The following is a 57,502-nucleotide window of genomic DNA, read 5'->3' as shown; positions in this document are numbered from 1 at the left end:
GGATGGCAGCATATGTTGCTCCAAAACCTGTGTATATCATTCAGCATTAATGGTGTCTTCACAGTTGTGCAGGTCACCCATGCCATGTGCACTAATGCACCCCCATACCATCACGAATGCTGGCTTTTGAACTGTGCGCTGATAATAAACCAGGTGGTCCCTCTCCTCTTTAGCCTGGAGGACGTGGTGTCCATAATTTCCAAAAAGAATTTAAAATTTTGATTTGTTGGACAACAGGACATTTTTCCACTTTGCCTCAGTCTATCTTAAATGAATTCTGGTTAACTTGTATTTGTGGATGCAGAGAAAATCTGTCTTCATAGACTTTTCAGAAGCGTTTCTGCATGCAGTGATTTCCACTACAGAATTGTGTCTGTTTTTAATGCAGTGCAGCCTGAGGTCCTGAAGATCACAGCTATCCATATATAAACAGAATCCAGAACATTGGTTTCTGGCCTTGTTCCTTGCATACAGAGATTTCTTCATGTTCTCTGAATCTTTTAATGATGTAATGTACCGTAGATGATGAAACTCTTTGCTCTTTGCTATTTTAAGTTGAGAAATGTTATTCTTGAATTGTTGCACTATTTGCTTGTACAGTCTTTCTTTGTTTTAGTTAGCCTCTAATTTTACAGTATATCAGCTAACAAGCCTACTGGTTTGCTAATGTTAAGTAAACACAGTTAAGATCTATCATGGCTTGTCTGCGGCAGAAGGTGGTTTGCCAAAAAGATCTTCATATGCCATCCTGAACTGTCATTTAAGCCTCAATTTCACCGGTGCATGTTGCACCACCCCAGCTGGGTCATATTTCTCATTTTCACAAGTGGAGAATGTGTCTAAAACCAGTCATTTCCTCCAAACAAATCCACAGAGATGTGGCTACCAAACTTTCCACTGTTTCCTTCAGTTTCTTGGCCTATTGCACAACTAAGCAAACTTAACCTTTAACGAACAGCTCTGCAAAAGGTCAAATTCACACAATTTTCCCCTTCTACCCAATGTAGTAGACCAGTCAGTGCAGACGTTTGCTTCTTTAGTTTTGCACCACAGCTATAATACTAATGTAGCTAAGATGTAATGGAAGCTTATATCTTACTGTGTCCCCCGGGCCCCGATGACATGGACGGATGCATGGCACGCTTACTAATAAGCATTACATAAACTACATGCCTAAATCATCTCATTCTTGCCTCAAACAGTGTCGAATTGTTGAGTAATCTAAAAAAGCCTTGCTTAAGTGGTTTCTAACACTGTATGACACACTGTTCTTGGTAAAGATGATTGGATTAAGCTGTGTAAATGCTCCTCTTTGCTTGTTATGTTAAAGATCACAGTGTCTCTTAATAAAAAACTGACTTGAAATAGTTTGTATATAGTGATGCTAGTAGGTTGCCGGAATGCATAGTGCCAACAGTAAAGTTTGGTTGAGGAGGGATAATGGTCTGTGCTGTTTTTCAGGGTTTGGGCCCTTTAGTTCCAGTAAAGGATGATGTTAATGCTACAGCATACAAAGACATTTTAGACAATTATATGCTTCCAACTTTGTGGCAACAGTTTGGAGAAGGCCATTTACTGCTCCAGCATGACTACATAAGGTCCATAAAGATGTAATTTGTCAAGTTTGGCATGGAGGTACTCTAGTGTCCAGCACAAAGCCCTGACCTCAACCCCACTGAACACCTTTGGGATGAACTGGAATGTAGATTGTGAGTCAGACCTTCTCACCCAAAATCAGTACCTGACTTCACAAATGATATTGACTGAATGAGCACAAATTCCCACAGACACACTCTAAAATCCTCTGGAAAGCCTTCCCAGAAGAGTGGACGCTGTTATAGCTCAAAGAGAGGGGTAGCTCCATTTTAATGCCCATGGTTTTGAAATGGGATGTCCAACAAGCTTATACAGGTGTGAAGGTCAGATGTCAACATACTTTGACCACATAGTGTAATTCTCCACTGATTGTGAGGCTAGGCACTTTAAGGCCAAGGACAGGAGGGAACATATTATGATACACTATATGGACAAAAGGACTGAGACACCTAAACATTACACCTACAGGAGCTTTTATGGAGTTGGTCCCCCTTTGCAGCTATAACAGCTTCCACTCTTCTGGGAAGCTTTCTACAAGATTTTAAAGAGTGTCTGTGGGAATTTTTGCCCATTCATCCAGAAGAGCATTTGTGAGGTCAGACACTGATGATGGACAAGAGGGTCTGGCTCGCAATCTCCGTTCTAGTTCAGCCCAAAGGTGTCTGATGGGGTTGAGTCAAGTTCTTCCACACCAAACTCGCCCAACCACGCCTTTATGGACCTTGCTTTGTGCCCTGGGGCTCAAAGTGATTAGCATCAATATCCTTTTGGAAGTAAGATAGTCTAAGGTGTTAAGGTGATATCTGATCTCTGATGTAAGAGTCATAGTGTTGTATGTATATGATGTATGACTGATTGCTGAAAATGAATATTTTTCTACTTTAAAAATATGGGTACGCTTAACCGAGGGACAGCATTCTTCATGACACCTGACATAAATCTACAAAAACAATTATAAAGGCTTATTCTAAAAAGGTGTCAAATAGGCTGCTTTTGATTTCACCATGGTTGTCAGGGTTATGACAACCGATGCTTGTTGAAATAAGCCTTTATAAATGTTTATGTAGGTTGTCACGGAAGGCTTATGAATGCTGCCCTTCAGTAAAGTGTTAGAAAAACATGTTTACCTGGCAATAGAATGCTTATAGCATTGTGTCAAACTGAGTTAATCTGCTCTTTTGTGCTTTTTCCTGCTTTTTCCATTATTATCTGACTCTATGCCAGTACACTGAATACAGTACACTATAATATAATAAAAAAAGAATAGAATAAACTTTGTCCAACCAAGGCTGGACATTTTTGTAACATAGGTATTAGTAATAAGTAATCATGAAATACATATTTTATATTTCAAGAAGCCGTCTTGCTCTAAACAGCCCAAACCTTTCCCCTACTTTTTTGTTTTTGTTACTTTTATTACTTTATTTACTTACTGTGAGACATGTTTCTAAAGAAAGATGCAGCCAAAACTGACCTCCCAAAGGCTTTCATAGTCCACAGAGACAGCAAAATTGTGTTTATACAAATTACTCCAACATGCTATTATGCTATTATTTTCCACATCGGACCTGATAAAAAAAACAGAACGCACATAATCTCACATCTAACCTGAGACTATTTGACTGCTCATTTGAATATCGTAGGTAATGATACCATTTTCACGATGCATCATCTCTTTCCACTTTTGTATTTTACAAACAAAAAAAGGGGGAAAAATATTGTAGCATCTTGACAAACAAGGGAACACACGAGAGGCCATAATTTCCACTACAAGAAATAGGGTTTATTTACTCCAGCAGAAAAGGCACAGCATGAAAACAGCTAGAATAGCAGGGGAGACCTTGTGAGCCAACCTATTCACTCAATGGTAGCCACTAATACCCACTCTACCAATCCCACAGCCCAACTCAAGAAGGACAAAAACACATCACACATCTTAAACTAACAACCAAACAACAGCAACAACAACAAATATAACAATAAACATCCCTTTGGCGAAGGGAGGCGGGGCACAAAGCATAGCTCTGCATACCACGCCTCTAGACCCACTTTTGCATGACAGAGCACATGGCAGCTGCTACGGTATGTTTTTAAAGAAAAAAAACTGAAAAGTTCCTTTAATTGTCATCAGGATGTTGGACTGATTTAAATTATTTCGTTTTAAAGGGACTCAGTATTATATGGCATCATAGAGAGGGACAGATTTTCACTGGAGCAGCATGTATAAATGGCTACGGATTAGCTTTCAGTGACTTAAGGAGCCCATACATTACATTTTCCCCCGAGGCCCGAAAACAATCATAATTCAGAGAAAACTAATTTGGGAATGAATAGCATGTTTTAAAACTTTAGCAGTGCGTGCATACTACATTAACCTCTTCGATTTCAAAAGAGCTAGGAAAATTTGGTGTTGCATGATAGGAGCCCTCTAATACTTCATTCCATTAAACTGAAAATGTACCTCCTCTGACTGATTTGTACCAATTGTATAATTTTACTTTTAACTGGAATAGATATGACAAGGGAGTAGCTAGACCATCAAACACCACTCAACACAGCAGTGTTGATTTATTCTATAACTGTTTACAGCTGCTCTAAAAGCAGACGTTGATTTAAAAAGGATTACCGCTCGTCTGCAGGTTGCCAGGGGAAGTCTGTAAACAGCAACAAATTTTGTAAACACAGCTAATTTTGCTCACTTGTTGAGTGGTTATTGTGAGCTGGATGAAAATGTAAACTGTTGGTATGGAAACATGTTCAGCCAACACAGTCCTGACCTGCTAACAACAACAGACTTCTACTTTTCAGCCTGCTGCGCTTTGACCGTCCTACAACATGTGAGCTGTTTTTGGAGCAATTCCACAGAAAAAACTTTTGCATTCCTAAAGATCCTTTAATAGATGTTTTTTTTAATCATTATTTTTTCAAACCTAAAGAATTTCGACATGATGTAAGTTCTACACCAATTAAAGGGCCCATATCCTACATTTTTCTTGTATTTAATTTTTCCCCTGAGGTCCACTTTTTTTTTTAAAGTTTATATGGATTTATGTACAAAAAATAATCATAATTCATTTTCATATGACCAATTTTCCAACCTCTCTTTATCCTTTAGAAGTAACATTGCCTTTAAGACTGATATAATGTTCTGGTTGGCTGCCCTGTAATGTGTCTCATTCAAAAAAGCAGTCCATGCTGAAACACTACTTATAGCTTCAGTGTGAATGGGCGGAGCTAAACTCCTGTAAGCTGAATAGGAGGCTAAACAAAAACATTGAATTCAAAATGAGCTTAGTTTCTACATATTTATTGGACTGGGGAGTAAAAAGCATGTTTTGAAACCTTAAAGTTTATACACTACATCAAACTCTTATAAAATATACAACGCCATTGATGAACTGCTTTTGGTTCCCTAAAGAACCTTTCAGTGGATGCTTTGTTAGAGACTGGAGATTTGCTCTGTAGCTGCAAGCTTCCAATCTCTAAAAATCCACTGAAAGGTTCTTTAGGGAACCAAAAGTTGTTCTTCAGTGGTGTCACACGAAGAACCCTTTTGGAACTTTTCAGTGGATATGGTTCTTTAGAGATTGGAAATTTGCAGTTACAGAGAGGAAGTGCTAATGTAGCTAACTTAATGTTTGAAATGTAGTTATCAGTTGGCTAAAATAAATAAATGATGCTGATATCTAAAATTTCAAATGTATATTCCACATCTATCTAATAAAGTGGAACTGTCCTAGTAGCAGGTCAAAGTAGCTTAGCACGCTACAGGTTTATGAACTATTGTTCTTGTTAGCATCAGTGGCTAATGATAGCTTAGCAAGCAGACCAAAGAAATAGCTTCACTTCACAACACTTTAGAAAGTCAATTCTGAATTACTGAAGCTTTACTGACACATTTTTTTGGATAACGACTCAAATCTGAGGCAGTGAATCGGTTATTGTGTGTTAGGCCATTAACTGCACTAATCTTGTTGCTTTATACTATTTAGAAGGTTGAATTGGAGCAAGTGAAGTTGAGTCTGGTGAGAATAAGACTAAACTAGCGCTAGCAATAGTCTACTCTACTCCTTCCTTAGCACTGTTCAACCTTTACCAATAGTTGCTCATGGTTTAACATTTAATGAGTGATGATTTGAAGATTTCTGTGGTTTATTTTATAATTATCAGCATGTATTTTTAATGAGTGTTAAGGTTCAGGAATGCTCCTATGCCATTCTTATTAGTTTCCTGGATGTAACAATAATGTATAAAAATATTTAACTTGCTATTCAGCATAGATTATTTTATGGTTTAAAAGCTGACTTTGGGGGTACTGTAAAGAGATTATCAGCATTTTTTTGGTGGGATTTCTAGTGATGTGGTGATGCACGAGAAGTCGAAGTTACTGAGGAGAACAACAGGCGGTCAGTGCTGCACCATAGGGGGCACCCAACAGCAATGAATCTTGTAGAACCCAAGCCCACCCACAAACTCTAATCCCAGGTCGAGTCTGAGCTTGAAATGGATCTTGAAGAGTGGTGGAGACCATAAAATACAATTAATGTACACACCAACCAAGAGGGCAAAGGGGCAGGAGCTCAAGCCCTCCCTGGGTTCTATCTATGCACATGCCTGGTTTTAGCAGTCATGTGCTACACTGTGTCAATAGTGAAGTGAAAAACTGCACATTTGTATAATGTACTACATTTGGCAAGTCAACATGTGTTCTTTATTCCTACAAATAAAGTGCAAGTGATACTTGAACTTGCAGTTTCCTGTCCAGGATACTGTAAATAAAAGTGATCCAAGATGCTCTTCGAGCAGACTTTTGGAAGCTTTAGCAGCTCGTGTGTTTACAGTGGAACCCGAACAGCTGTTTTGGCCATCATCACGCTGTAGAAAGACAAGGTGAATTAGAATATGACTCATGTTTGGGTGTGTTTGACGTATGTCTCCATCCAGCTGAATTATGCTCCAGTTATGAAAGAGATGGAAAACTGTGAAGAGACTCTGCCTTTTTCTGGTGACACTAAACAACTGCTAATAGGAATCTGTCAAAACCAATGGTCTTAAAGGGAAAGTTTTGTCAATGATATTTACACAATTTAAACCTTAAATATGGCTGATCAGCCAAGACATGTTTGATGTCTTAAGTTTGCCTTGGTTATTTACACTGGAGCTACGAGGCTAATGTAGCTAACAAGTAATGTCAGCTAGGTTAGCATCACGCAAACTAGAAACTACATAAGGAAATTCAAAGGAAAGGAAGTGAAAAAAAGTTTCCAAAACTGGAGTTAAAAAATGATTAAAAGAAAAAACAAGAGTCTTTCAACATTAAATATCAATATAGATTTCTTAGAAAAACTGAAAAGAACAGAAGCTGTAATAAAGGCAAAGAGTGGAAACACTAAATACAGAAAAATTGATTATTAAAGCTTTCGGGTGATTGTCTGTTAAATGTTTTACACCTTTTTCCTGATGCTGAAAAATGAATACTTTGACTAGACGTTAGTTTAGAAGTTTGGTCTCTGACTTTTTCACAGTGCTGTAGCGTGCAGTTGTATAGATAACATAAGCAAGTTTATGTATGCAGTGTGATGATTTAGATGATGATTATTCATAATTCAGACATTTTTAAAGTGCTAACTATGCTTCAACTGCTTTTTAGCTACATTAGCCTCTAGTGTAAAACTAAAGAAGCAAACTTCAGTCACCAAACATGTCTTGGCAACTAAATTTAGGGTAAAGGGGAAAACTGTGTAAAACTTAGCCAAACCATTCCTTTAGGAACATTTTGAGGTTTGACTGCACTGGGCAGATTTGTATGGTTTTCTTCTACACTGGTGCTTATGACAAGTTCCTGGCTTGGATACAGTTCCTGGCTAGGACCTTTAAGTCTTTTTAGTTGGCGAATTCTAGAAAACATTGTATGCAAAGACAAATTATGTTAAATGTTATATCCACAATCCACTTCTGACCTGGCAAATTCCCATAGTAGTGGAAAATTGCATGAGACTTGCATCTTCGTGGCTGAGATATGAAAACATTATGGTGTAACCCACTCTCAAATGGGGGAGGAACTCTTTGACACAGTTCAGCCATTGAAGCAGAATGGCTTGTGGTGGGAATTCTTCTCGTGCAAATTCCTGGAAGCCTTTGCCTGGAAAGTCCATTATTGGTTCAACTGGATAAAATAACAAACTCCAGTCTATTTTCATTAGGCCGTAACGCAGTACTCATGCAGAAACCTACACACGTGTATAGAGCACCTACTCTAGCCACTTTGTTGACTGTTCTTCATTAGATAACACTGTCATGCTTAAATCAAACCATGCTCTGCATCTGATTAATAAATAAATATATAAATCATTTTTGTTTTGATAAGTTTTTCCACCAAGATTTTCTCTTTGTGCTTTCTTTGGCACGGCTGTGGGAGCTCAGGCCCAGGGCACTGCAGTAATTTACTCAAATGTTTTTTGCATTCTGCTGACAGAAGGACGGAGCCAATCAAAAGAGATACAAGTCCTGCAACTGCAAATGCATACAAGCAAAATTCCTCTTTGAGAGGATGTCTTGCTAATCACTTAATGTAAATCTTGCAAAACTTAAGATTTAAATCTACAGGAAATGAATAAGCAGCATTCTGGAGGCAGATGCCTGTAAGACACTACCCATGTGGCTTTGCTTCAAGCCTCACAAAGCATGTAGATTTTGTTCCATGTTCCATTTACTGGAATTCTGAAATAAGCTGAAATGATTTATCATCATCTCTAGATTCAGATCATATATTTACAGCCTATATACAACACAAATATACAAATATATTCTTTGACTGTACGCTGTAAGTCCTAAATGTGGTAGAAATGTGGTAGAAAGCTGTTCCTTCGGAATCTTTGACACTCACATCTTCTTGGATTTCCACTTTGAAGCTTAAAGTTGATGATGAAATAATTTGTCCCAGATGCCAGTGAATTTTTTTTCCTCTTTCCTTTTCTTCCTTTCTTTTGAATTTCCACTTTAAGGAGCATCTTTTGACCTGCTTACTAGTTTCAGGGTGTACCAGGTTGTGTCAACAGTTGCTAATATTGTGTGAAACATCTCTCCAAATGTTCATTCTTTAATTTTCTATTCAAAATTTTCTCTTACACCAAACGTGGTCAAATGCCCAGGACATGTTAGGAGGCCAGAGTTGCTTCTTAGCAGTGGAGCTCTGCGGCTAATGTAGCTAACAAGTAATGGAAGCTTGTAAGTTAGCATCTGGCAAATGGCTAGTTAAAAGTGAAGGTGCTAAAGTTAGCATCTCAGGCCTAGGGCTAACTGGTCTTTTGGCTTGATTCTCAGGCTAGAAGCTGGATTAGACAGGTTCCTTAAACCTGTGTGGCTTCTAAATAACAGTTATTGACTCTCTGGTCTTCGTGTGGTCTTTTTGTGGCCACCTTCAGCAAATGTGGTCAATAGGTTCATACTTTGCAAATGTTGTTTTTGACAGATATTATTGCATGAGATATGTGGATTGAGCTCACTGTAACATAATGCGTTTGCTCAGGCCCGAGGCAAACAGGGGACGCTGAAGAAACCTCAGATGACTGAGGTTGTGACGTACAGCGTGTTTAACATCAGTCTGGCTGCACAACATGCCTTCTGTTTTTGGTTTTTGTGCTAGCAAGCGTGTTGACTTCATGTTTATGCGTAGTCTGAAGGGCTAAAGCTCTGTTTCAGAAGGCGCATTCCTCTAACTGCCTGCCCATGTGCGCGAGTGTGCGTGTGTAAAGACCTGAATAAGCTGCGACCACCTCCCCCCTTTCTCCCAGATGTGAACAGAGGGAGAGAGAGAGAGAGAGAGAGACAGAAAAAAGGAGAGAAGGAGAGTATTTTTCTTACTCTTATCACCTCAACTCAGTCTGCACATCTCTGTTTTGCGGGGGCTTATTCTTCATGGACACCTGGTATGTACTGCTCTACTTTCTCTGCTCCACTTTAGCTGTCTTTACCTCTTGCACGTTGCTGGGACTGACAAAGCAGTGGTTTCCTGCACATGCATGTATGTTTCCACTTTTCTGCTGCAAATCAACCCAGCAAATGGTGAACGGGTGGGAGGTTAGCTTCTCGGCTCAGGACTGAATGTTGGTGTTCGCTATGGAAAGCTGCTGAAAGCCCCTAAGATGTGTGTTTATTATCCTTCATCTGCCTTACATGACTTCCAGGTGGACATAAAATACTACGCAAAAGCCAGAGACCACCTTTCATTTACTTAACTTACTCCAGTCAAAACAGTCATTAAGTAAAAGGCAAGTAATGGCAGAAAACATACTTAACAGAAAATTATTAAGCCTTGACAACTAAATATAATATAATTTCAGTAAATAGTGTGTTCACTCATTGCCTTTATTATAGCTTCTTTTCAAGAGACTTGCGTTCAGTTTTTCAAAGAAATGTGCAGGAATATTTTTCCACACCTCCAAAGTGTCTGTCTCCTTTTCTCAGTGAGGCTTCTTGAGCTACACATCCTTTCAGACACATAGCGCTGAGTTGTCTTTTTACAGTGGAATGATGGACAGAAAGACTTGTGGATTTTTTCAGATCTGAAGCAAGAGTGAAGCTTGATAATTGTCCTCTTTCTCAAAGATGAAAGCTTTATGTGATGGGGCAGTTTTGGCCATCCACCAGGTCTTGCACAGATTTTTTGTGATTGTTTTTGAATTTAGTTTTAAAGACTTGTTTTCCTTATGCAAGTGGAATATCTAATCTATAATCTCCTCGTGCATATCTAAAATTAATAACTTGTACGTAATGGCCGCTTTGACTGGAAATCAAATAAGTGACTTCGGCAGAATACTGTAGTTAGAGGAAAGTCAGTTTTCACATACATAAACCACCTACACTCTTAAAATAAGGTGCCAAAAAAGGGTTCTTTGAAGATCTCATAAAGAAAACAATTTGTAAGGTATGTGTGTAAGACGTGAGTGTACAGAACCTCTTTAAAGTCATCCTGAAATCAAAATCGACTTTTTGAAACTTGTTCATGTTCATATTAGGCATAGTTCATGTTCATATTAGGCATGGTTCATCATATTATACATTTTTTTTTCATTTTTCCCCAGTTTTTCTTCCTAATTTAGTCATGTTCAGTTCTCACTCACTAGCTAGGTCTATCACAACATGCTACCAAGTTGGGAGGGTAAACACTAGCATGAGCTTTCTCTGAGACATGTAAAGCCAGCCCCTGTATCTTTTCAAACTGCCACAAACACAACACCAACACACTTGGAGGAGAACGTTAATTCTGCTAACATCAGCTAACTGACAGCCTTGTTGGTTAGCATCACGCTGGGTGATGCTGGAGAGGGAGGGCAGCCATAAAGAGAAGACGATTTTGTTCTCTTGGATTCCCAGCCATGTATGGCTGTGACATTACTGGAGATCGGGGATAATTTTTGTAATGTTTCAAATGTATCAAAGCATAGTGACTCCTGCTCCTCTGAACGTTTGCTTCTTTAAACACCTTTTGGTGTTTGAATACATCACCGTGCACCACAGGCAGAGAAAAATTATACTAACCAATTATATCATAGCATGCTGGAGGTGTTGCAGGAGTGAAGACTTCCACATTTGACTGTGGACTAGCATTTGGGTCCATGTTTATTTGCATCTTTATTTTATGCTTTCACGATCCAATCAAATTCCAGGGGATATAATCATGTCCCAACCAGAATACTTTCCTGTCCAAATATCCTGTTTGACTCAGAAATATACCACGGTAAGGAAGAAAAATGTGTTCTGATTTGTGATTCATGTTAACTTCAAAGCTTGAAGAGCCTGGACATCATGTAATGCCTCTACATCAATGAAAGTGAATGTCCAAGCCAGGAACCAGTTAGAAACCTTTATTTTTAAGAGTGCACACCTTTGCCTAAGAGTCTTAGGCAATGCAAATCAGTATTGTTATTGACCTATACAGGGAAAAGGTAAATCCAAGAAGAATCATTACCATCATCACAGCCTTCTTAGTTCTGTATTTTATGTCTTCTATCCTTATCTTTAGGGCAATAAACGTATTACATGTTATTGCAGCCGGCTTTGAAACAATGATTATGTTTTCAATGCCCCCTCACGAGATCAAAGGGACTGTTTTTTTCAGGCCAAAGCATCTGTGAGATGAACTTTTGCCCAGATCACCCTACCCCAACACTTCTGTGGTGTGAAGCAGTTTAGACCTGCCTGGCCTGTGGTCAGATTCAGCCGTGCTATACTTCATTGAATATTGAAATTTAATTAAATTTTTTTAATCAAATTAACTGAATTGGATCCTGAAAGAAATCATAATTTTAATTCGATAATTTCATTTATCATTGCTAATATCGATAAGCAACTCCCAAAGGACTTCCAAAGGACTTGCATCACTTGCAAGAATAAGATAGAGAGCTTGTTTGTACTTAAGTAGGTAAGTGAGCGTCTCATTATGTTAGACTTGACTACAATGTAACGAGACAAAGTTAGACTCTATAGCCTATCTGTAGCCATCCTTTAGGCCTTCATCTATGGTCAGTTTCTTAGTTGGAAATCTTTGGGTAGTGAATCTAGCACACTCTTAAAAATAAAGATGCAAAGTAAAATCAAATAAGGTTCTTTGGAGTGATGCCACAGAAGAACCACTTTTTGTTTCTTAAGAACCTTTCAATATATGGCTATATGGATTGGTATAAAGATCAATTTTAGGTTGGAGCACAAAAACATGTAGTTGCGCACAGAACTCTTGCTTAAATGGCCCCTAACCTTTACAAAACCAAAAATTTGGTACGGTTTTTCAGATCTAGAATAACCGTTGATAGCTTTGTTATGAAATCAAAGCTATAACCGAAATGTAAAGGAGATGGAACGAGGCTGAACAATGACCAAATTCCTACAATCTATTCTTCATAAGGTCAAAGCAAAGACGAAAATCCAGTGGTAGCTAGCTACCATATGCATAACAATAACTAGCTAGCTATTTAGCCAGCTAATAGTAAAATTCTAGCTTTTGCTAATCATAAAAATTCTAGCTTTGGTTAATAATAAAACATCTAGCTTTAGCTAATGGTAAAAACTGTAGCTTTAGCTAGTGGCAAAAACCTTCGTGTTAGCTCATTTATAAGTTGGCTGGTTAACTAACTTTTCTGAGACAAACGTCTACACAGTCCTAGCACAATACATCATTATATATTTTATAAGTGCTAATAGTTTATGAAACCTAACTTACCAAAATGAATACAGACTTTTTATCTAATTTTTACCCTGCTATCTTGCTAAAAGCCTCTTTTCTATATAGTCATAATGGTTCTAAGGCAATGAAGTGTACTTAGAACCACAGACCTAAGTCTAGAATGATTTAGAAACCTTTATTTTTGAGAGTGTAGAGTAGTGATGTGTAACACTGCTGTGTTCGTTACAATCACACCAGTGCTACACACGCTATCATGTAGGGGTCACTGCTGTGCTGAGAATGAATCACCACTGAAATAATACCTGGTCAAGAGAAACTGACCAATGAAGAATGGGATAGAGGTAGACTAACTGTAAATATATATAAATAAACAAACTGTAAAATATATAAGGCAAGGTGAAGTGCTGAATGAGTGTAAGTAAAAGGTTGATGGTGAGTGTAGGTGGACCACTGAGTGAGGTGACGCTGACATAACGGCAGGAAGGCAGTAATTTTCCCAAACCATTAAATGTTATGTTGAAACGTTGTCAGCATAGTGGTATAACACAAAATAACATGACTTTCAGTGTTCAATTAAGGTGGAACCACAGTGGGCTGAGGCATGTTGGCATAACTGTGGTATTAATGTAACATTTCATTCTCTAATGTTGATTCACTGAAGCTAATGTTCATTGAAGCCAACACTATGACAAAGCATCTAATGTAGAGTGTCACAGCTAGTAAAAGTTGAGTTCATTTCAGACAATAAAGAGTTATATCACAGGAAGTGATTGTGGGCCATTAAATTTATTACCTTCTTCATAAATACTATCAGTATTCATATCATTATCAGTTCGATAAATTCCACCCAACTCTCTGAAACACTGAATAGACTTACAAACAGGGTTGGGCAAAATACTTTGAGAAAGTAGTGACGGCTGAATAATGAGTACACTGTCTTAAATGTATTCCATTACAATACATAAAAAGTACAGATTTAGAAGTATTGATGTCAGAATACATATTGATAAAGTACATGGGAAAAACTCTGCTGTAATTTTTATTTATTTCATGCTGTTCCTCTAATAAAAAGTTATATGAACATTAATCCCCACTGCTCTTTCATGACCTAAGCCAGGGGTCGGCAACTCAAATGTTAAGAAGAGCAATTTTGTCCTTTCAATAAAAATCAACCCACCTTGGGAGCCACAACATTGTACGTCCATTTTATTGGTTTTACCATCTTGGCTAAAAATATGTCTTAATATGTGCTAGCTAATGTCCTAGTATAGACTAAAATAAAAATGAAAGACTTACGTTGCTGTGCTTTAAGCTTTAGTTCAGCTACAGCTACTTTTCTCACATCTCTGGCAGGAAACTTTTCCTCAAAAGTAGAATAGTTTCTTGTAAAACGTCTCTCAACATTCAACTTTTTACGAGACTGAAGTCAGCTTCTCATTCGCCAGCTTCTTGTTTCAGGGTTAAAGGGTGAATTAGCAGTTATATATTAACTCCAGTGTTTAAGACCGTGTATTGTTAAAACTGTGTTAAATGATCAGCAGAGCTTTATTCTACTGCAAAGTAGGATTATTTTAATTTTACCTAAAAATCTAATTCTGCTGTGGAGCCACAACAGGACAGTAAAAGAGCCGCATGTTGCCAACCCTTTACCTAAGCCAAGAACTTGCCACATGCCAATAACAAAATCTTGCAAATTTGATTATAAAATGAGTAGCTATGTGATTTTCAGTTGAGGTATGTCACAGAACACAAAAACAAGACAAAACATGCTCACTAGTCAGTTCAGTCATCAATGCTCAGCTTAATAACTCGATCATCACAGTGATTTATCAGGCTTTAGAATGAACTTCAGTGTTTGCAGAGAAGCCGTATATATATATGAACACAAATATAGTGGGTACGCATTCTAAAATTATTCTCCTAAAAATATAAAAGGAAACTGTATGCTGAATGCTGCCTTTACAAAATGTAACTTGGACTGAAAACAGATTCCTAATTTTCACATTCTTACTACATATTCCCAATACTTATATTCCATTACAGCCCAACCCTGCTTGTAAAGCTCTGAATGACTCACTGCTCCTCAAAAGTGCATACATCTTCTATTTCTTGTCAGTAGGTGGTTTATGGAAATTCTTTTGCTCTGAGGGTTGATGACGTTTAGGCTTGGAGTTACAACAGCTTTATCTGTGTCCAAAATGCATGCGATTTGTCTTGCAAAAACTGTTGGCAAAGAGTTGGAATGCTAATTTTGTTTAACTTCTTTCTCTCCAGCCATGTCATGTTAGAATCTCCTTGTTAGCGTATAGAGGAAGAGAGAGTCTTGCCTGAAACTGTCCCACACTTCTCAGCTTCGTCCAGTCATGGGAAAAGGCTTTTACATCAGCAAGAACCAAGCCATAGCAGCAGCGTTGCTAGCTGCTGTAGCTGCAGTCACCATTATAGCATTATCTATAGTTTACTCCAAAGAAAAGGCCAAAAGGGCACTTCCACTTAATGATGAGAAGGCATCGCATGTGACACCCACTGCACCACCATCAAATGAACCTTGGGACAAATACAGACTTCCTGACACCTTAAAGCCACAATCTTACAATATAACTCTGTGGCCTAGGCTAACTGAGGACGCCCAGGGCATGTATATTTTCACAGGCAGTTCTGAAGTAGTTTTCACATGTGAGAAAGAGACGGATTTAATCATAATTCACTGCCACAAGCTCAACTTGACTCTTTTCGATGGACGCCATGCAAAGCTAAAAGACCTGCATGGCGCAGCAGCGCCAGCCATAAAGAAAACTTGGTTCCAAGTGGAAACACAATACTTGGTGGTTCAGCTGAAAGGGAGGCTAAAGCCAGGAAGAGCCTACCGTCTTTATACAGAGTTCAAAGGAGAGCTGGCGGATGACCTGGAGGGATTCTACAGAAGCGAATATACAGAGGATGGCGTAAAAAAGTAAGAAGTATTTGGAAAGTATTTCACAAAAATGATGACATTAGCAAAAGTGAAAGTTCACAGGAGTATACTTAATATCTCCTTTTCATCTTTTGGTTTTCTTCCAGGTTAGTCATTTTATTTAAACAGAATCATCAGTCTTCTGGAGCTCCTTATGCGGGGTGCACTGTATTGCTGGGACTTATTTACCTATAGTAAGACACAGTATTTTGTTGGGTTACATTTGAGTTAAGATTCTATACTCATAACCCAACAAAATGCTGTATCAACCTGACTATCGCAAACAGGATGTTTCTAATGATGATGCCTGCTAACTTATCTTGTGGTCATATTATTCTTGCATCCATTTTAACATACATGGTGGCTCCTCTGTACCAAGTTCTGACAAGTGACCAGTGTGCCCAAATCATGGAAAACCAAACATTGCTCAATTTTGAAGAGCAAAAGAGTTCGATATACTGTTCTCTCTGCAGTCCATGCAGCCCATATGTGCAAATCATTTGAATTCATAGCAAAAACATTCTGTTTAACTGTAAGTGTTAAAGAGAGGTTGGAAAATGGCCAAGTAAAAATTAATTATGACAGTTTTTGGCACAAAAGCACATCATAAATAGATGTAATGAAAAATAAATTACTAGTAAAATATGACCCTGTGAGATAATAAAATTAGGGAGTGATAAATCTAGGGAGTCAAACTAAATCAGGGGTAAACTCAGGCCAAAATCTGTTGAAAGTGGGAGAGAAGAGAAACTATGAGAAACACAAACATTGTTATGAAATTTGAACAAGAACCAAGCCCAATACGTGCTCTGAGCCTATTGAGAGACTAAATCAGAAATGTATTTAACATCTCTTACTTTTGGTTGTTCAACAACAGGAGTATCCAACTTCAGTCCTGGAGGGCCACAGTTTGGTGATTTTCCTGTTCAGCCCCTATCAGGCTACAGTCGAGTTCAGATTCTATATTTGACGCAGGAAGTGCGGGATTGCAACTTTAAAAAATAATAATGATGAATATTCTGAACTTTCTGACAATTTGAGCATGAAGGCCCATGTGTGCTTGTTTTGGAGTAAAGTCTAAATTTTGTAGTTTTTTTTTTTTTTATATATATATTTTCAAAATTTGTAGTAGTTGTGCATTGCATAAGTAAATGCTGTATTTTTAATACTGTGAGCCAACAACTGTTGGCCGCTTTGGTGCGGTGTTGCTAAAACACGCGCAGGTTAGGTGCAAAGAGAGAAACTCCAAAGCAGCCTAATATTGTTTTTTAAACTTAAAAAGAATCATCTAAAGTAATAATGGCATTTTATCACCCATTATATCTCCTGCTTTGTGTGCATTCAAGTCAGCAAATTAGCAAAAAAAAAAGGGAAAAAAAGGGGGAAATCATTTTGCATGATGTCATTGTCCACACGGCAAACATGCTACTTAAAGGTGCAGTATGTAAGATTTAGTGGCATCTAGTGGTGAGGTAGCAGATTGCAACCAACTGAATACCCCTCCCTCACCCCTGCCTTTCCAAGCATGTAGCAGAACCTACTGTTGCTGTCAGGTTTTCCGCCGTTGTCTGTCCCGATTTCATTTTACAACACAACATGGTTAGCCAGCACCGCCAGCAACCACTGATTGTTCTTCTTTCTACATCTTCCAACCGGTGCTATAGTGCCACCAAATTCAAGCTGCTGCTTCAATGTAAAAACGCAAAAGGCGCCATTAGAGTGTATGGTTTATCTGTTCTGGGTTGCTGAAGAAACATGCCGCAACATGGTGGCCCCTGCTGAAGGGCTCATTCTAAGCTAATGAAAACACAAAGATTCAGGGTTACAAGTGATTATACATTAATGAAAGCATGGTTTTGTACACTATATTCCATTTCTGCTAATAGATACCCCTAAATCTCACACGCGGCACCTTTAAATCTTCAGCTCTCCCAACTTAAAAAACATTCCCATGTCCCATGACCAAATCTGGTTAGGCACAAAGCTATAGGGATATATTCAGGTTCAGATCAAAATATCAGGCACAGTTTAAGCTCTATGTCCTACCATTGATAAATGAGTCTCAGTGTATCACAGGTGTGTTAATCACCAAATTGGTGGACTGCAGCTCTCCAGGACCGAAGTTGGGTGGCTCATTCCACAACACGCTCACATTTGATCTGTGTTTTTTTTCAGGGTTGTTGCCATCACTCAAATGCAAGCCACTTATGCCAGAAAAGCATTTCCATGCTTTGACGAACCAGCTATGAAGGCCATATTTCACATCACTCTCATTCATGAGCCAGGAACTATTGCCCTCTCTAACAGTAGAGAGATAGGTGAGAGAAATGTTGTTATTACATCAACTACGACCTACATAAGCGGCTTACATTTGGTCACTGATAAAGCCTGGGTTTCTATATATCTAAATTTTGTCCCTTCAGGTACAGAAAACCTTCAAATTGATGGAATCAAGGTTATTAGGACTAGATTTGAACCCACAAAGAAGATGTCTACGTATCTTGTTGCATTCATTGTCTGTGACTTCACTTACATCACCAAACAAAAAGACAACAAGGATCTCATGGTATTTTTTTATTGTTAATATATGAATGGTGCAAGCATACAAGGTCAGTGGGGGATTGATTTAGTGCTAATTAATCCAACACAGCCATAACAGGGACAATTCAACCAAAAAAAGCAATCTTACACAATCAGCCAACATACATTTCCTTTAGTTTAGCTATGAGCCTGATGTAGCTTCTTCAGTCTTTATTGGAGCTATGAGGCTAAAGTAGCTAAGAAGTAACAGAAACCAGATATTAGACAAGTTTTTAAGATCTTATTCAAAGAGAAAGCAGTCTTACCTTGTATGACTGGAAATAACCGCCCAGTTGCATTGTCAAGATGGTGGCCAAGTGGACAGCCTTACCAATAGGGACTATAGGGAAATTTACACTAAAATAATTAGCATTGTGCTGACTACATGTTAAATTATGCCACCCTCAGGTTGTTAAGTAGTCTCTTACAGACTTGCTTTTGTGGTTTCCGACACTGTATGACTGCGATCTCTAATAATTTACACATGACACAAGAAAAGTCTATAAAAACAGATGATGGTATAATATAGAGTGATAGAAACCATATAAGCAAGTCTATTTGAAATAACAACTTGGTTTAAGGCAAATGTGTGATGGTTTAAGTATGCAGTTTGTAAGATGCTAATTGGTGTGGCGTAAACGTCCATAAAAGGCGAATTTCAACAGTCATGTATAGAATGGTTGAATGGAAAATGGTTCATTGTTGAGAAACATAGACTTTTTTTCTACAATGGTGGTGATAGGAACCAGGGTTCACAGTGTCCACAACACAAATATAGCAATTTTATTTCCTATTCAGAATAAACAGTGAACCTACACATGTCTTCTGAGTTCTAATATGTAATGCTGATAATGGTACAATAGTTTGTAAAACAATGCCTCAGGCATCAGGAAATGTATTTGTCACCTTTTCTTATCACCACCACTGTGAGCAATTCTAGGTTTCTCTAAAACAGTGCATTTCACATTCACTCCACAGACTTTGTTTACATCTTAATGTTTTAAATCAGTGAAATTCCTGTAGCTATATTAGCCTTGTTGCTTTGGTGCACAACTAAAACACCTGACTGACTACTTTTGGGGTGACTGGAAAATTGTATGTATGTGATTTTTGGGCTTAACTGTCCCTTAAATGATTTTTTTTTCTGGAAGGTTCGTATATGGGCACGACAAAAAGCCATTAAAGGAGGGCAAGGTGACTATGCCCTCAGCATCACCCAGCCGATCCTGGAGTTCTTTGAAAAGTATTACAACACTGCCTATCCACTCTCCAAGTCAGGCACGTTAAACCCTCAGACAAAACACAAGATTTTTTTTTCTCATTTCAGTTTTTGAAGTGATGCCGGTACTTTAATGAAGCAAACCTTTCTGTACCTTCTTTTGTAGACCAGATTGCACTGCCTGACTTCAATGCTGGAGCCATGGAAAACTGGGGTCTCGTGACATACAGGGAGACAGCTTTGCTATACGACCCCCAAACCTCTGCAAATGGCAATAAACAGAGAATTGTGACCGTGGTTTCTCATGAGCTTGCTCATATGGTATGTAACAGTCCTTTAAATAAGGGTTTTTAATCATTATTATAACTTTTGCTTGATGTGCGTTTGATGTGGTTTATGGCCTTCAGTGGTTTGGAAACCTGGTGACTCTGAAGTGGTGGAATGATCTCTGGTTGAACGAAGGATTCGCCTCATACGTGGAGTACCTGGGTGCAGACCATGCAGAACCAACTTGGAACATCGTAAGAACGTCTAATGGGAGATTGCCATTTCTCTTTCCATTAATGACACGCCTCTTGCATGTTCAACTTCTCACATGTAGTGGTGTAAAGACCTCAGTAAACTTCTTGCGAAACAAATTTCTCGAGAGTTGCGTGAACGCGCTTTCAACAAGCATTCATGCTTTTTGCAGTTTTGTTTTGCCTGTTGCGAATGCTCCACTAATGCAGGTGACATGATGCCATTTTATAAGTTCCATGACTGCTGGAAAACCATTCTATCACAGTTCTAACAATGGCGATGTATGAATCCAGAATGCTGCCACTATTTAAGGTGGAATGGAAAAAATTCAAACAGGAAGCCAACTTCAGCTTTGTCCTCTTATAAACCTAAATTTAAGATAACCTACATGTTTTAGTGCTTTCTACTAGTTAGTACTACCGAATAACAGACTTAACATCTTACATTTCATAAGTATTCATTGATTATTTAATAAATGCGCGTTTCACAGTGAAATATTGGTGTTTCTGCCAAAGCACTCAGCATACTTTTTTCTCCTCAAAGTCGTCCATCTTTGTTTAATGGCATGCCTCTTTTGTACCAACCAGTCACAAGCTTTGTCACATAGTGTCTTCGTCCATTAAGTTCACCCAGCCACCATTTGTGCAACACGGCGAACAAAGCCTCTGCGCAACATCTGCAGTTGTTTGTTTTCTCTGCAATTACGTCATACTGTTCACTGAAGCCTGGCGAATGCCATCTCTGCAAGACGTATGCTGAGGCCTTAAAAAGCTCCTGATGAAAAGTTTATTCCATGTTACAGCCCAGTGTTTAGGCTAGCTACCAGATAAAATGGCAAACAACTGTTGGTACAGGGTACACTCCAAAAAAGATGGTTCTTCAAGAGTTCTTTATTAGAGGGAGAGGTTCTATATTGAACAATTGTAAATGGTTGTTTGCATGGTTTGATGGAGAATGAGTTGTACACGGTTCTATACAGAACCTTTTTTGAAATGGTTCTATATAGCGCCAAAAAGGGTTCTTCTTACGATATTAAGCTTGTAACAATAGAAACACTCTTTTTGGTGCTATATAGAACCATTTTAAAAAAGGTTCTATATAGAACCATGTACAACACATTTCATCATGCAAAAAAACTATTTAAGTATGCAAATGGTTCTACATAGAACTCGTGGTTCTAAATAAAACCATTGCTTTCCCAAAAGAACCCCTTTTGTAGTGTACACTTACAAACAAATATGTAAGTTTACAATACAGACTTTCAACAGATTTTCTCTGCTTGTCTCAAATCTACTTTTCACTACTGATGGGCTTTTTTTCTGCAAATGACAGAACTTTTTTGTATTTCCGCAGAAAGACCAGATCATACTGTATGATATTTATCGTGCGTTTGCTGTAGATAGCCTTGTCTCCTCTCATCCACTATCTTGCAAAGAGGAGGAGGTCAACAAGCCAGCGGAAATCAGTCAAATGTTCAACACCATATCTTACAGCAAGGTACAGCAGTGGTTCACTGCAACTGTTCTCTTATGAAAGTAATGTTTTAGTTTTGCACTGGTGCTATGAGGCAGATGCAGCTAACAAGTAATGGAAGCTTACCAATTAGCATTGTGCAAACAGCATGCCTCCGTTATCATAAAAATAGACAAGTACAGACAGAATTTAGGCCTTGGCTGCTAGTACTGTTTTTATCTATGTGATGTACTTTTGTTCATTTGTTATAGATAAGAGTGCCTTATTTAGTGTCAGAAACCACTTAAGCAAGTCTATTTAAAATTACTTAACAACTTGGAGCGTGTGGGATGATTTAGGCATGCAGTTTGCGCAATGCTAATTCTATTCTATTGCTTGTTTGCTACATTAGACTTGTAGCTTTAGTGTAAGATTAAAAAAACAAACTAGTCTTAGCCAACAGTCTACATTTGGGCAAATATTGTGTTCATTTGATTTTTTTGGCCAAACTATCCCTTTAATGTCATATAAGGGCCTAAGACTGCTTTTGTCTACATTGATCAAGATACCAGTATTGCTGTTTCAAATCTAGCCCTGAATACAGTAGCAGAGGGCTCAGCCAGGGTCCAATACCTTGAAAGCTCCTTGAGATTGCTCCTCATTTAGCAACAGTCAAGGTCACTACAGTTTATTTTAGGACAGATGATGCTCATGAGCGGTTTGCATGTGCTTGTTATTATAGGGGGCTGCAGTGCTCAGGATGCTCTCTGAATTCCTGACTGAGCCAGTCTTTGCCAAGGGTCTTAATGTAAGCCTTATTACATACTTTTCATAAGATATGGGTTTAATGGTGATTTTCCTCTTGAGTTTATGGTCAAACAAAACATTCTCTTCTACATTACCTCCTACAGACGTACCTGAATCAGTTTGCTTTTGGGAACTCTGTGTATTCAGACCTTTGGGATCATCTTCAGAAGGTAAGTCACAACGGGCAGTAGTAAGTGAATTTGTATATGTGGTATATGCTAAAAATTATACATTAAAAATATAAGCTCAGCTTTAATGTTCTACATGAGAAATTAATACATATATGTTCTCCAGGCAGTAGATAAAACCCCACAGCTGAAGCTGCCACACAGCGTGCACGATATCATGAATCGTTGGATTCTTCAGATGGGCTTCCCAATGGTCACCATTGACACCCGGACAGGAAACGTGAGCCAGAAGCACTTCCTGCTGGAGCCAAACTCTGTGGTGGAAAAACCATCTGAATTCAAGTACGATGCTACTTGAAGCACTAGCTTTTGTCACTAGGAGATACTTTAATGTTGCAGGGAACCTGGAAGCTAAAACTGATAATCTATTGTGAGCTGAAATTACATAATTCTCATCACTGTTTGTTTTTCAACCTTTTCATTCAAGTTATGAATGGTTCATACCAATCAAATGGATGAAGAAACGTGGAGAACAAGATCAACTCTGGCTTCTTCAGAAATCAGGTACCTCAGACTGCTCCATTACCTCAAGTCTAACAGCAGTACTCTTTGGTAGACTTGGCAAACACTACACTAAACATTTAAGCCCTATTTGAGCTGGATTTGTTTTAACTTGAGATGATCTGTAATTTATATCATTACTGGCAACATCCACAATTTCAATATACAGTTTTACAGTCTGACAGCAGTGATGGTGGCCTGCTTTTAATCCAGTATGAATCTGCAGCATATAGTTTTCACAGCCTTAACAGACACTTAAGTCAACCTCTTTAGTGCATGGTCACATTCTGCCCCAGAATACAGTATATGAAAGACTTTTCTACCTCAAAACATACATGGAGTTCAAAATGGGAGAATTTCAGCAAACAAAGCCTTTCATTGCTATGTATGGCTTGACACTGAACCAAAACCTCCACATAGTCACATGAATCATCAGCATTTTTTCCCTGCATTTTCATGTCCCATTTCTTGTTGCTTCTCCAAGCTGTCCACAAACCTATGAAAGTCAGCAGAGGAGAATGGGTTTTGGCCAATGTAAATGTTTCTGGATACTACAGAGTCAACTATGACCTTGAGAACTGGGAGCGGCTCCTCAGTCAACTGAATTCCAACCACCAGGTAAAAAAAAATACAAGCACATAATTTGCAAAAACAGAAAATCAATGTTATATATTGCCCATTCTAATATGCTATTATATAATATATATTGGAGCAGGATTGGTTTTACTTGAGGATGTATCATCATTTAAAAGATTACTTTTAATCCAGTATGAATCTGCAGTGAGTGTAGTTTTATAGGCTAACATTAATAATTATGGAGTGATTTTATTTCAGTATGAATCTGCAGTGTGTGTAGTTTTTACAGCCTGAGGATAATAATTGAGTGATTGAAATGATTGTAATCAAGTATGAATCTGCAGCATGTGTAGTTTTTACAGTCTGACAACAGAGTGGATGGTCTTCTCTAATTGGCTGAACTCAGTCCACTTCATGCTATAACAAAACCTGCTAACAGACACGGCCCTGTGAAGTGTTGTTATTGTTATTAAGTGGGTCCTGTGCCGTAACGCTGACGTGAACATCTGGGCTGTGAGGTTTTGATCCAGGGCGATCTGTGCTAATTTTCAGAAACTAGTTACCCTATGTCATGTCAATCAGAGAGCCAAATCCAGACAAATTTTATTAAAGAATATTCTTCGGTGAAACTAATCCAGCTCAAATGAAGCCAAAGATCTGCTTAATAGCCTGGAAAATGTATGCTAATCTATCAAAGCAGTGAAATATTTGAAGATATCTCAAGAGATCTTGTTTGTCTCTTGTCTGCCTAGATAATACCAGTGATCAATAGAGCACAAATACTGGATGATGCCTTTAACCTAGCTAGGTGAGATACCAATCACAAATGAAGTCCCCATTTATAAACAGCTGTCATAAAATCTGTACATGAATGTATTTCATTGTTTCCTCATTGTATGTGCTTTGAAAGCTAACACGTGTTACGCTTTTTCAGGGCATCCATCATTAACATAACTCTTGCTCTGAGCACAACCAAATATCTCTCCCTGGAGAGAGAGTACATTCCATGGGAAGCAGCCCTCAGAAGTCTAAACTCATTATTCCTTGTGTTTGATCGCAGTGACGTTTATGGAGCAATGCAGGTTGGTTCATTTCAAGAGCCTCATAAGGATCAGTTTGACATACAAAACACGTCAGGAGTTAATCAAAACGAGGAAAATGCAACAGTTGTGCTTGTTTCCTTTCTTAGGCCTACCTCAGACAACAGGTTAAGCCTTTGTTTGATCATTTTACGAGTATCACTGAAAACTGGACCACTGTGCCTCCAGACCACAACGATCAGTAAACATTTATGGTCTTTTTCAACCTTTTTCCAACTCACACTCTCAGCTGTGGTAGCTTAAAAGGTGTGGAATCATGTCTGTGTTGTGTTTCTTACTCTCGGTTAGATTCACACAAATCATTGCGCTGTCACTAGCATGCAAAACTGGTGTACAGGGATGCCGTGATCTCACCAAAGCCTGGTTTAGACAGTGGATGCAGGATCCTGATGATAACAAGTAAGTACTGTAAGCCTGAGAAAATGCAGTTATCAGTGGTGATAATAAAGTTATAGTGAAATTATTTTTTTTTTTAATTAAAAAACTCATAGTTCTTTGAAACAAGTAGAGAAATGTTGTCAAAAGCATGGATTCTGAACTTTTTATTCATGCAAATTCATGTTTGTAGGTAGAAAAGGAGGTATTTTATTACGATTTGAATTTTGATGAAAAGTTGTTGTTGTGCAAACAGTCCTGTTTTGCAGGAAGAAAAAACATCTTTTACTTTTTTGCCAGTTTTTTATGGTTTGTGGAAAAAGTCAGAAGTGGAAACTGTCATGTAAATGTAACTTACTGCGTAACAAAATTATGCAGTTTGTAATTTGCATGCAATTAATGTAATTTAATGGACTACTAAATCTGTTGAAAACCCACTTGTGATGATGTGTCCTGAAGGAAAAACTGCTTTAGGATGTTTTTTTGGGGGTGGGCTATTTGAAATGTTTTTTCTTTTTCATTAGCTGGCGACTGAAGAAGCTAACATGACTGTTAGGAGGTGAAATATCTTTTTACAACTGTATAATTAAGGTAGCTATCTCATCAGATGAGATGGACCACAAGCTAAAGTTAGCAAAACCTGGCTATATAGATACCTTACCTCAGTTTGGCTTCATTTCTCTGATTGAAAGGTTAAAAACTTCTCTCTGGCATTTTGTGCTGAATAAAGATAGAACCGACGCCCGAGGTAAGAGTTAGATCAAGCATGTCAAACTGGAAATGTTCCGGGCCAAAGTGTTGTGGAGATTAGCGTTTACCCTCATCCTGCGCTCTGAATTCAGTTCATGATGAGTTTCAGCCCACAAGGACTGGAGCCTGAGTTAGACTAATGCTAGCCAGTTGTATTGATTAGCCTATAGATCAGTAGCTAGGCTGGCAGCCAGGATTGGCTGACACCACATGACTGTATGTTGTATTTGTGTATGCTGGGTATAGTAGTAATTGAAATGAAATAAAAACATAAACAATATGAATTCTGTCACACTGATGAGGCTACATAACATGACACACAACATACTACTCCCTAGTTTTAATGCTCGTTACTGTAATTACATAATTCCAGAGTTTTGGACAGGTATGCCTTGCATCATGCAGGAACATTTTTTTTTTTATTTAAACAGTGACTGCATTAAGTTTAATTTGGAAGCCTTCACTGTTCGGGTATGCTAAAGTTACCGCTTCTTAAAATTTGGTGTTGGAACTCATTGGCAATGTAATGTTGTTCCAATCTTTTCTGAATCTTCATAATAAATAAATTCTTAAGTTTAGTATGACTGTTAATCAATCCTGTATTAGCCACCAGTGTACAGTTGCATGTTTACTAACTGCATATGTTATAAACAATGAATCATAATTTTAAGAACGAAACGATACATGTATCTGATATCATGTCTATTAGGATTCATCCCAACCTGAGGTCCACAGTGTACTGCTATGCCATAGCTGCAGGAGGAGTAGAGGAATGGGACTTTGGCTGGCGGATGTTTAAGAAGGCCACAGTAGCAGCTGAGGCAGTCAAACTGCGGTCAGCACTGGCCTGCACCAGAGAGCCCTGGTTACTTAACAGGTACTGTACTTTCACAGATTTTTACCGTATATAATTGGATCATTTAAAGAGCCCATATCATGGAAAAGCTATGTACTATGTAAACAGTGTTAAAGTTTTAAAGCACACAGTTCACTCCCCAGTCTATATACACTATATGGCCAATGTATGTGAACATCCTTCAAATGGAGTTAAGGTGTTTTAGACATACCCATTGCTAACATGTGTATAAAATCAATCACACAGCCATGCAATCTCCTTAGACAAACACTGCCCGCAGAATGGGTCATACTGTAGAGCTCAGTGACTTTAAACATGGTGCTTTCACAGGATGCCATCTTTGCTACAATCAGTTAGTGAAATATCTGCCCTGCTTAATCTGCCCCAGTCAACTTTAAGTGCTATTATTGTGAAATGGACGGATATAGAAGCAACAACAACTCAGCCATGAAGCGACAGACCACACAAACTCACAGAGCGGCAAAAGAGTGCTGAAATACCTAGCACACAAAAATCGCTTGTTGCATAACTTGTTACAGAATTCCAAACTGCCTCTGAAAGAAACATCAGCACAAGAACTGTGCATCCTGAACTTTGTGAAATGTGTTTCCATGGCCGAGCAGCTACACACAAGCCTAAGATCACTATGCGCAATACCAAGCCTCGACTAGAGCCTCAGTATCTGGGAGTTCATAGATGAGTCAGGGTTTGGCAGATGCCAGGAGAACGCTACCTACCAGAATGCATAGTTCCAACAGTAAAGTTTGGTGAAGGAGGGATAAAGGTCTGGGATTGTTTTCCAGGGTTTGGGCTCGGCCACTTGGTTCTAGTAATAGGGTAATGTTAAAGCTACAGCACACAAAGAAATATTAGGCAATTATATGCTTCCAACTTGTGGGAACAGTTTGGGGAAGGCCCTTTTCTGTTCCAGCATGACTGAGCCCCTGTGCACAAAGCAAGCCCCATAAAGACGTAGTTTGTCACGTTTAGCATGGAAGAATTCCAGTGGCCTGCACAGAGCCCCAACCTAAACCCCACTGAACACCTTTGGGATGAAGTGGAATGTTGACTGTGACCTAGGTCTTCCTTACCAACATCAGTGCCTGACCTCACATATGTTCTTTTGACTGAATAGGCACAAATTCCCACACTCCAAAATCTTGTGGTAAGACTTCCCATAAGAGTGGAGGTTGTTATAGGTGCAAAGGAGGGGCAAATTTTCATTTGACCCATGGTTTTGAAATGGGATCATAAAAGTGTGATATATACAATTGTGATGGTCAGATGTCCACATACTCTGGCCATATAGTGTATGCAAAGACCAGTGGTCACAACCATAAACACTTTTACATATAACCTCTAATTCAGCCCACAGCTGTTTAGCCCCACCAATCCACTCTGAAGTGATAAGGAGTCTTACTGAATTACAGTCTGTAGCAGAGTTATTGGAGTGGAACACAAAGAGAAAAAAAATAAAGGTTGTGCTGTTTCTGGCTGTCATGAAGCAAATGATCACTGGTGCGACAAAACAACCTTACAGGAGAAGAAAAAAAGTTCTTAACTTTAAGCAGCTGTTAATGGAACAATATTTTTTCCAAGTAATGTTGGACATTTTCTATTGCTTCATTCATCATAAAATTTTAACACACTGCAAAGACCAACTGGCATTTTCCCCAAAAAAAAACAAAACAAAACTCAAAAATAGAGATATAAGATACAAGTTTGTTTTGACAGCAACAAAATGGATCGTAGCCATCCAAAGGATCCAGACATTTGCAAGAAGTGGCTTAAGTTTCTTTTTGCTGAGGATTTCTTTTTGATAATTTCAGTTTGAATTCAACAGTTTGTTTAGTACAATTCAACATATATATATATATATATATATATATATATATATATATATATATATATATATATACACACATACATTTTAAGGGCACAGAATCAAAAAATCAACAGCCTGTTTATAACTGATATTGATAGATAGATGTAATGGTCATGTAAAAATAAATGATGGCTGTTTTTGGTTTATAAAAGCACAAATGTTATAAGTATACTTTAAGTTATTAACTTAAAAGTGTAGGGGAAAAGTGCATTAGTAATACCAGCAAATGATGTAAAGTAATAACGGTGTTCACAATCAAGTCACATGGACAGATGAATAACTATAATTAAATATATATTAAAAAGCATATTTTGCATGTCCTCCTGTCTTTTTCCTTCTTTTTCAAAATAAAGGTACCTTGACTACACTTTGGATCCTGAAAAGATTCGCAAGCAAGATGCAACTTCCACGATAGGATCTATTGCCAGCAACATCGTTGGCCAACCTCTAGCATGGAACTTTGTCAGAGCAAGATGGGAATACCTGTTCAAAACGTAAGAGTGATAAATGCTATAAGAAAAAAAAAAGCAAAAGCAAACTGTCTATACTGAGTTTGAGAGCATTATTTATGTATCATTCAGTAAAGTTGCAATTGTCTGTTCCCAGGTATGGAACTGGATCATTTTCATTCTCCAACTTAATAAACGACATTACGGCCAGATTCTGCACCTCTTTTGAACTCAGTGAGGTACATCTGATTTAAAAAGCATTCTATTTGGGCAGTAAGCATTTATTTGCTCAGAAAAACACAAATATTAGCACTAATAAAAATTAAATAATACAATAAATAATGATTTTGTGTATGTAAATCTGTTCACATATCCATTTCCAAATCTCTGCTTGTGCAGCCTGGTCCTGATTGTGATTGTAGAGACATAAATATAGTCTAAAATAGGGGTACGGGAAAAAAATTGATTCTTAGATGCATCGCAATGCGGACGTGAACGATTCTGAATCGATTCACAAATGTCAAAAATCGATTTTCTAAATATTTAATTTATAACGTAAAGTTGACGGAACACAAAGGGCGGAACTTGGAAGTGCGGAAGTGCAGCGCCCGGACAGTCTGTGGCGGCACATGACAAAAACACTACTGGATAAGTGAGAAATCCGACCGGTTCCCTCTGCGTTAAAAGCCAGGTTAGGTCAGGAGTCACAACACAAATGATAAGAAGAGCCATTTTGTCCTTTCAACAAAAATCAAACCACCTTGGGAGCCGCAACATTTAATGTCCAGTATGTGTCAGTATGTGATAATGTCCTACTATAGGCTAAACAATATAAACAAAAACGCAGATTTACTTTGCTCTGCTTTAAGCTTTAGCTCAGCTACAGCCACTTTCCTCCCATTTCCGCCAGAAAACTTTTCCTCAGAAGTAGATCAGTTAAATGTCTCTCAACGTTCAACTGTTTTACGAGGCTGAAGTCGCTTCTTATTCTCCAGCTTCTTGTTCGAATTTACCCGTTCCACCTTAAATTCTAACTGAGGCGCCGAATGTAAATGCGGCACCATTTAAGGTGGAACGGGAGAATTCGAAAGAGAAGCTGACTTCAGCTTCGCCACTTTTTAGTGTGTGACAGTCTCAAGTTGCAGATTTAACGTACCAGGAAACCAACTGCCGTGCTTATAAATGCGAATAACGCATCGCTGCTATGTGACCTGCAGTCTGCACGCCGGTTCTCAGTTGTTGCAAAACAGGGCTTTCGCGCTATGCTGCACATGACACAGCGATCCCCCCCGTCTCTACAACGAGACCAAAACCCAAGTTATTCAATCACTAAAGAAAACGGGTAGAATAGCTGTAACGTGCTGCATGGTCATCCACTGCCACAGGATCTTATTTCACCGTAACTGCGCATTTTATCTCAGATGAGTAGCAGCAGCTTCTCGTGCTCCAAGCAAGAGCACTGAATGAGAGCCTTCTAGTTTACTTGCCTCATCACTTCCATTTGTTTTATTAAAAAAGATATTGGAAGTAAATTCATTATGGATCATTACAAATACTTTGCTTTAAAAGTACCAGGTCACTTTAAATAACAACACTGAGTCACTTAGTCACTTTAAACTGTTTATTGTCTCTGTATTCTGTGTATATTTTGTGTATGTTTAATATATTTCAGTTGGTTTTTCTTGTATTTTTATTTTTACTTATTTACTTTCTGTAGAGTGATTAGCTGAGCCTCACACAAGCATTTCAGTGCATAAATGTCCTGACATGTTGTGCAAATGACAAATAAACTTGAAACTTGAACTCGAAACTTGAGCTCACAGTGAGAAAATATAAATGCTATATAGAAAAAAGAGACGCATCGAGATGCATCGATAATCATTTTATAATCGCATCGCCTCCCTCTGAATCATAATCGAATCGAATCGTGAGGTGCCTAGAGATTCCCACCCCTAGTCTAAAAACTATAGTATAAACATAGTCATTCAGATTATATATTAGCATTGATACTACTATAGAAAATGAACAACTGAGGACTGAGAGATAATCAATTTAGATTTTTCAGGGTTTTTTCCTTGTTGTAATAATAAGTCTGTAGAGGAGTCCTGTAGCCATTGCTCCATACATGGTTCTGGTTGTTGTGTTTAATCATGCTAAATATTGCTAATTGTGTTTGAACTGAATTTCAGTATAGTAACATCCAACTTGCTGTGTCGTACAGTTAAAACAGTTCCAAAAGGACAACGCTGATGTTGGGTTTGGCTCTGGGACGCAGGCTCTGAAGCAGGCTATTGAGAAGACGACGGCCAAAATGAAATGGCTGGAGGACAATAAGCAGCAGGTTCTGCAGTGGTTCATCTCACAGTCAGCATGAATAGTACAGCACATCTGAAGCTACACCGGAAAAAAAATAATGCATTGAATTCACTTGATTCAATGCGTCCATTGTTTTTACATGAATAAAATAGCTACAGTACTGTGCAAAAAGAGACCACTCTTACCAATAATTTCCAGTCTAAATGTCCATTTAGCTTGTTTCAAGCACATTTCTTAAAACAAGCAAAATTATCTACTAATATAGTGAGATAATTTTACTTAACAAAATTACTTAAAACAGGTTAAAAATGTTTGGAAATAAGTTGAATAATCATAAAATATGCTTACCACAATCTTAACAGGAGAAATATTGGACATGTTGACTAGATTTAAGATAATTTTACTTGACAAGATACGATTTTTTGCAGTGTACTGAATGTGTTTGGAAATGATCTGGATCGTGAGAAATGGAAAATGCAACTTCTAAGACCAAAAATGAGAAATATTTAGACACAACAGTTCGCATCAAAACTGAACACACCATGCAGAATATCTACGTAAAGATTTTTCGCTTCTTACAAAACAGCCAATGGGTGGCATTGTACAGGATGCTTTCCACACGAAAGGAGAAATGAGAGTTTCACCACCTCATTCAGGAACTGCTCGGATTTCTGTCACTCAGTTTGAGCTGTTTATGGAGAAGCAGCTCCAGCCGTGATGACCACGAAACAAAGAGACAGAATGTCTTCAAGGGCAAATACACAAGGGCAAAAAGTTATAGTTACTGTGACACTTTTGTCATATTAACTGTTGCCATGGCACTGCCAGAAACAATGGTAATTGGTCAGAGAGTTCATGTTCACAGTGAAAATTAGCATAAATCAAACAGAGGGTGAATAAAATAATGTTGTATTTTCGCCCTTCGAAAAATCAGGTTTGATGTGCAAGATACCGCCAGTTATACGCATACTCAAATGAATTTGTCATTCGGATAAATCACACTTAGGACTGAACACTATAACTGAACTTTGGAGGTGTGGAAAATATCCCTTTCTTTGGAAAACTGACAGCAAGTCTCCTGAAAAGAACAGAAGCTGTAATAAAGGGAAAGGACACACTAAATACTGAAAATGTTGATATTATATTACTTGTTAAGGCTTCTGTGTAATTTTCTGTTAAATATTTTTCTGTTCCTTCCTTTCACCTGACACTTCCTGATTAACTTGTACTTAATAGCCTTTTTACTGGAAATTAAATACAGCAAATTTGAAGCTACACCAGCTCAAGGGTGGTCCCTGACTTTATGTTGTATTATATTACTGACTTTATATTATTATACACCGATCAGGCATAACATCATGACTACCTCCTGGTTTCTACGCTCATTGTCCATTTTATCAGCACCACTTACTATATAGGTGAACTTTGTAGTTCTACAATTACAGACTGTAGTCCATCTGTTTCTCTGCATACTTTGTTAGCCCCCTTTTACCCTGTTCTTCAGTGGTCAGGACCCCCATTGACCCTCACAGAGCAGGTACTATTTGGGTGGTGGATCATTCTCAGCACTGCAGTAACACTGGCGTGGTGGTGGTGTGTTAGTGTGTGTTGTGCTGGTATGAGTGGATCAGACACAGCAGTGCTGCTGACAGTATATTACATCAACACAATTATTATTAATACGTATTTGAATCAAGTCAATTCAGAGCAGCTCTTTTTCCGGTGTACCGAAAGTAACAGTGAAAATCGCTCTGGCAGCTTGGTAAACTGCATCTATATGACATCTTTGACGCTTTTAGACCATATTGTACAGTTTGTTTTTGGTGACACCCACATACAAGAAGTACCATCGTTTTCACCATGTGCTGCAACAGGTTGGAAAGGCATTGGATCTCTTTGGTGAATACTGGATTCTCCAACACCTTTTGCACTTCAGAGGACTGGAAAAAAATTGAATGAAATTGATGCAGTTTGATCTTCTGATATCTGCAAGAAAATGTATATTCCTCTTTTTGAATGAACACATCTGGCCAGCTAATGATGTCACTTACTACAGTTCCCTTTTCAGACGAGTCATCTGTGATTCATGATGCATTGAGGACGTTTTCATTGTAACAGGGCTCTAAGCGGATATTAGCAATGCTTTGTACTTTTGTCAGCTTTACCAACAAAGACACGTCTGTATCCTAAATACTACGTCTTTATACTAAATATACTTGCTTATGTGGTTTCTGACGCCTCGATTTGGGGTGGGGGCGGGGGGTGCAAGAGGATCTCCTAAGTATGTACTGATTTGAATTGTGGACTGATGTTGATACGCAAAATTTTCCATATACATATCTGCAAATGTTGATACGTAAACATTTATAAAATATAGAAATTGGGACTAAATCTACTTGGATAAACATTCTAGAGAAATATAGCATTTAATTCTGTAGGGTTACAGTAAAATTAATAAAATGAAGACATCTTAGAGCAGCAGCTCGGGTTTCTGGTGTGAAGCCCAATCTCACACCATCCCTATTCCACTTCCCAAGGACCCTTGGCCAGAATTACTTAACACGTTTTCATTATCATGCAAGCCAGTACATTTAACTGTGAAATGTGTCATTGGTTTAATTCAGTTGTGTGCTAGCTTTGTTGCATTTGTTTACAAATATATTTAAGTTTACAAAAAGTCTGGTACAAACATATTTACCTCTTTCTTGTTAAATCAGTAACTGTAAGGCATTACACTGCTTTATTACAGCAAAGGTCAAAGTAATCACATTACTTTAATGTATTACCTTGTACCAAATTATCAGCAACACTCCTAATAAGCCTGGGAATGTGTTTGGGATTACTTGATTTGTGAGAAGCAGAAGGAGGTATGGAAAAATATTTCCTGAGAAAGGTTGGCTTGCTATTTGATTTTCAATTAGGTTACTTTTCTCAGATGAACAACAAAACATTTCTTGCAGTGTATCTATGTGACAACAGAAAAAAGTGAATCATACAGAAAGGTAAGATGAAAAAAAACTGTACAATCCTGAGTATGTTCTTTAGCATCAGTGACTTTTTTCACCCGGTACACAAAGGGTAAGGGAACAAATGCTTCCCCTTGCTGGTCAAAACTGGTGTAATATGCTAAGTGTTAGTTTTTTTTCATACATTACTGGAACATTGAGGGAGTTAGTTTTTTTTATGGCTGAAATTGTACATGCGGTGCTAGAAATGTTTCTGGTATATCATACAGGTAATAAAAAAGATAAATAAAAAATAAACAAAGTGGAAGTTAGACTTAGTTAGACTAAGGAAAACATATTATCTTCAGTTGGTTGCAGATGCAATCTTTTGCCAGATTTGTGCAAATGTGCGACCAGAAGACAAGCTTGTAAGCTTAGGTTTTTCATTCAGACGACACTGATATCTAGGTAGACTGTTTAATTTGGAAAAACAGTTTTAAAATGGTGGCATTTGTCCAAAACAACTAATTTATATTAAAATATCAGTAATACACAACCACATTTGAGCATAAATACACTTTAAAAACAATCTGTATACTTAAGTTTGAGAGGCACTGCTACAGAGCACTACCACAGCACTTGCTTATGATGTGGCATGTGTGCAGTTCAACTGCAGTCTGGAGATGCAGCAACACATGACACTGTGACCCACATCAGCTTTACAAAGCTGCTCCAGGTGCTTCTGTGGTTAAAAGTGCAGTGAGGTACTGTCTGTGCAAAGCTTACTACTACTTACTCTTTACTGACCTTTATGGCCTACAGTAGAGCACCAAACGATTTGCTGATGGTATTTTATTAACCAGTGCATGTATGTATGTGTATATATATATATATAAACATGATATTATAATAACATGTAGCATATGGGTGCTTTAATGCCACTCACACTGGAGTTATTTCCTTTTCCATAGTAGGGAAGTGGTCAAAGTGGTTTGGAACTGTCAGCAGATTTTTTTATATATGTCACACTTTATGACTGTAAATGCTCCTCCTTCAATGACACATTTGGCCACTCATAAACTTGCGCTGCTTCCGTGCCTTGAGAGACTGTATAAGAAAGAAATTGTTCTTAGATTTCACTTTAACCTGCAGACATGGGGAAAGGCTTCTACGTTAGCAGGCCTGTTGGAATTGTTGTGATTGTAGCTGCTGCAGCGGTCACTATTATCGCCCTGTCAGTGGTCTACGCTCAGAAGTCCAGAAATGAAGTGAAACCTGTAAATGAGACTGAAGTGTGGAAAAACTACAGGTTACCGACTTCTCTGGCTCCACTGTATTACAATGTGACTCTCTGGCCTCGACTTGTAATGGACGCCAAAGGCATGTATATTTTCACTGGACATTCAGGAGCTGCCTTCACATGTGTGAATGAAACAGGTCTGATCCTCATTCATTCCAACAAACTGAACTATACTTTGACACGGGATGGATACCACGCAATGCTGAGTGGGCTGAATGGGGCTAAAGCTCCAGCCATTAAGAAAACATGGCTTGAAGTGGAAACCCAGTATTTGGTGGTTCAGCTCAGTGAAAAGCTGCAGGTTGGAAGCACCTACTGGCTCTACACGGAATTCCGTGGAGAGCTGGCTGACGACCTTCACGGATTTTACAGAAGTGAATATGTTGAGGATGGAGTGAAGAAGTAAGCCGTGTCATGGTTTTTACTGTTAAAATGTGCCATAGTGTTACAAGTTGTTTGAAAGGTCAGTCTAATGACAACAGACATTTAATTGGGCCTGAAAGTTTGGTGAAAACCCGAATGCAGGCCAAGAATTTTCTGTCCAGGCCCAGCCTGAACTACGAATGTCTAGTTTCGGCTCTGTCAGAAACTGACCCAAAGTGTCCCAACCATCACTTTACTTTGGGAGTCTTAGTTGTAACTAACTCCACCATGTGGAGGCTGAACTTTAGCTTGACCAACTCTCGCTGTGAGTCATTTACACGCTTGAAAACAGACAAAACATGAATGCCATTGAGAGTGATTAAAATAACTTGGGCATGAATTCTGTGATTGACGCATACATAATAATTAGAAATTAAAGATGCAAGATTACTTTCATGGTACAAAACAGTCTTCACAATGAATTTTAGGCAATATCTACCTGATTCCTGTAAAAATTTGCAAACAAGGTTGCTATGGGAGAATACGAGAAGGGTGACCAAAATCCATTTCACTTACGCCTTTTTAACTAAATACAATACCCATGTTACATTTTATCTTTTGTTAGTTTGAGCCCTGCTCTACCTTATATATTTCAAGTGAACACATTTGAATCATGTATCTTCAATGTATCTTTTGAACTGTAGCTGAAGGTATGGGGATTTACAGTGCTATGTCTGTTATATTACAATATCCAAGCCGTACTATGATTCTATTGTTAGAATGCCTCTGACTGATCATCTATTGATATCATTTTTTTCAGAGTTGTTGCCACAACTCAGATGGAGCCCACTGATGCTAGGAAAGCCTTCCCATGCTTTGATGAGCCGGCGATGAAGGCCGTTTTCCACATGACTCTCATTCATCCACTCGACACTGTGGCTCTAGCTAATGGCATGGAAACTGGTAACTGGACATTTCTTACAATTCTGATGTCCAGTTGGTGTTGCCAAACAATCAGTAACGCAAGGAAATATTATGTTTTGGCCGCAACATCTGCAAGTGTTGTTTTAGCCCCTAGTGTCTAGATTTATAAAGGTTAAAGGTTCAATACATTACATTTTGTTGTATCAAGATGCTTCAGTGAATATTGTATCTCCTGCTCGTTTTGAATTTTTAGGCACAGAAATGATCACCCTGAACAATCAACAGGTTTTACAGACCAAGTTTGAACCAACTGAAAAGATGTCAACGTATCTGTTAGCTTTTGTCGTCAGTGACTTTATTTCCATCAAGACCCCAGCAGAGGCCAAGGTTCTGGTAAGAACGTTTAAACCATTTCTCTGTGGGAACCTGTGCTTCAGGCTAGGTTTATGTTCATAATTAATTCATTTTCATGTTCATAAATAATTTATTTTTTCATGTATTGTTTCAAATAACTGTAATATGGTTCTTTATTTTAGATTCGGATCTGGGCCCGTAGAAAAGCCATTGAAGCTGGACAGGGGGAATATGCCCTGAACATCACTGGCCGCATCCTTGATTTCTTTCAGAACTACTACAACTCAAAATACCCACTGAGAAAATCAGGTACGACTTTTAACGCATGTTAAATTGTTGGATGGTTTATGGATGTGCTATACGCTCACCATACACTTTATTATAAACAACTACCTGGTTCTTCCAAACACTGCCCACTTTATTTGAAATGGATTGGTTCACCACCCAAAAATATCCAATCAAGAACAGCTGTGGTTAGAAACTGACTACTGATGAAGAGTTAGAGGATGGCTAATAAAAGCTGTGCATGAATTGATAGGCTACACCAGAAAGGCGAAGCTACAAGGGAGGCATTTCTAAAAAAAAGAGGAAAGGGAGTGTATATAGTACATACTTTAAAATTTTGGAATAAGTGTATTCAGTTGTATAAAACCAATATGGCTGCTGATGAATGTTTCATTAGAGGCTAATATAATGCTAGTGGTGTGCACACAAAATATATATATATATATATATATATATATATATATATATATATATATATATATGTGTGTGTGTGTGTGTCCAGAATGAAAACTGTAAGAGAATCAAGAATATTCGAGACAGTTATAAAAAATCAAGAATTAATCTATAAGTGGAAATCAAACCTTGATAACTTGAGAAAAAAATCTTATATGGATAATTATAAATAAATATTAATAAGTATTGTTGTCATACAATGCCTGTTCATTGTGAACATTTTGGTGAAGCTAGCATTTCTATCTCTTCATTGTCTTTGGTAGGCATGGATCTAATATAATTTAAATGCTATCCACCAACTTACAACAGAAACAAATCAAGGCATGGTACTTAAGTCAAGCAATGCTATCTTTTCTCTCTTAGATAAGCTGTGTCTCCTGAATATTATTCAATTACATAGACTATAGATTAGTACCTGATTGGACCTGCTCCTCCAGCCCTGTCAGTGTCCTTCTGCTTCTTTCTCTCTCCCTGCCTGTGTTTAGTAACATGTTATTTTTATTAACCTCAAAACTTACAAGAACTTATAGCTTTATGAGAGATCTGTGAGTCCAGTTATTTATTAGAACTGGGAAAAATCTTCTCACCTGACTGACCTTCGTAGAGGCATATAAAATTGTGATCTATGCGAACTTCTCACTGACATTAACTCACTGTAAACTTATCAATACTAGCTACAGATGCGACTGTTGTAAGTACTGAAATATGAAAACAAAGAATATAAAGAGCTGTCAATAACGTTATTTCTATCACTTTCACACATTGATACTCGAACTATCTGTGAAGTCTCTTAAAATTCACGCTTAGAGTAGTTAACCTAGTTGGCTTGCCAACTAGCTATCGTTAGCTTTAGCCTCTCAGGCGTGGGAGTCGAGGCTCTTGGCCAATGACTCAAAGAGTCGAAATGCTTGGAATCGACTCATTGACTTTGTGGGACATGTAACGCAGGAAAGAGGCTGAGTTTAAGTCGTGTGAGTTTAATTATCGTTTTTTTTTCACATTGCCAGCGCTGCTCACCAGCCGCTATTAGCATAAACTCTAGTCACAGAAACGTTTTCGATTCTGCACCGCAGCTCTTCATTTTCTTCATAATTGGGGTTGCAGTAAACAATGACTAGAAACGGTACAAGGAACGAAAACGAAAACTAAAAACAAACCATACTTTTCACAGAGCGTTGTGGCAAAGAGGATGAAGCTGATAATTGTTAATTTCTTAGCTTCTTCAAATTTCTGTTCCACCTTAAATGACGCTACAGTTGCGCTCTGGCGATAGCGCACCCTTAAGGTAACTGCTGCATTTCTTAAGGTGGCTCTTTTTCAAATAATCCTGTAATGAGTTCCTCAGTTTCCCCTCGACCCTAAACGAGCCGAATTTTCATTATGACACTATAATCTATAGTTTAAGGTGGTTTAATGTCTGCTGTGTCGCTTTATCACTTGCTCTGCCTTGGGTGGACACGACTTCAGAAAACCAAAACAACTAGTCCCAAGTACAGCGGTTGCTGACCAAAGTTATCTTCAGAGCGGGCGTCACCAGAGACCCTCCCCCAGATCTGATATGATTGGCTTACAACTTACAAGGTCTTATATGATTGGCTTAAAACTTACAAGGTCTGCTATGATTGACTTACACCTTACGAAGTCTGATATGATTGGCCCCAGGGCACATCGGAACCCCAAAATAGTGCATAAGGTGTGTCCCAATTCAGGGGCTGCATCCTTCGAAGTCAGTTAAACATCTGGAATAGTTTTCAACTCTGACTTTAAACCAGTTTGGCAGAATGATACATATACATGTATTTAGTGCGAATTGCTCTCTCACTTCGTGCAGATCAGATCGCACTGCCTGATTTCAGTGCTGGAGCCATGGAGAACTGGGGTCTGATTACTTACAGAGAAACAACTCTTCTGTATGATCCCATCACGTCCTCCAATAGAGATAAAGAGTGGGTGTCCACTGTGATTTCTCACGAGCTTGCACACATGGTAAGAACTCTGCGTTTAATCTAAAATCTATTGATGCCTAATTGACCTTATCTTTCATAACTAATGTGTAAATGATGTTTAATTGTTTCAGTGGTTTGGAAATCTTGTGACCATGAAATGGTGGAACGATCTGTGGCTAAACGAAGGTTTTGCTACCTACGTCTCTTATCTTGGGGCTGATGATGCTCAACCCACGTGGAATATTGTAAGCGCTCTTTTACCAGCTTAACCCATGAATGAACACAATGGTCTTTCACAAGGTGAAATGGGAAAAAGGGGGATCGTCCAGTTTAATCAACCAATATAAACCCACTAGTTTTATATGGGGGGCAAATCCAGCCAAAAAAAGAAACTAAAATTAAAACAATAAAATGTAAATGCAAACCTCTTTTTGCCATTTCTTTTTCCAAACACCTGCGTAAATATCTTGCCAAAATTGAAAATGAAATGAAATCTGCAGTTTAATTTTTCGCATGAGCATGAGCCATTTTTGACAAAAATAAAAATAAATTTAAAACAGCTATCTGTCATTTCATTTTAGTCGTTATTCTGGTATTTCATGGCCATATCTAAAATGAAAAAGCTAATAGAGAAAAGAAAATCCATGCTTTAATTTGGCTTTGGCTTTTCTTCATGTAATTCAGAATACGTGTAAAAACTGAAATCAAAATGCAGTGTTTACGTTCTTATTTCTTTTTCATAGCAATCGGCTGCATATCTGACAAAATTAAAATAAAAATGCAAAATGGATAAATCAACAGCAAAGTGACAGTTTGTGATTCAGCTTTCTGCGTGGACGCACAGAATGAAGAGTCGGAATGAAAAGGCAAATGCAAACGAACATCGGCGCCACCTGCTGGAGATTTACTTTCATTTGCCACTTTGCTTTTTCATTATCAAACTGACCAACATGCAAATATATGTTAATTAGCACTAGGCGGGGCTACGGGGTACATTTTAGGACATTCTCAGACCTCTGCGCCAGAACGTCATCATTCCTCAAGCAAAACGACTTTGACTCTCACCGTCACGTCTCAGATCTGGTGAAACTGAACATCAGACCAAATGCTGTCAGAGAAAAGGTATCAGACCAAGCCTGGTCGAGCATATACTGGTTCTTATAACTTAGAAAACTAATGTGTATCTCGATATAAATGCCAGTATCACAGTTTTTTTTGAGGCCATTTGGTCTGACTCTGAGGCCGTTCTCAGAGTTCTGACTCTGAGGTCTGAGGATGTCCTAAAATGTACCCCGTAGCCCTGTAGGTTCAATCTGGGCTGAAAATGAAGAACACTTTTTAAATGTAGGAATCTGAGAAATAAGTAATTCTAATTAACAGAAAGCACTAAGAATTGTGCAGCAATCAAGCTGTTTTGAAGTGATTATGCAAAGTGTTCTTTCCATTTTAGAAAGATCTGATGGTTCTGGACGAGGTTCATAAAGCATTCGCAGTGGATGCTCTGGCATATTCTCACCCACTGTCTTTCCTGGAAGAGGAGGTCAAAACACCTACACAGATTAATACACTGTTTGACTCCATTACCTACAGCAAGGTACCCCGTCGCTTAATCCCTCACACTACAAATTTCATTTGTTCAAACTGATTTCATTGCGGTTCATAATGATTACTATGTTTTTTTTTGTAGGGGGCCGCCGTTTTAAGAATGCTTTCAGGGTTTTTATCTGAGCCAGTTTTTGCCTCAGGACTCAGTGTAGGTCATTTTGAGACTCATACAGTAAATGTGCAGTTGAATTAACAAATTATCAAATGCTGTAATTCATTTTCCATCATTTTTATAATGTTGATCATTTTTACTGCCTCCACAGGCCTATTTGAAGCAGTTTCCGTATGGCAACACAGTGTACAGTGACTTATGGGGAAAACTCCAGGAAGTAAGTTTCTATAAATATTATATATAGTATGTAATATGTTTGTAAGACTTATATGCTGTGTCCAGTACTGCGAGACCATTCTTCAGTTATATTTCCAGTCAAAACAATCACTGTGTACAAGTTATTTTCAAGAGATATTTCTGAGCAGATTAGATATAAGATAAAATACTTGAAGAAAGAAAAATAAAAAAACATGAATTTCCAAAACTTAAGCTCAAGAATCATTAAAAGATACAGAGAAAATAGGTCAAGCTCCACTCTTGCTTCAGATCTGAACAAATCCTGAAGTATTTCTGTCCATCTTTCCACTGTGAGAAAACATATCAGCACTATACATCTGAAAGGATGCGTAGCTGTCAAGAAGCCTCACTGAGAAAAGAAAATAGACAAAAAATAAGAACATTTGCAAATGAAACAAAGAAGTTACTGGTGTTCTCAGAACAATGGACTGACCCCCCAAGAGTCCAGACCTCGACGGCACTGAATGGCAACTACCCTTTAAAATACTTTGTATAAATATTTCATGGTGAATGTAATAAAAATGTTCAAAATTACTTGAAAAAGCTGAGAACATTAGTTTGCTTCTCCTGTGAAGTTATTATATTATTATATTTTATTATTTTTTTATCTACTTTTTTCTTCCCAATGATTTTGTTTTATTTTATTTTATCTCAAATCTATTACTGCTTTTATTTATTTATTTTATCACCTTTCATAATCCTTTTACTTGACTGTTTTAAATTTTAGTTTGCCTATTTATCCTTTTACAGTAAAATCTAATACATTGGTTTATTATCTTGGCTCTTTTTCTATTTCTCCTTCTTAATCAAATCTTATTGTCCTCTTAAATCTTTTACCATTTATCTCTTTATCTGTGTGTTTTTTCTGTTCATTTGTTTATGTAGTTTTGTTCAATTTAGTTTAACCTGATTAAATTCCATTTGAATTTCTTTTTCAGTCCCTTTCATGTTGTACATGTAGCTTGGCTTTCCGGTATTTCCGAGTGAAAATAAAGGTTGATTGATTGATTAATTATACTAATCTCTGTTTATGCTTTTTGAAGGTGGTTGACGCTGATCCAGCGGTGAACCTTCCAGCCTCAGTGACTGAAATCATGAATCGCTGGATTCTCCAGATGGGCTACCCAGTGGTCACCATAGACACCCGAACAGGACACATTAGCCAGAAACACTTCCTGTTGGATTCAGAGTCAGAGCCGAACAGACCATCTGTATACAAGTATGTGTATTACACTGCATATCAAAAGTGGTGGTAATATTCATAATTGCATTGTCATTAGTATATAGTGCACCACCATCATATGTGATGTTTTCTGACATAGTGTCCTACACAGAACCTGAGAGACATGATGATTACTTGCGTTCTGTCTTCAACATGATATTGTGACTGAAAAGTCAGAATTCACATGAGCCGTCACATGAATAGTTGGATCAGGAGCGGGTCATTCATTTGCGACAATTTGAGTTCAGTCGCTCTCATTCAGTATAATCTCATATATGGTATCTGTTAGATTGCTTTGCTGTCTCTCATTAAACCTAAAATACTGTAACGTAACTCAAGCAGAAGTAAAAGTAGTCTACACACAGTGTGTTTGAGGTAAATCACCACTCTTATGAAGCACCAATAGCTACTTGTTGTTAGTGCCTCCTTGTGGCAAATAGTCACCCATTAATGTTTTTCCTAAGTACGTGGAAGAGAGTAAATGTACGTAGTTACTACTCTTTTCGCAAAATCTGTTCATTTATAAAGTTGGGACTTAATCATAAGAAAGATATTCCAAGTAATCTCTATTTCTCTCAGCTTTTTGTTCTCTATTACCACTTAAGATCACTCTTATACCAAGACAATTAAACTTCCATTGTTCTATGGCTACATTGGCAGTTAGCCATTCTGTGTTTCTAAGTGCAGGTGGCATAATCTCATTCTTCTCCTTTTCTCTGGTTGTACAGTTATAAGTGGTTTGTGCCTATCACATGGATGAAGAGTGGCACTGTCATGGGCCAGCACTGGCTGCTTGAGAAAACAGGTATAAATAACAGTAATCAAAGTCCTTATTCCACCAATTTTTTTATTCACCAAGATTTCTGCATAATTAAATGATTAACATGTAAACAAAGTCATTCAGAGTGATTCTGTGTGGAAGTCTCTGTTCTACAGTCAGCTTTGTTCACAGTAGTGGTAATGGGAACCAAAACTGAAGCTTTTAATACCTCTAAAATGTTCTATTAATGTATAAAATAAATAATAAAAATCAGAACATTAAATTATTACGAATATGTTGCTTGAGACATTGTTTAATGATAGTTTTGAGTATATGGAGTTGGTCCCCCTCTGAAGCTTTAACAGCTTCCATTCCTCTGGGAAGTTTTCTACAAGATTTTGGAGAAGAATTCTGTGGGAATTTTTGCCCATTCATCCAGAAGAGCATTTGTGAGGTCAGACACTGATGTTGGACGAGAGGGCCTGCCTCACAATCTCTGTTTTAATTAATCACAAAGGTGTTTGATGGGGTTGGGGTCGCAGGGGTTGTATCTTGTGGGGCCAGTGTCCAGCAGTTTGGTAATATCCCTGCTCAAATACAGATGAGCTGAATCAATTGTATTTGAATAGGGAAATGACCAAACAATGCTGAACACCAGCCCTCCAGGAGTGGAGATGGAGACCCCTGCTTTAGAGAGAACTTCATGTTGGAGCATCTTTCTTTCTATTGACTATTGCTACTAATAAAAGTCTGCCAATAAAAATCTTACTTGGTTCAGCTTTAAGTATTAGTAAACAATATGTCCGCTTACATTTAAAGTGTCCTTATTGATTTGTTTTTTGAATCTTTACCTTCACAGCCACTCATGAGCCGATGAGGACAAACAGTGAATGGGTGCTGGCCAACGTGAATGTGTCAGGATTTTACAGGGTTAACTACGACTCCCAAAACTGGCAGCGTCTTCTCTCACAGTTAACTTCAGATCATTCGGTGATACATTTAGTCATGTTATTATTTTAGTAACTTTTTAACCCCTTGAAGTAACTTTTAATGATTTCTCACAAAATACTGATTTTATGTTTTTCCTGTTAAATGCAGGTCATACCTGTAATCAACAGGGCTCAGATTGTGGATGATGCATTCAACCTAGCAAGGTAATGCCTTTCAATCTAAAGACCATCTAGAGAATTTGCTGTGTGTGTAGTTTTTACAGTCTGACAGTAATAATTGTGGAGTGAATTTAATCCGGTATGAATCTGCGGTGTGTGTAGTTTTTGCAGTCTGACAGTCATAATTGTGGAGTGACTGTAATCCAGTATGAATCTGCACTGTGTGTAGTTTTTGCAGCCTGACAGTCATAATTGTGGAGTGATTTTATTCCGGTATGAATCTGGAATGTGTGTAGTTTTCAGAGCCTGACAGTCATAATTGTGGAGAGATTTTTGTCCAATATTAATCTGCAGCATATTTAGTTTAATAGTCTGACAGTAATTATTGTGGAGTGAATAGTTTTCAGTAATTGTCTCAACCCAATTGTCTGTCGTCTTGTTTGAATGAATCATGACTGTGTGGTGTGTTGTTATTGTTATTGAGTGCATCCTGTATAACACTGACATGAACATCTGGTCTGTGAGATTTCAATCTGGGCCATCTGTAGGAATTTGGGGAAATTTCACAGATGAAAACTTCATGAATGGGCCAGTCCAATCCCTAATTAAACTGCATTACATAAGCTCCTCCGGTGATACTAGTCCTGCTGTAGAGGTTAATTCATTATCGTATTTGTCCAAAATAGAACACAATGATTTATAGCTTTTGTAATTCTCCCAAGGGCAAAGATTATCAACACAACTGTGGCTCTGAGCACCACCAGGTATCTTTCTGAGGAGAGGGAGTACATGCCATGGGAATCCGCCATCAAGAACCTCAATTACTTCTTTCTGATGTTCGATCGGACTGAAGTCTATGGAGTAATGCAGGTACATTTATTTTAGATAAGGCTGCACTTATTAGAACTGATATATGTCATCACCTACAAAAGCATGTAAACCTAACTTGCTGTATAAAATGACAAGTTTCACTTAAATTACATTTGAAATGACATGCATTCTTAAAATGATAACTTTATTTTCTATACCCATTGTAGAAGTACCTGAGGGGTAAAGTTCAACCTCTGTTTAATTACTTCAAGACCATCACTGCAGACTGGACTGAGATTCCATCAAGTCACACTGACCAGTAAATATAAAGAGATTTGTTTAAAATCTACATTTGTTGTTGCCATAACAAAACTTCACACACACATACTTTCTAAGCCACTTATCCTTCTGGTTCTGGGTCGCGAGTCATAATGACAATATTTCCATATTTATCAGACATGTACATCTTGACTGTTTCAAGCACATAAGTGCTATCCATTTGCACTGTAGTTTTGAACATTTATTGCTCATACAGTACGTTACCTCACAATCATTAACTTATAACATTAACTTTAACTTATCTTCATAGGTACAACCAGGTCAATGCGATCTCACTTGGATGCAAAACTGGAGTGGAAGCATGTATTGATCTGACCAAAATGTGGTACCGCCAGTGGATGGAGAATCCAGATAAAAACCCGTAAGCCACTTTCTGAGTTCAGCTTAAAGCAGACATGTCAAACTGGGGACTTCTGACCCAAAGTGCTGCGTTTACACTCATCTAGTGCTCTAAATTCAATTTATGAAGTCCCTGCTAATTAGCTGATGAGCTGAATCAGGGGTGTTTAATGAGGCAATGTGCTGAAGTCTGCTGTGTTTCGGCCCACCAGGACTGGAGCCTGACCCATGTGGCCTAAAGGAATACTCCACCTCAGTCTTTATCTACTGCATCTGAATTTCATGGACAATTTTTTCAACAGATCTTTCTGTACTTGACTTAAAACTCACTTATAATAGAAGCCATTGGGCTATTCCATCTTTTGAAAAACATGACTATATAATTCAAATTCAAAACTAGAGCCATAACACTCAATACAAGTCTTAGGATTAGGCAGTCATGATAGAATTGAGGGTTTTACCCAACTTTTGAACACTGGTGCAACATAGTGAAAAAGCAGTGCCTTTATGTTCGCTTTCCTTAAGGCTTTCTGTATCCATGGCAATCAGGCACTGAAAACACCACCTACATCATAGCATTAGTGACGAATTACTACCACCTTCTCTCTGAAAACTAGTCCCGTCTCTGACAGAATGAAGACTGAGGAATTCATGAAATTGCTTTAAAAGCAAACATGTTGACAGAATGTAACAGCTGCCCATTGGCTACAATTATAACTGTGTTTTGGCGGAGATTTTTTATTATTTTCTATGTACAGGAAATGTGTTTCATTCAGGTAGGAGTATTCCTTTACTACTTCTGAACTTAGTGGATCAAACAATTAACCCCTTACCAAGCCAAAGTTTTATTACGTACTTCTATAACCTAAGAATAGATCCATTAGTTTCCATTGAAGTCCGTAGTTGCTGAATAATAAGCCTTAATCTGTAATAGGCCTGGGATTTTAAGGGGTCAAGATCAGCTCAGTTCATTAAATGTAATCCAGTAACCTGTCGACCCTCCTTCCAGAATTCACCCCAACCTGAAGTCGACTGTGTACTGCAATGCCATCGCTGCTGGAGGTGTGGAGGAGTGGGAGTTTGGCTGGAACATGTACAAGAACAGCAGCAGTGCTGCTGAAGCAGACAAGCTTATGCATGCTTTGTCATGCACCAAAACGCCCTGGCTTCTGAACAGGTGAGCCTAAAAGCTGACCTAAGGGAACCCAACATTATGCAGACAACATTAAGAGAAAGAAAGAGAGGGAGAGACTGAAATGTTCTGAGTTGGTATTTAAAGAATGGGTGCTAGTCAGTGATGTAACTAGGATCTTATGGGCCCCAGTGCAAAAGATGTATTGGCCCACTATACTGATGTTTCTTTTAATGAATAAAAAATGGCAGTGTAATTTGCTTGTAACCTAAATGTTTATGTTAGACTACCTAACTAAGATTTTAAATAGGCAGAGATTCTAAGGCAGGTTGTGACGGATCTGTTTGAAAATGGTTGCCATGAATGAGCTGCTTTATGAAAAAGGAGATAAATAGACATCAGTTCCGTCTGTGTTGCACTGACTGAAGCTAACTGGTGAGGTTATTAAGGGAAATATCCCTGATTTTTGGAGATTTCTACATAACTAATTCTTGGAGGGGTAAACAGGGTCATTCAGAGTGGTTTGATGTAAGATGGTTCATTGTAGAGAAGCTTATCGACTCTGACACTAAACTCTTTAGACGTTACATTAAACCACTCTGAAAGATGTTTACATCTTTACTATTTATTATGCAGAAGCCATTATAGCTGTAAACGAGTGCAGATAGTTCAGAATCTGAAACTAAAAATCCTTTCTAGGATTTTATTGCAGGCTGGGCTTTTTTCACCTGAATCTGCTGTTGGTTTGAGCTAATTAGGAAAGCAAAGCAGTAGCATGAACTGTCCATCACTGACTGTAGTTTGTTTCTTTAGTTTTGCACTGGAGCTTAAACCCACCAATAAGTACTGCATGCTTAAATCATTGTATACTTGCCTCAAACTTGCATGCAGTGTACGTTGCATAGCCAAAAACAGTAGTAGTAGCATTTTGAAGCCTACATTTGTCCATACTTTTGTCCAGTTTCACAGATAACAGGGTAGCGTACAGTATCAGAAACCACATAATCAAGTCTGTTTAAGATTACTTAAGAACTCAGTATGATGAGTTAGGCATGCACTGCGCACAGGTGGGTTCCATTACTTTTTGCACTGGAGCCTTGTAACTGTATTGGCTGATCGGCCACATTAATGCTAAGGAGAAATTGTGTAAATTACTGCTTTCTGCAGAATCAAATTGTTTTGTTCTCAATCATTCAAGGTACCTGGAGTATGCATTAGATCCAGACATGATACGGAAGCAGGACATCCCTTTCGTCATTGTGTATATTGCTAACAATGTAGTCGGGCAGTCATTTGCCTGGGACTTCATCAGAGCCAACTGGGAACATATTTTTGAGTGAGTAAAACATGTCCATTCTTTACTCTTATTCTTTACAGTCACACGCAAATGTTTACACATCCCCGGTCACATGTTGTTGATTTTCTAAGCTAAAAATGAGTTAAAACATCCTCTATAGGAAAGAAACTTTCTGCAATTTTTGTGCACAATTTCTGTTTTTTTGCTGAGATTAAAAATTTGTATATATATATATATATATATATATATATATATATAATACAGTTTTGCAATGAAATTCTCAAGAATTAATCTTTTTTTCTTAAGGTAGAATTAGTATTTTATGCCTGTAAACTTTAGCCATGTCAGTGTACCACTTAAGCCCACCATGTAAATAACTGGTAACAAAAATAAATAAATAAATAAATAAAAACATCATTAAAAACACACTAAACTCATATAATAGGTTTGTATAATAATATAGTAAATATATAACTGAATTATTGTGTTTCTACACTGCTGTAATGAATTTATGAGTGTTTGTTTTCCCAAACTGTCCTCACTGCTATTGCTCTAGTCATATTTGTGTATTCTCTGTATTAATAATATAAAAAAACACATTGAATTGAATTGTGGTGAAATTTGAAGTTCATTAATGCACTGAATCATTTCAATCATGACTGATTACATGAATGGGGTGCTATGTGTATCCCATGTAAATAAATGGTAAGATTAAAAAAAATTAGCAAAAAAACACTCTAAACCTATAGTTTGTATATAATAATTGAACAAATACAGAACTGTCCAGACTGCTGTTGGTCTTGTGATTTCTGATTTTAGAAGCTATCTTATAAAACAGGAAATAACATGTGGTCCCTGTTGCACACAATCCTTGTATCTTCAAATTGGTAACTTTTCAGGAAAAGGAAAAAAACATTCTTAAATTTCAATGTAAGTTAATAGAATTTATGTAATGCTAATGTAATTTATTCCAATCAGTTTTGGACAATATTTTGTCTTCCATTCCACATGAAACTTCATGAAACATCATCACAAAATGTAAAGAACAGCCGATATTTTGAAATTGTGTCAAAAACACAAAATTGTATCCGACAGTGATGATGTCTAAATCTTGAGAAACAGTGTCAAACAGGTATTTACTCATTAATCTCTCATTTTGAGAATATTATTAATATTTATCTTGTTTCAAGACTGAAAAACGTTTCTTCCCATGACCACCTATAAAGTTCTAAAGGTGACTTTGTCACATGTTTAGTATTGTTCCTCCACATTTACTCAAATAACTAAAAAAGACTTGTTTTGGCTGAACACTTACAGTAACAGAGAAGGTTATGTGTGTTTAATGGATACAGTTTTTGTGCTTTAATTTTTTATATTTGAAAGCGGATTGTATGGTCTGCGGGCTTATTAGAGGCTTTTCCCTTATGTCTTATGTTATCCCATAAACTCTTTGACATAATCTTTGTTTTATTTTTGTTTTTGTTTTGTGTTGATTGCAGTCATGGAGGCGGATCTCACTTATTTGGAAGACTTTTTCTTGGTGTAGCCAAGAGGTTCTCCACAGAATTTGAGCTGAAACAGGTACGTAATGGTGGATCTGAATGGCATTTGCTTGTGTTAATGTAATGAATGTTGCTCATAATTCTATCAGAAGAATACCTACATAATTAATTCCCCAAAAATGTAAAAGCATCGATAATTGGTGTGGGCAACATGGTTCTGCTGTAAAAGACAGTGACCTACACCGAATAGGTAGCAGCATTCCTCTGGCAGCAAAATGCACAAAAAACATATGCTGGAATAGAACAAAGTATGTGCTCATTTTTTAGCCATAATAAATTTCAAATGTAAAAGTCACCCTAGAAAAGTTGCTTTAGTCACATTTTATGTATTCATCATACTAATAATAGAAGAAAAATTGAAATTTGAAGTTCATTGGTGCACTGAATCATTCCAATCATGAGTGATTATGTGAATGTAGTGCCATTTGTGTCCCACTGATGTTAGACTTACAAATATGTTTGCAAAGTGAAAGTAAAAGATATTTACAGCACTTACAAAATTCCCATCTATAGTACTTACAGTATTCCCACCTACACTTTACCTTCCAATATAACGATTAATTACTTTAAAAAGCATATTATTTTTGCAATAATATGTAAATCCATTTAATATCTTTTTTCATAAGTCAACCATGTTGCATGAAAACCTTAGAATGATCAAATCCATTAACACAGATTATTTTTAATCGTGTTTTATGTATTTGCTAATTCTATGCTTAAAAACTCAACCTTATAAAAAACATGAGATGTTCTTGAGATGGATTAACACCTTTTTGAATGGATAGATGCAATGTTAGAAGAAAAAAAGCCCTTTTTTCTCTTGAAAGTGTAACTTTAAAACTCATTTAAAAGAGAATTCTCTTTTTTTGCATTTTTTGGTACAATTCAGTCATCAACATGTAAAACATGTCATTCAGAGTGGTTTGGCATAAAATGGCTCATTGTAAAGACCCAGATTTCTTTCACAGTGATGGTGATAGGAACCAGGGGTCACCATGACTACAACACAAATACAGTAATTTTATTCACTATCCAAAACCACCAGTAAACCTACACATGTCTTCTGAGCTTTTAAATCTGATGTTAATAATGAACAAATAGTCATAAATGTGAAAAAATGTTTTCTTTAGAGACTATTTTGCCTTGAAGTGAGTTGGGTGTACCTCCATTATGAATACATTTTTAAAATGTTTTATGCCAAACGCTTTTCAAAACTCGTCAAACAATGTCTCAGACGTGAGGCGGTGTATTTGTATTCATTTCTCGTGATAACTTACTGGGAGGGAGCTTTTAGAGGTGGATGTCTGGTCCCTATCACTACCACTGTGAATAATTCTGACCCAGTAAGTTTCTCTGGAACGGAACATTTCCAATCAAATTGCTCTGAATGACTTTGTTTACATGTTAACCATTTAATTATGCAGAAATTTAAAAAAAAGATGGAACTTCCCTTTCATTGGAGCTTAAGGACCGTAATGTACCTCTGATGGTATCTTTCATTGTTTGTACCTTGGGGAACTCAACTGCTATATCTATGTGTCTTGTCTTCTGACTTTGTAAGGAATAAAATTAAAACAGACATCAGAGATTTACACCCCTGACTGACAGTGAAGACAGTCTGATTTTTCAGTTTGCTGTATTTATTTATCACAGCACTGAAAGGCTGATGCAAATCTGTGCCGCTAAAATCAATTTGTCTCCAACAGTTACAGCAGTTCAAAGAAGAAACCACCACTGCTGGTTTCGGGTCTGCAGGGCTGGTGGTGGATCAGGCCATAGAGACGACCAAAGCTAACATGAAATGGGTGGCTGAAAATAAAGAGCAAGTGATGAAGTGGCTAACTGAAGAATTGGCCTGAGGTGGCTTTGGAGAGAAGGATTTTCTCCCATATCTGCTGACATTATTTCCGTTTTCTCTACTCCTGTTCCGGGACTGCAAAGGCCACTGTGCAGCTCCCTCTACATTCCTCTATGTAAACCCCTCTAACACAGCACTGTCAAGCAGCTCTGCATGCTTGGACGAGAAACTGTGGGGTAGTTGGGGCAGTTGAAAGTTAAGTTATTTATATTGCACATTTAAACGACACACACACAAGAGCACTATGCAAGCCAACTTTCTAATATAGGGTGAGCCTGAAATAGCTCTGTAATCTCTATGTGATGCACTACGTAGGTCATTATATTAATTTCTATGCTCCAAGTACTGCAAGGTATACAAAATACAGAGCAGTTTGTGTTTCAGCCATAGGGCACACAGCGTCCTATAAATGTATAATGCATTGTATGTGTAGACGTCATCTGTTCATTATCTAAGTAGTGCCATATATGGGCCATTCTAGTTCAAGTTCAGTCCCACAGTAAAGATACTATTTAAAAACTAGTATTCAGTTCTCTTTGGAGGTGGCTGTCCCAAACCCTAACCCCTAAAGCAGTGAAATAATACAAACTTTATCAATGTATAGAATGTTTTCTTTTAAAAAATTTTAAAAGTCTTTTTGATTTCTTTTAAAATTAAGTTGAAATATTAAGATTTATTATGAGTTTCATTTTTAAATAAAAAACGTATTCAAAAAATGCTGTCCCACGTTTTCATGTCACTACAGAAGCATAAAGAGTTTTTGTCTATAGGTGGAGCCTTATTTTAGCCATGCCCCTGCATTTTAAAGTGAGACTGCATCCCTATCCCTATAATTAAATAATTATATAATTATTTTCAAATGTTTTTGAAAAATATATGCCCATTTATAATTTCATGCCAGCAAAATGTTTCAAAGAAAGGGTCATGTTTACCTCTGTTTTGCATCACCTCTTCTTTTACGAACACTCTCTATGTTTTTGGGAACTGAGGAGACCAACTGGAGTAGTGTTGAAAATGAAATATTTTCCCATTCTTGCTTGATATAGACTTTCAGCTGCTCATCGCTAATGCACCCCAAACCATCACGGATGCTGGCTTTTGAATTGTGCACTGATAACAAGCTGAATGGTCCCTCTTTAGCCTGGAGTACACAGTGTCCATGATTTGTCGGTCCACAGGACACTTTTCTACTTCACCTCAGTCCATTTTAAATGAGCTTGGGCCCGGAGAACGTGGTGGCGTTTCTGAATCCTGTTTATGTATAATTTATTCTTTGCATGGTTTTAATTTGCATTTGTGGATGCAGCGACAAACTGTTTTCACAGACGAACTGTTTTCAGAAGTGTTTCTGAGCCCATGCAGTGATTTCCACTACAGAATCGTGTCTGTTTTCAGTGCAGTGCTGCCTAGGGGCTGGAAGATCACAGCCAGCCAGTATTGGTTTTCGCCCTTGTCCCTTGCATACAGAGATTTCTCTGGATGTTTTTTATACCCAATCATGTTACTGACCTTTTGCAAATTAACCTAATAAGCTGTGAGATTTTTCAATCAAGTGTTTTTTTAGCATTACACAGCATTACCAGCCTTGTGTTGCCCCTGTCCCAACTTGAAAACAGGGTTTAATCCATATATATATATATATATATATATATATATATATATATATATATATATATATATATATATATACACACACACACACGTCATATACAACCCCATTTCCAAAAAAGTTGGGATGCTGTGCAGAATGTAAATAAAAATAGGATGCAATGATGTTCAAAGGAAATTGTGATTTTCAAAGGAAAATACTACAAAGACAACATATCAAATGTTGAAACTGTGAAATTGTATTGTTTTTTGAAAAATATATGCTCATTTTGAGTTTGATACCAGCAACATATTCCAAAAAAGTTGTGAAGGGGGCATGTGTACCACTGTGTTTCATCACCTCTTCTTTTAACAAACTCGGTAAGAGTTTGGGAACTGAAGAGAGCGACTGCTGTAGTTTTGAAAGTGATACAGTAAAGATGGTCAAAGATTGGTTGAGCAGTCATGTGGTTTTCAGAAGAAATTCTCTGACTTTGGTTTCACATGTATTGAACAGGATGTTGTTGGCAAGGCAGAGCAAGTTTATTTGAATTGCACATTTCAGACACAAAGGCAGTTTAATGTGCTTTACATAAATAAAAGCAAAAAAGAACATCAAATGGAAAAATAAAGACAAAGTGCGTAAGAGTGAAAAACATACAAAAAAGGTACAAAGTATAGTAGCTTCAAGAAACAAAACTAAAAATTAAAACGAAATACTAACGAAGTACTAACACTAAACAAACATATAACAGCAAAATAAAAAACACAAAAAGAAAATTAAAGATAAAGGTCTTAAGTGTGTGTTAGAATTAGCTTATTAAACGTGCAAGGCAATGAAAATGAACATATTCTGAAAACAAAACGCCCTTCAGTAACACACACACTGTATGACTGACTTTCTGACATCATAACTTCACCAAGATTTACCAGTGTTGTTAAGGTAGCATAGCAATCTGGGTTTTTTTTTCTTGCTAACTTACTATTAGACTAGAAGGTAACCAAGATACTGTCTTTTAAATAGACTTACTGATATCTTTGTAAGACTAAAACCTTCTGCTCATACACAGCTGGGACATTCCATCAAAATCAGACCGAAGGATGGGGTGAAAACCTTTAACTCTGACTCCCTATCAGTGACAAGTAGGCACATTTAGATTTTTTTAGTTTTTTATTATCTCATAGATGTGAGATGCTTCAAAGTTAGCATTTTTCCTAGGCAGCATTAGGTTTCTTTGTTGATAGACTGACAACAAACATAAATACACAAGCTTTTAATTATTCCAACAATGAAGATTTTTTACATTTTGATTCAGTCCCATATTTCTAATGTTGTAGGGATGTTGTGAGGGCATGAATTTAACATAAGCTTTTTCATGGCATTGTTTAAGTCCACATGACAAACATTTTGGGCTGGTTGCCCAGACACGGTCTAAGCTAAATGACAGTGCCAATGGTGATTCACCACACCTAACCCGTTTTAGTCAAGGTTTAGTCTTAATCTAGGTCTGGATATAAAGAGCATTTTTTTTTTTGGATGCTGAGGGTACTTCCAAGATTTTTTGATTTACTATGGTCATCAACTGTTCTTTTACAGGCCAGCCTAAGAGAGTCATCATCTCTTGAGTCACTGACTGACTGACACTAATAGATCACTATAGTCGTGCGTCATTCTGTAGTCATTATGTCCATTTTAGGAACTCCGGATCTGAGCTCAATTTCTCTATGGCTAGAATGAATAAAGATTTCGAAAAAATTGCCTCTATCGCACCCTGTGTTAAATAAAAATGTTCAGAACCTGATACGTTTTGTCCTGTGTGCATTTTTCATCCGAATATCACTGGATCAGAATTATGAGGTTGTTAAAGAGCTGTAATACTGACATTGCTACATGCAAGCTAAAGCTATTGCGCATCAATTAGATGTCACTAAGCTACATGAAAGTAAGGCAGACTGTGGTGGTGTTCTGATGAGTTGTGCTACCTTATCAAAATGTCCTACCATAGCTCATATTTATAGGTATACTCGTAAATAAAAAACCTCTGGGTGGGATATTTTGATAAGCTAAAACTCCTTATCGAAAAATACTACTAGTGTTAAAACTACGAGGCTGAATTGAGCTTTCCAGCTTCTTGTTTGAATGTTCCCATTCCACCTTAAATAATCCAGTTGTGATTAACTATATCACAATATTTTTAGAATTACCTCTTTGTAAAGCATTTACCAAGTTAACGTTAGCAAGCTCTAAGGCTGTAATGCTAGTGCTATTAGCATGTATGCTATTAGCTAGTGAACAAGTCATTATATTTTTACACCAATGGGAAGAAACGCATGCTTGACTCTACATATGATTCTGGATAACTGTAGACATTTGTGTGTGTGTGTGTGTGTGAGAGAGAGAGAGAGTATCAGCATCTTAGATGATCATCTTATTGCTACTGTCAGTCTCTTATTATACTAATTTACACCTAGCTAGGGAGTGAAATCTGTCTACACGGATGCTTTCATGACATGGCAGAGGACACATCATGTCAGAATCACAAAACGACTTATAATTTGTTAGCGTTTAGTTAATGAGATGCGGCATCTTTGCACTTCAACCACAGCTTGCAGATGGTGTGACCCAAATCAGCATTTCCCAGCAGCCCCAGGTGGTTCTGTGGTTAAAAGTACAGCAAGGTGTTATCTGTGCAAAGTTTACTGCAGTGGTGCATGAAAATTACGAGTAATGTTTTTGTCTGAAAAAGTTTTTTTGTCTGACAGTATTTCATAGAAGTGTACATTATTGTAATAGTTCATATTGGGGTGGTTTTTGTACGTCCCACTAAGAAAAAAATCAATCAACCCCCCCATTAAAAAAAATAGAATCAATGAATTAAAAAAAAATGACAGTGTAATTTGCATTGTTACTCTATACTACTATTGCTACTTGTTATTGTAGCTTGTGATTCTAAAATTGCGTAAGTAGCAATATAAGTGGTCCAATATTAATATTAAAAGATCCAGTAAGCTAATGACCTCCTTACACCATAGCCATCTATGCATACTTAAGATACCTACTGTTTTCTGACTGTCAATGCAAATTCAATTTTGTGGCTGTTTTGAACCGTTCTTTACAATTTCAGTTTGCAGTTTTTATTTAATTTTTGCATTAGGATAGGATGGAAGGCATTATTGTCCTTACTTTAGGTTTGGGTGAGTAAATGATTCATTGCAGCCCAAAGACAGAACCTAGACATTTACATATATCTGCATACTCAGGCACAGCTGACATCTCTATGGATGAAATACAAGACAGGGCACCAATCAGAATACTGGGCCTCATTCACCAATATCTTCCTAGTTTTTTTTTTGCTTAAATGTGTTCTTGAGAAAGGTTCTAAGAAAAAATCCACGTCAGATTCATGACATGTTCTTAAACCACAGAATTGTGTTCTTACCTAAGAGTTAATAACAAGTGAGAAAACATCAGTGAATGTCAGAATCTTCATGAAAACTAAGACATTTATTCCCAAGAACAGTTGGTGAATAAGGCCCATTATTATTAAGTGCCTCAAGTCAGCTCTTCTTTCTGATCACATGAATAGTGTTTCTTCAGAATATCTGGTCTGCTGTTTGGACCTCTAAGCTTCTTAATGTCTTGTTCATAATTTTTTTTT

General features: G+C 37.6%; 2 protein-coding genes across 4 annotated transcripts; both read left to right on the top strand.

The window, feature by feature from the left end:
- The first annotated feature begins 9,255 nt into the window (after positions 1 to 9,255).
- On the top strand, positions 9,256 to 32,722 carry si:ch211-106j24.1 (aminopeptidase Ey). Of its 2 annotated transcripts, none has more exons than XM_036586792.1 (21): positions 9,256 to 9,524; positions 15,053 to 15,731; positions 17,907 to 18,049; positions 18,155 to 18,297; positions 19,463 to 19,589; positions 19,697 to 19,851; positions 19,938 to 20,051; positions 21,403 to 21,546; positions 22,244 to 22,309; positions 22,413 to 22,478; positions 22,603 to 22,778; positions 22,924 to 23,000; positions 23,482 to 23,615; positions 24,326 to 24,381; positions 24,508 to 24,655; positions 24,763 to 24,854; positions 24,962 to 25,072; positions 26,508 to 26,675; positions 28,893 to 29,033; positions 29,146 to 29,227; positions 31,210 to 32,722. In XM_036586792.1, the coding sequence occupies exons 2-21, from the start codon at positions 15,142 to 15,144 to the stop codon at positions 31,360 to 31,362; spliced, it is 2,886 nt and encodes a 961-aa protein (XP_036442685.1). In that variant the 5' UTR covers positions 9,256 to 9,524; positions 15,053 to 15,141; the 3' UTR covers positions 31,363 to 32,722. The 2 variants fall into 2 exon arrangements, with proteins under 2 accessions (XP_036442685.1, XP_036442686.1); XM_036586793.1 differs by lacking the exon at positions 9,256 to 9,524 and adding an exon at positions 11,753 to 12,019.
- Positions 32,723 to 35,281: 2,559 nt separating this feature from the next.
- LOC118819401 (aminopeptidase N-like) lies at positions 35,282 to 52,817 on the top strand. 2 transcript variants are annotated; one of them, XM_036587171.1, is made up of 20 exons: positions 35,283 to 35,951; positions 36,733 to 36,875; positions 37,090 to 37,229; positions 37,373 to 37,499; positions 39,760 to 39,914; positions 40,006 to 40,119; positions 41,325 to 41,468; positions 41,562 to 41,627; positions 41,743 to 41,808; positions 42,872 to 43,047; positions 43,779 to 43,855; positions 44,670 to 44,800; positions 44,909 to 44,964; positions 45,642 to 45,789; positions 45,957 to 46,048; positions 46,319 to 46,429; positions 47,417 to 47,584; positions 48,738 to 48,875; positions 50,336 to 50,417; positions 52,105 to 52,817. In XM_036587171.1, the coding sequence occupies exons 1-20, from the start codon at positions 35,404 to 35,406 to the stop codon at positions 52,255 to 52,257; spliced, it is 2,835 nt and encodes a 944-aa protein (XP_036443064.1). In that variant the 5' UTR covers positions 35,283 to 35,403; the 3' UTR covers positions 52,258 to 52,817. The 2 variants fall into 2 exon arrangements, with proteins under 2 accessions (XP_036443065.1, XP_036443064.1); XM_036587172.1 differs by lacking the exons at positions 47,417 to 47,584; positions 48,738 to 48,875; positions 50,336 to 50,417; positions 52,105 to 52,817 and adding an exon at positions 46,620 to 47,094 and having other exon boundaries at positions 35,282 to 35,951.
- Positions 52,818 to 57,502: the final 4,685 nt, after the last annotated feature.

Source organism: Colossoma macropomum, unplaced genomic scaffold (genome assembly GCF_904425465.1).
Source record: "Colossoma macropomum unplaced genomic scaffold, Colossoma_macropomum, whole genome shotgun sequence".
NCBI classification, from domain to species: Eukaryota; Metazoa; Chordata; class Actinopteri; order Characiformes; family Serrasalmidae; genus Colossoma; species Colossoma macropomum.
This window is presented reverse-complemented; position numbering and strand designations above follow the sequence as displayed.

Coding starts and splice junctions, on each gene's coding strand:
- si:ch211-106j24.1 (XM_036586792.1), top strand. CDS start 15,142: ATGGGAAAAGGCTTTTACATCAGCAAGAACCAAGCCATAGCAGCAGCG. Junction 21,547..22,243: donor ACACCATATCTTACAGCAAG/GTACAGCAGTGG, acceptor TTGTTATTATAG/GGGGCTGCAGTGCTCAGGAT. Junction 26,676..28,892: donor GAGCCCTGGTTACTTAACAG/GTACTGTACTTT, acceptor TTCAAAATAAAG/GTACCTTGACTACACTTTGG.
- LOC118819401 (XM_036587171.1), top strand. CDS start 35,404: ATGGGGAAAGGCTTCTACGTTAGCAGGCCTGTTGGAATTGTTGTGATT. Junction 37,500..39,759: donor ATACCCACTGAGAAAATCAG/GTACGACTTTTA, acceptor CACTTCGTGCAG/ATCAGATCGCACTGCCTGAT. Junction 41,469..41,561: donor ACTCCATTACCTACAGCAAG/GTACCCCGTCGC, acceptor TTTTTTTTGTAG/GGGGCCGCCGTTTTAAGAAT.